The 72,089-nt window shown below is 42.5% G+C and overlaps 1 protein-coding gene and 1 long non-coding RNA gene across 4 annotated transcripts; one reads left to right on the top strand and one right to left on the bottom strand.

Moving 5' to 3' along the window:
- Positions 1 to 13,029: 13,029 nt before the first annotated feature.
- Positions 13,030 to 28,483, bottom strand: LOC135888878 (uncharacterized). Of its 2 annotated transcripts, XR_010561903.1 has the most exons (6): positions 28,387 to 28,483; positions 26,982 to 27,040; positions 21,408 to 21,581; positions 21,032 to 21,168; positions 20,713 to 20,792; positions 13,030 to 13,287 (listed from the first exon to the last, which is right to left on the bottom strand). It is a non-coding gene; the product is annotated as an uncharacterized LOC135888878 (long non-coding RNA). The 2 variants fall into 2 exon arrangements; XR_010561902.1 differs by lacking the exon at positions 21,408 to 21,581.
- Positions 28,484 to 32,310: 3,827 nt separating this feature from the next.
- IRX5 (iroquois homeobox 5) lies at positions 32,311 to 35,552 on the top strand. 2 transcript variants are annotated; one of them, XM_065416733.1, is made up of 3 exons: positions 32,311 to 32,559; positions 33,929 to 34,334; positions 34,762 to 35,552. In XM_065416733.1, the coding sequence occupies exons 1-3, from the start codon at positions 32,311 to 32,313 to the stop codon at positions 35,550 to 35,552; spliced, it is 1,446 nt and encodes a 481-aa protein (XP_065272805.1). The 2 variants fall into 2 exon arrangements, with proteins under 2 accessions (XP_065272805.1, XP_065272806.1); XM_065416734.1 differs by having other exon boundaries at positions 34,765 to 35,552.
- The last annotated feature ends 36,537 nt before the right edge of the window (positions 35,553 to 72,089 follow it).

The raw sequence follows: 72,089 nt of genomic DNA on the forward strand, positions 1-72,089 counted from the left end.
GTTTCCTTATTTGTGAAGGTGTAGTGGTTTCTTGGGGGGGAAAAAAATGTTCTACAACACAAATGTTTATGAGCCCTAATTAGTGAAAGGAGATGCAGAGTCAAATATACTCAAAGCATCTGTCAACTTACAGTAAAACAAAAATAATCCTCACCCATGATCCATAAAACCTACACTGCTAAATTTACCAAACTTGATTTTTCCATCTTTCATAGCTGAAAGTAAACTTACATTATTTCTTTAATTCAGTGACATTTTCTCTGTATGAATTCCTGGGGCTCACCTAATGTCAATTAAATTTAAAAAAACCTCACATAATAAATATTTTATTTAGAACATTCAATGCAACTTGCATGAGATATTTTAACTGTTATTGGAGGGAAAAAAGTAAACTTTCATTACAAATAGGAATCTACTCTGAAGAATATTAAGCAAGTAGTTTGGACCCAAAATTTTTGTTTTCAATTTACAGAACCCTATCAGAACAGCCTGCAAATCAGTTTTCTGGAATGTATTTATGGATGGTTTAAAAAAAAAAAAAATCATTGTGCCTAGCATTCCCACCCAGCTGTCTAGCTATAATGCAGTGACTTACTTCTATTATTGCATACACTTGGCCAAAAAACAAAAAAACAAAAACCCACCCACATTCAAAAAGCAATATTAGAAATCTAAAACAAAGAATAATAGTGGTACAGGTGAGCCGCATCATACGCACATTTAACTTACGTGAATTCAACTATACGCGCTCGGCAAAAAAAAGAAAAACAACAAGATACCTGTAAATAGTGCGGGCAATTCCACCCAATGAACGTATGCCCTGGAGTGAGCGTGAGATGGGAGACGTGAATCTGCTGTTCCCTCAGTTGGTCTCAGTTCCCGTGTGCCTCTCATAGTGTGAGCATCTTGCTGCACAGAGTGTGATTCTAGTGTTTAAAGATACGTATTTTTCGTACAACATGGCCCCTAAATGCAAGCTAACTACTTCATCTGGTGCTCAACCGAAGAAACAGCAATCTGTTCCAACGCTGGAGGATAAACTGGCTGTGTTGGACTTATTGAGAGACGGCATGTCGGTCTCCAATGTGGCGCGTAAATATGGCGCAACGAATCTAGCATCCGTGCCATCAAGATTGGAGAGAGAGAAATTCGTCAAGCCGTGGCATCAAGTGCACCAATAACTGCTAAGGTGATGAGCCAGGTGCGTGATAAGACTTTAGTGAAAACTGAAAAGGCATTAAACTTATGGCTGGAAGACATGAACCGTAAATGTGTGCCTATCAATGGCAACACATTGCGAGAAAAGGCTCTTAGCCTCTACACGCTGTTCAAACCTCCTGCCGAAGAAGGCCAGCCTTCTGATGAGAAGGAATTCAAAGCCAGCCAAGGTTGGCTTAACAGTCTTAGGAACTGCTTCAACCTCAAAAGTGTGCAGACTACTGGTGAAGCTGCATCTGCCAATGAAGACGCAGAAAAAGCCTACCCTGAACAATTAAAGAAAATCATAGAAGAAAAGGGCTATCTTCCGGAACAAGTTTTTAATGCTGACGAGACTGGGCTCGTCTGGAAAAAAACGCCCAACCACACTTACAGTTCGAAATCAGAAAGACAAGCCCCTGGCTTCAAAGCAGCTAAAGACTGTGTGACTGTGTTGTTTTGTGGCAATGCGGCTGGGCATTTAATAAAGCCGGGCTTGCTCTACAGGGCTGCAAATCCCCATGCCCTAAAAGGCAAGAACAAAAATCTCCTGCCTGTGTTCTGGCAATCAAATAAAAAGGCTTGGGTGACGGCAGCATTATTTCTGGATTGGTTCCACAAGTGTTTCATTCCGGAGGTCAAGCGGTACCTCGAAGAGAAAGGATTTGACTTTAAAGTGTTGCTGATCGTAGACAATGCTCCTGGCCACCCTGCGGCACTCTGGTTTGCACATAACAATGTTGAAGTCGTCTTTCTCCCCTCCAATACCACCTCCATCCTCTCGACCAAGGCGTGATTCGCTGTTTCAAGGCCACATACACGAGGCTTACGTTCTCACAGATACGTAGCGCTAAGGATGCTGATCCCAATCTTAATGTGATGGAGTGTTGGAAGTCCTTCAACGTTGGTGATTGCATCACTTATATTAAACAGGCAATGGATGTAATCAAGCCTGAAACAGTCAATGCATGTTGGCAAAACCTATGTAAACAAACAATGTGTGAATGATTTTCCGACAATTGACAAAGAAGTGAAACGCATTATTCAGGTGGCCAGGCAAGTGGGTGGTGATGGCTTCATCGACATCCTTGAGGAAGAAATTGAAGAATTAATTGAGAGCCATAGAGAAACATTGACTAACAAAGAGTTAAAGGAACTGATAAAATCATCTACAGAAGACGAAGATGCTGACAATGAACAGGAAGAGCCAGCAAGTTGGAAACTTCATAAGTTTGCTGAAGTGTTCCAAGCAGAGAAACACTTGAATGATTTAATTTCTGAATACGATCACTCTATGGAACGAAGCCTCAAAAAATCACACGTAGTATTACGGACGATTTGAGACCGTATCAAGAAATGTTTGAGCAGCTCAAGAGACAACAGCGACAGTTGCTGATCACCATGTTTTTCAAGGAAAAACAAACAGCAGCAGATGAGCCTACGCAATCAACTTCTCGAGCTGAACCAGAGTCAACCACTTAATCTACGACTCGCTCTCCATCACCCAAGCTCTCCGTCCCCTGGATCGACATCAAGCCCTGACGACCCCCTGTAATTACCCCCTGTAATTAAAAATACAGTACTGTAAAATTATATTTTGCATATGTACTCTTTATTATATACTGTACATTACTGTATACATTATACATATTACTGTACAGGGTTGTATACACAACCATATACAGTATACTCAAAAAGAACTTGTGGCACCTTAGAGATTAACAAATTTATTAGAGCATAAGCTTTCGTGGGCTACAACCCACTTCTTCGGATACTCTTTTTGCGGATACAGACTAACACGGCTGCTACTCTGATACAGTATACTGTAATTTATTGGCGATTTAAGGGATTTTCAAGGGTAATTTTGACTATACGTGATTTTCGCCTTACGTGCGGACTTTAGAACGTAACCCCAGTGTAAGATACGACTCCACTGTACACACCATGTATCCAGAAAGTGAAACCAAGCCATCCAGTTTCACTATCCAAGCTAAACCAAATGCAAAAAGCATACTACATAAATGGCAAAAAGTTAAAATTTTAAATGTTTTAATCATTTTTGTGATAGATAAATAATTTTCCTTAAACATGATTTTTAATTAGTCTCCTTTATAATAGAAATGATGTGGAACACTACTACAAACACACAGAAAACCAACAGAATACAAAGGGCCAGGTTTCAGTCAAAGAACTCAGGGTTAAGGGTAGCACTCCAATCTCAGACTATACCAAATATCAATGGGATATTGTATAGAGGCGTAAAGTCAGACTAGAATTTGTGCCAAGAATATTTTTCACTATCAGTGTTTCAGAAACGAGGGGGGGGGGGGAAATCTTACTGATGTACACAGACATGATGGGTTTTCCAAGGGAGACAGTTACCCTTACCATAGTTAATGTCATCTCCTTCAAACCCCTCTTCAGAGTCTCCCTTCTTTCAACTACCATTCCAGGCACTCTCCATAGCCCTTCTCAGAACATGGCAACTCAGATAAATAGCAGTAAAAGTAATTATAATTTTTACATTATTAAATAAACCTATTTCTTAAAATGAAGGCCATTATGACAATCTTATTCCTGCCCTTTTCTCTTTCTTATGCACCAACACAAATGAAAACGTTAAAGGTCTGAAAACTTCTGCTTTGACCAAAAATATATATATTCCAGTTCTTCCAGGTAAATGCCTTACATTTCTTAATGTGAACTTTGAACAGCCATTTGTTTGGTGATGGAGGAATCTGCAATGTATTGAATTTTTTAAAACGGAAACACATTGAAGCCCTGCAGTTGCTGAACACTGCTTAACAGTGTAGGGCAACAGTTTAGGATAGCAAGTGAAGAATCTCACCCAATTGAAACTACAGGCTTGTTGTTGTTTCATTATAAGTAATATATGACAAGTACAACTCGCTTTAGCCTGCATATATAATGTACCGTTAGTTGTGCAAAATATGGTAAATTATGGTTGATGTGACACAGATTGGTCAAAGAATTTTATACCCCATTAAGTTGTGCTTATAGTCTAATTGAATAGATATGCTCCTATATGTATTATGGGTTGAACAGTATGATTTTTGTTTAAAAAAAAACCAAAATATATGGGCACAAGTCTATTTGTGTCTGCTCGAGAGAATGTAATGGGTCTAGTCTTGCAGATTAATAATGCATGTCTCATAACTGTCCTAAATATTTCTAATTTAAAATAAAGAAAACCATATTTATGCTGGAACTAACACTCTCTGGAACTATTTTAATTTAATGATTATATATATATATAATATATATATTATATATATATATATATAGGCCTGACTAATCCTGCAAGGTGCTGAGCACTCCTGTGGGGGTGCTGGGCACATTCAGATCCTGCTGTTTTTTTTTTTTTCCCAAAGAAAATGGAGATGATCAGCACGGTGAAGAGTTGAGCATATAATACAGAAGGGGTTCATGTTTCTATACAGCTATAACCTGCTCAAAGGAATTTACATTCTAGAAAGATAACAGTGGGTCAGATTCTGCCACTCTAATTTACATGGAGTAATCTCCTACAGTGCCAATAATTCCAGCAGTGCCAATAATAATGAAATAGGTGGGACTACTTGTAAAGGAAGGTGTTACTAGACATGAGCAAAGGCAACAGAATCTTGGCCCACAGTGAATAAAGATGCCATCAGTGTACATACATAGAGAGAGGATAGAAGTGGGGACTGAGTGGTAACAGGACATGGGGAAAAGAGAAGAAAGTTCTTGGGAGAGCAATATTTCTTAGCCCTGGTCTACACTGCAGTTAGGTTGATGCAAGACAGCTTATGTCGACCTAACTCTGCAAGCGTCTACATGAAATTTTCGCTCCTGCTGACATAACTTGCCCACTACACTAACTTAACTCCTCCTCCACCAGAGGCGTAGAGTCAACACTGATGTAGGTAGGTCAGCACAGTGTCAACGTAGGCACTGAGTTGCTGACTGTTGCTGGCTTTCAGAAGCTGTCCCACAATGCCCCCACCGACAGTTCAATTGGTACAAGTGTTCCTGGTGAGGACGTGTACTGCCAACACAAGGAGCAAAGCGTAGACACGCACAAGCGATGTAATTACTGCAGCAGCTATATGCCTATGTAATTTAGGTCGACATAATTTTATAGTGTAGATATGACCTTATTCTGTGCACGTGGGTTTTGGATTAGATTGCAGCCTCACATTCTGCTCACATACACGGTCTTAAAATGAACATGCACTATGTGTCAACTTCAATCAAAAGTAATACAGTTCTTTAATTACTCCATTCACCTGGAGCATCTTTAACAACGTATTTTTCCTAAAGTGTAAAAATGTAAAATACCAGAAAAACCAGTCATCTATGTGCAATGACTACACAGCATCTAACAATAATGGATATACTGAAGAATAAAAACGTGAACCACTCTGAGCCCATAAATCTCAGTGACTGACTAAAGTCTGCATTAAGCCTTTAAAACTCTAGCCCCAATAAATTGTAAACAAAGAAATAAAGACTCATGCTTATTTTTGAAATATAAAAGGCTAGTGTGCAATTTGAAATCCATTTTCTGCTCTTCCGGATTAAACCACACTTTTCCCAAGTAAGAAATATGCTTCTGCATGAAAGCAAACTAGTACCTACAAGTTTTTATAGGTTAAATTTAAAAAGTCCTACAAAACAAATAAGTTAATTATAGCTGGCATCTCTGATTCACTGATGAAATGTGCATTGCTTACAGCAGAACATACATCTGTCAGCCAAAAAAGAGAGAGCTACAGGATTCAGAAATCTAAACAAACAACAAAAAAATCGCAAACCATTATGCCCCAAAAACTTTTCACACCAGAGGAGCCAACATCAGCTCTCCAGGCTATACAAGAACCTAGAGAGCCAAGTGACTTAAATTTTTTTCATAAGTTTAGTGAAAGAAAGGCCACAAAAAGCCCTTTAAAAAGGGAGGAATAACTGGGTGCTATCACCTGGCCTGATTTTTTTTTTTTTTTAAGGATGCTTTAAGTGAATGGGTACCAGCTAACTAATCTTGGAAGAGAGAGAATCTAATATATGCGTAGCAGGATGGCTGTCCGATTACTTTAAACCAAATAATTATTTCTAGATGAAACCCCACAATATTACACTTTGTAGAAGTAGGCAAAAGATGTTTGCATTAAAATACATTCACAAGTGGCTTGATTACTTTTATGGGGTCAAGTGAGATGCTGTGTCGAGTATTATATATAGAACTCACAATACTCCATTCCCTGGCCAGTACCTCTCCAAAATGCAGACACAGTGCTCAGAAGTCCCTCCATTGGTAGCATGCTGTGCTCTGTGCCAGGGGTTCTCAAACTTTAGCAACCCGAGGACCCCCATTTTGATTTACAATTTTTCACGGACCCCCAAGCCTCCTGCTCACCACCAGGCCCCACCCCCACTCCACCCTTTCCCTTCCCCCAAGGCCCCACTCCACCCCTCCTCTTCCCACCCTCACTCCACCCCTGCCCCTCCTCTTCCCCGCCTCTTTCCACCCCCCCCTCCCGAGACGGCCTGTCCCTGCTCCTCCTCCTCCCTCCCAGCACCTCCTGCACGCCGCTGAACAGCTGTTCCCTTGCACGCAGGAGGCACTGGGAGGGAGGAGGAGTTGATCAGTGGGGCCCACGGACCCCCTGAGGTACCCTCACAGACCCCAGTTTGAGAAACGCTGCTCTATGTCTAAGGTTCATACTCCAGTCCTTGGGCTCCTACTGAAAACTAGTGTTGAGGGGGGCGGCGGTGCCTCTCCTGCTACTCTGCATAAATTAATGTTTTAAAAGCCAAGCAGTGGGGTATTCAGGGTGTTGGGGAGGAAGATGGGCCCTTGAAAGAAAAAGAACCTGCAAAATTAAGAGTTTGGAGAACCTCTAGGGGTTTAGTCTTTAGATGGAAAAACCAAGGACCCTTCTTTTCTCTAGCTCTCCACGGGAAGACAGAAATCCCACACCCATTTTGGATAAGGGTATTTGAAAAGCAGCATATTGGCTCATGCCTTGTCCCCAATGTCAGAAAAGGCTATTTTCATCATCTAGTCTGATCTCCTGCATGACACACACCATAGAATTTCACCCAGAGGTTCCTGAATCTAACCCAATAACCTGAGCTTCTAAGAGAGACACTCTTGTTGAAAAGCATCCAGTCTTGATTTAAAGATTTGATTTAAAGACTTAAGATGATGAAAAATTTACTATATTCCTTGGCAATCAGTTCCAATAGTTCATGACTCTCATTAAAACTTTGCCTCTTATTTTCAGTGGGAACTTTACTCACTTTATCTCTATAGTCCCTACTCTGTCATCAGCTTGGGTGAACGTGATCATGAAATGGTAGAGTTCATGATTCTAAGGAATGGTAGGAGGAAGAACAGCACAATAAAGACAATGGATTTCAAGAAGGCAGACTTTAGCAAACTCAGGGAGCTGGTAGGTAAGATCCCATAGGAAGCAAGTTTAAGGGGAAAAACAATTGAAGATAGTTGGCAATTTGTCAAAGACATTATTAAGGGCACAAAAGTAAACTATCCCACTGCATAGGAAACATAGGAAGTATGGCAAGAGACCACCCTGGTTTAACCAGGAGATCGTCAATGATCTAAAAATCAAAAAAGAGTTCTACAAAAAGTGGAAAGTAGGTCAAATTACAAAGGATGAATATAAACAAATAAAACAAGTATGTAGGGACAAAATTAGAAAGGCCAAGGCACAAAATGAGATCAAACTAGCTAGAGATAAAGAGTAATAAGAAAATATTCTACAAATACACTAGAACAGGGGTCGGCAACCTTTCAGAAGTGGTGTGCCGAGTCTTCATTTATTCACTCTAACTTAAGGTTTCGCGTGCCAGTAATACATTGTAACATTTTTAGAAAGTATCTTTCTATAAGTCTATAATATATAACTAAACTATTGTTGTATGTAAAGTAAATAGGATTTTTAAAATGTTTAAGAAGCTTCATTTAAAATTAAATTAAAATGCAGAGCCCCCCGGACCGGTGGCCAGAACCCGGGCAGTGTGAGTGCCACTGAAAATCAGCTCGCGTGCCGCCTTTGGCACGTGTGCCATAGGTTGCCTACCCCTGCACTAGAAGCAAGAGGAAGACCAAGGACAGGGTAGGCCGTTATTCAATGAGCAGGGGGAAAACAATAACAGAAAATGTGGAAATGGCAGAGGTGCTTAATGACTTGTTTCAGTTTTCAACAAGAAGGCTGGTGGTGATTGGATGTCTAACAGTGAATACCAGTGAAAATGAGGTAGAATAACAGGCTAAAATAGGGAAAGAACAAGTTAAAAATGACTTAGACAAGTTAGATGTATTCAAGTCACCAGAGCCTGATGAAAAGCATCCTAGAATACTCAAGGCGCTGACTGAGGAGATATCTGAGCCATTAGCGATTATCTCTGAAAAGTCATGGAAGACAGGAGAGATTCCAGAAGAATCTGGAAAAGGGCAAATTTAGTGCCAATCTATAAAAAAGGAAATAAGGACAACCCGGGGAATTACAGACCAGTCAGATTAATTTCTGTACCCAGAAAGATAATGGAGCAAATAATTAAGCAATCAATTTGCAAACATCTAAAAAATAATAAGGTGAAAAGTAACAGTCGGCATGGATTTGTCAACAACAAATCTTGTCAAACCAACTTGATTGCTTTCTTTGACAGGGTAACAAGCCTTGTGGATGTGGGGTGGAGAGGGAAGAAGCAGTAGACATGGCTTTTGATACTGTCTCACATGACCTTCTCATAAACAAACTAGGGAAATGCAACCTAGATGAAGCTACTATAAGGTGGGTACATAACTGGTTGGAAAACCATTCCCAGAGAGAAGTTATCCGTTGTTCACAGTCATGCTGGAAGGACGTAACAAGTGGGGTACCGCAGGGCTCAGTTCTGGGTCTGGTTCTGTTCAATATCTTCATCAATGATTTACAAAATGGCATCGAGAGAGTACACTTATAAAGTTTGTGGACAATACCAAGCTGGGAGGGGTTGCAAGTGCTTTGGAGGATAGGATTACAATTCAAAACGATCTGGACAAACTGGAGTAATGAAGTAAATGGGATGAAATTCAATAGGAACAAATGCAAAGTACTTCATTTAGGAAGGAACAATCAGTTGCACACATACAAAATGGGAAATGACTGTCTAGGAAGGAGTACTGCAGAAAGGGATGTGGGGGTCATAGTAGATCACAAGCTAAATATGAGTCAACAGTGTAACACTGTTTCAAAAGAAGCAAACACCATTCTGGGATGTATTAGCAGGAGTACTGTAATTACAAGAAGTAATTCTGTTCTACTCCACGCTGATTAGGCCTCACCTGGAGTATTGTGTCCAGTTCTGGGTGCCACATTTCAGGAAGGATGTGGACAAATTGGTGAGAGTCCAGAGAAGAGCAACAAAAATAATTAAAGGTCTAGAAAATATGACCTATGAAGGAAGATTGAAAAAATTGGGTTTGTTTAGTCTGGAAAAGAGAAGACAGAGGGGACATAACAGCTTTCAAGTACATAAAAGGTTGTTACAAGGAGGAAGGAGAAAAATTGTTCTTCTTAACCTCTGAGGATAGGACAAGAAACAATGGGCTTAAATTGCAGCAAGAGAGATTTAGGTTAGACATTAGGAAAAACTTCCTGTCGGGGTGGTTAAGCAGTGGAATAAATTGCCTAGGGAGGTTGTGGAATCTTCATCATTGGGGATTTTTAAGAGCAGGTTGGACAAACATCTGTCAGGGATGGTCTAGATAATACTTAGTCCTGCCATGAGTGCAGGGGACTGCACTAGATGACCTCTGGAGGTCCCTTCCAATCCTAGGGTTCTATGAACACCTATTGCCTTGGAAATGTTTTGGTACGCCTGGAGTATGAAAACTCCTGACTAAAATCAATTGCTATATTTAGATACATTTTCTTGACTGGACAATAGTTTGTTCTGCTGATTCACTCCAAGTCTGAATTAAAGGAACAAGTTAAAAAATAAATTTACAGTACCAGTTCAGGAGGTAAACCATGTGTTTTGTCAAACATTTTTGTGGAGAAAAAGAAATAGATGTTTAAAATAATGACGCACAAGATTATGAAATGCTTGGGATCTAGAAATATTCATACAGAATACAGCAATCATTGTAGAGCCAGGAAGTCTAGTTGAAACCAACCTATTATTTGGAGTATTTATAAAGAAAAAAATCTGTCTGCTCTGAAACACTTTTTCTTTTTCAGAGCTACATAAACAGTATGACAATCTTAACTAAAATGCAGTCATATGTGCTCAAGTAAGATTTTAAGTCATTGACCTAATGTAGTTCTTACTGTGTTGTATACAAAACATATGTTACTGCACAGTATTGGTTTAATTATGTATAACTACATGGTATTACTACTGTGCAGGCCGACAAAGATTATTAAGAAATCACAAGCATCTCAGTAAGCATTTTAATATTGGTTCTATAATTGCCAAAATTAAGCTACAGTTTACATGAATTAAGGGCTGACTCAGAAGAGCTGAGCATTCCTAACTCTGTTTTAAGTGAATGGCACTTGGAGATGTTCAGTAGTCCTCAGGATAAGGCCCTTCACTGTGCTTGCAGTGTAGCAGTGCCGCTGAGCTGATCAGTAATTCACCCAGGGAGTCCTGCTGCATGTGGCATTTTGCCCAAGCCTAGAACTACGCCCCGTTTCCTTCACAATTGCACCCCAGTTGAAGAAGAGTTGCAGGGAGGATCTTGGAAATTAAGCAGTCAGTATTCTGCCCCCTCACACTCTTCACATTTAAGAAACACACCACACGCATGGACCAACACAAAGCAGCTTTGACTCTAGTGATCAGAATTTTCTCAGCAACACTTACTAGCAAAGATCTGTCAATCCTTCGCCCTAGCATGAAAGTAGTTTTCCACATGGCTGCTCCTGAATACTGTCTTCTGACCCTTCTTTGTTGGTACCCACTGTCTAAGAAATGCTACAGCTGTTGAAAGGACTTGTTAGTTTGCTTATGTCCCCAAATCTCTGACCTGTTGCCCTAAAAATCATCCACCCACCTTATGCCACTATTTTGGAGTTATGTGGCAATTGTGGGGCATTAGTGGGCTCTGCATGAAAAGATACAGGGGAAGGCTGGTATTGCTACTCATGGGAACTATTCTGTTCCTGCAAATTGATACTGTTCCTCCTTCTCCCAAGATCCCTCTCTCCCTTCCCCAACCAAATCTAAGGGTGTGAGGGGCAGACAGTATCACTGTTACATATCTGCATGGTATCCCCTCTTCCTCCCCCATTTAGCTCACTTGTGGAGGGTGCACACTTTCGCCTTTTCTAGCGTGTGGCTGGCAGGAAGAAAGCTGGACTCTTCCCTCTGTCTAACTCCACTGACTAATTGTACTGCTGTCTGTTTCAGCTGCTTCACACTGCACGTCTGCTGAGTCTAGGACTCGTTTCCCATTCTTTCTCTTGTTTTTCCTGCAGCCCCAAGCCAATGATGTTTCCAGTCTGGAGAATGGAAAATCCTATCTTAACATGCAAGTTCAATAACCTGTTTCAGAGGATAGTCTATTTCGGAGGAGCCCCTTCATGACTCATGCTTTTCAGTGTTTATTGCTTTTACCCAATAGTATCTTCATTAGCAGAGAGGAAGAAGATCGTCCTCATCTAGGCATATGAAAATCAAGAACAGTGCCCCTGGTTCTGGTGCCCCAGCCGGCTGCAGGGACATCAGCCATACTGGATACAAATGCAGCAGCATACATGTACGTAGATTTTTGGAACGGTAATGCAGGGCACCACACTGGTGCCATGTGTCCAGGCAGCTCTTATGAATTATGTATCAGTCCAGGCTGCCTCTTACAGACAGAAAAGCATGGAATTGTACTCCGGATATATAAAGATTTGTACCATTCACTGATGCTGACCACCCCCACAAGAAGACACACCATCTGTGTCAGACCCACTTTGGCAAGACCAATGGTCCAGGGACATGTCCAGAGACAAACTGAAATGGGTACAGTTTACACTCCCCTCCAGCCCCCTGAGCATGTAAGCTCTGTCTAACCTAACTTAGGCTCTCACCCACTTCCAGATGTGTATCCCTTTACACATCACCTCTGAATCCAGCCTGAGCCTAAGGAAGACATGTGAAGGGGGTTACGTTATAGCTCACCGAGAGGATGCTAGTCTAATGGAGTCAATGTAAGTTATCACCACCTACCTGTTCACAGGGCTAGAGGAGGGAGCTACAGTCCCTTAGGTTCTATTAGAGTCAATTAGGCCTAGTAAACCCAGGCCTGGAATGGATGGGGTTGGTATGAAGCGAAGATGTGCATAAGTAACAGCTAACACTTGCTCTTAGCCATGGTCACACAGAAACACCTAACAGTTTCTGTTTCTCCTTCAAATATTTGTACCTGGGCAATCTTCATACTAGAAAAACCCAAGAGTCAGTCTCGTTGCTACAGAAAAGTGAAGAACATGTAAGGCACTTTTTCCTTTGTCTCTCTTTCTGGAGATTGAAAGAGCTTTGATCAAAGGAAGAATGTGTCAGTCAAAAGAGGAGGGAGACAAAACCCTATTCACTACATATTTCTATCTGAAATTCCTAAAAGAAAGGTCTGCGATTTATTGTTGCAGGAGGCTGAGGCAACAGTAATTTAGATAATTATGAGTGTCATAAGAGTAAGTATTCTGTTGCATAAGAGGACTCTCGCAAGAAACGCTTCCTCATGTGACATTCACCACCCATTCTAACAAATGAGTAGAGTACACAGTTTAAAATTCCAAAAATAAAAGTTTTAGACAAGTTTATCGTGATGACCATATCATTCATTTTATATACATAAAAAAACCCAGTGACTTCGTTTGCAAAATAGTAAATTTTACAAAAACAGTTTCCAAAAAAGTGTCCTTTTGTACAACAATTGAAGAGTTTTAAGAACGACTGTCATTTGATAAATAGGTGAAATTAACTATCATTAAAACCACTTAAAACTCCTCCTTTCTGTTATCCTTCTCATCTTGGCAGTAACTGATAAGGAAGATTTCAGGGAAGCTCAGTCATTGATGGCAGGATCTAGAAAAGAAACAATTTTACATACAGTTATCATTTCCATCCACCGTTTCTAGCTATTGTATTTCACTAATGGCACCTAATTAGGTTCCTTCTGCTACCAGCATCAACACAATGCACAACCGGCTTCATACAAATCACTGCTCACTGTTATATTACCTCTTATGCCATGAAAATTTTGTAGTGATTGCATCCTATCAGGTTAACAGCTCATATAAAAAGGTAAATTTGACACATTCCTATTAACGACCTACTATAAATTGCTAATACAAATCAGCATATTAGCAGACAGAAATCAGAGATTACATGTTAACATGTAGCATATTACCTACTGCACATACTTGAACACAACACTATTATATTTCTCTTAGAGAAAAATATCCTCCCTTCTCACAAATAGGAGTGCAGATGAGATGGGCTAAAGTTTATCACAGAACGAGAGAGCAGGAGAACTAATGCAGCAAGTCCTCCAAAAAGATCAGCCTACACATCATCATATGTTCAAGCAACATATCTATGAGGAAAGGAGGACAAGGCATGGTCAAAGAAAAGATTTGAACCTTGCATAACTAGGACAACTGTAATGCATCCCTAGAAGATCTGATGCACTACCACCTCACTTTCAAGCACACAAAATGACCAATATAACTATCATATTGCAATTTTCATGGGGCATCACCATCATGGCTGCTATTTTATTTCACTGCTAAGATCCACTTGCATTCTGTTGTAACTGTTGCCATCTTCCGCACTCTGCAGTCTCCTCACATATATTGCAAGTTAATGCCAGTTGAAGTTTGAGGAAGGCATGAGAGACCACTACAAAGCAAGTGGATTTCATCATCATTTCTCCCACCTTTCACTAGACCACGCATCTATTTATTCACTGTGTTGACCCAATGTATAGGGCAGGGGTCGGCAACATTTGGCACACAGCTCGCCAGGGTAAGCACCCTAGTGGGCTGGGCCAGTTTATTTACCTGCTGACGCGGCAGGTTCGGCCGATCGCGGCCCCCACTCGCCGCGGTTCGCCGTCCCGGGCCAATGGGGGCGGCGGGAAGCGGCGCGGGCGAGGGATGTGCTGGCCGCGGCTTCCCGCCGCCCCCATTGGCCCGGGACGGCGAACCGCGGCCAGTGGGGGCCGCGATCGGCCGAACCTGCCGCGTCAGCAGGTAAATAAACTGGCCCGGCCCGCTAGGGTGCTTACCCTGGCGAGCCACGTGCCGAACGCTGCCGACCCGTGGTATAGGGTTTCTGCTGCTGCCTTCCAGCAGCATATCTATTTATGTGAATATAGGGAGAAAGGATCTTCATCCAGGCAGGAAGTTAGTTGCCTTTTTGGGTAGCAATTACATCCTCTTTCCTAGAGAGCAGCTTAACTAAGAGAAGGAGCATATGGTCCTTAAGAGGGACATCAAAATAAATATGACAGGTCAGTGCAATCAACAAATCAAATGAATGAAAAGTTTACCATATCTAAAATTAAATGAGTGCACATAATAAAGATGCAGAAGACCAAAAAAAGCTACCCTTGTTTCTGAATTATTCATGAAGCGTGCAGCTCCAGCTGTTGCCACCAGCCCAAGGACATTTTACTTTGGGAATGAAGCTTTACATAAAAAAGTTAAATTTTCTTTTACAAAAAAGAAAAAAGGAACAACCAGGTGGGTCTTTCAAGAGAAGTGAAGTGCACTCTATCATCTTCTTCCCAAGCATTTAAAAAGGCAAAATACTTACAAATCAATTCAAGCGTAGTTTCTCTGCTTCTCTCCTATAGCTTCCCTATTTCCCTAATCGTAGACATTCACGTAATAAACCTTTCGTGAACTTTTAGCCAGTATGGTCGGGTTGGAATCTTTGAGCCTCATGGACCTTTAGTGTATTCTTTTAAGATCACTTCCCGTGTTTCAGCGTGAAGCAGACATTGACCTTTGTACACTGCCTTACATTTCAGGAAGAGATTTAATCAATGAATTTTTAGATTAATCTGCTATCAACCATTAGCCCTTAATTACCAAATACAATACACAATTTGGTGAAAGGTATATTGCTTACATAGCAAGCATGACCTCTCCTGTCCCATGCACATACGACACCACAAGACAGTAGGAGATGAGATGATGCAAACCCTGGCCCAGGAGCGTACAATGAGTCTGCATAGAATGGTGCTGCTGCATAAACAATGAGCTCTCCATAATGCATCATATTATATGAGAGATCTCCAAACCGCTTCGGGCTGAAGGTCTGATTAGATGAAAGCCACAAGATATCACATCCAGGGTAAAGTTATTTAGAAGTTATACATTTACTTTTGCTTGCTGTGATTTTTTTTTTTTAAACTGTGCTTTCTCCTCCCCCAAAGAAATCACCCTTCCCTCTTCTCCTTACTCCTTCCCCCTTTTCTCCCTCCCCAGCATGCAGGTATTATGAAGGTAGGAACTCACTTGATTTCTATCCTGGGCAAGAAGGTCCTATATGTATATAACTGCTGTACACAGAAGAGAATGTTTCAATGACAGCAGACACTGCATAGATTGGCGGGGGGAGTGGATTTGGGGGCTATGGTTCTTGATGGAAAGCGGATCCATTTTTCACATGTGCTATATCACAGTAGCCCGGAGCCCGTACTTCTAACTAGTTAAATGGAAAAACTTTTACAGCATATCTCACTCTTCTTTGAGCTTACAGACCGAGGAAATACAGCCCACGTGTCTAGTGTGCATTTTTATTAATTGGGGGTATGTCTATACTTCTCCTCTCTCGTATGGGCCCACCATGAGGCAGCTACAGTTTATATTTTTTTACTTTTATTTTCGTAATAAAATTGCTTTTTTCGATTTCTGGGGTCTGTGTTGTTATTGCGGAAGTATAGAATTTTTTTGTGGGGGGATGGCAAGAGACAAATTGGGCAATGAAAGTTGAGCAAGACCATACTCAAAGAAATGTGAGTGGCCATGTTTTCCATTTAGATTTGCAAATATAGATTGTCAAATTTGGATGCAAACATTGGATGAAACCAGCACAGCCTGTGTTTCAACTGGATACACTACCATTCCAAGAACACCTCGAGTTTTATATCCATGTACTCTCAAAAAACAAACACACTCAACTGTGCAGTTTGGTTAAGTAGCTAGCCAAAAGACTTGTGCATGAGTGCCAACTATCTTAGTGTACAGCTTGATTTATGAAGCCCAAAAGTAAGTTGGTTTTGAAGGGCGCCTCTCCTCCTAGATAACTTCAAGTAACTTGAAAAAAGACTGATGAAGAATCTAGAAATTAAGCACGTTTTGGAGGTAGGTAATGTTTCTCTACGGCCTGATACCATGTTCACCACTGTAGTGTGCTTTTCGAACCTTCCAGTTATGAAAAGCACACTAAGGGTCTGAACCAACACCCGCTGAAACAAATAGAATCTTTCCACTGATCAGCCCCTAACTGAACCTCAAGATGAACAACTTAGGTGCTTACATAGAGATCCCCTTGCCTAGTTTCCTTTCTTCTTTGCTACTGACCATTGACAGGCAAAACAAAGAGACACCCCTACACCTCTTTCCACTACTTCTTCTCACCTTTTTTCTTCTTTTCTCAAGGTTTTGTCCCATGTGCACTGCTTTGTTCTTCTACCTTTTCTTAAGTTTAGCTCTCACAAAGCTGAGCTGAAACGTAGGAGTGCAATATAAAATCAATTGCATTTTAGGTCCTAAAATGCTGACAGAGCTCTAATTGATCAGATTAAGAAAAAATATTTCCATCGATCACCTGGAAGTCATGCAAGTATCATGCTGAAAAAGGAGATGTAGATGATGTCCAAGTACTTGATTTACAAGAACCAAAAGTCTCTAGCATAAACACCATGAAGTAGGCAAAGATGCTGGATGGTCTCAAGCCACCTGCTCTCCAGTTACGGTCCCCATGGCAATATGGACCCAGTGTCTTTGGTGGCGAACATCATACGTGGGCCTGGCTTAGAGTTTCAGGTAACCAGGCATTAGCCGAGTGGGTCTATCTTGGGTATAGGCAGCAGGGCCAGAGTTACTGCCTACCTTCAAACAGGCCACACAGACTTTTAGGCAGAGCACACATTTGTTTGTTTCTGAGTAAAGAAACTTCCTCTTTGCCATGCCCCCTCCTGGAGGCAGTGGACAGAACTCATGCAGTGTCACTCAGGAAAGGATGATGTGGCTAAGCAGATCATGGAGAGAATTTGGGACACCATAAAAAACACTCCCAGGGCAATTTGAGGTCAAATTGTCCAGCCATGGTCTCACAGTTCCAGATTCTCTTGACTTTTACGGTCATTCTGCTTCTACAATTGTATTTACCACCTCTCTACTATTTTAACAGAGTCAAGTTTCCAAGCACAAGCTCAGCCCCTAGCAAACTAACAGATGTAACTTGTATCACATCCTGCTTCAATTTGCTGAGTGAAACCAAAAATGGAATGTGCACCTCATTTTCCATGACTGCCATTTAACCCCAAGAGATTATCAAATTGTCTCCTGCAATATTGGAAGAATTTTCTTTCACCTTCATAAAGATAGGAAAACATCTTCCTGCCAAGAGTTTGACACACTAATTGAACTCAACTGCAATCTGCATTTGTTGAGACATTATCTATAAGCCCACAGTTACAGATTCACTAGATGATCCTAAACAAATTATTATTTGTGATTATCCTAATCATGACACACACACACACACACTCTGATACAAGTGAAGCCCTATACACACACACACGAATTACTTGCACGTATATACACCCTGTTACTCACCCTTCCACACACAGTACATATACTCAAATAAAAATTGGATATTTATTAAAAATATCATTCCATCGTAGGTTCAACACAAACTGTAATACAAAAAAATGCACCTAAAGGTCTTTATGGCAGGGATCAAGTCTCACACAACTATAAGATGCTAAGCACACCTATAATATTGCATAAATTACATTAATTTAAAAGAAATATCAATTGAAGATTCTCATTTGGTAAGAGGCATGTAAGGCTACAAGGTACAAAAAAACATTCATCATGGTAACTAAGATTTATGACATTGAACAGAGGCTCATAAAACCATCTTTTTAAGTTGTTAAAGGATTCAACTTACAGAATAAACATCAGTATGTCCAGGGAGATAAGGAAAGATCAAATTAAAATTACAAGTTTATTTTGATGTGTGTCCATGCTTACATTTGTGGAACACATTTAAGAATGCCACTAGGCTAGCTGAATAGTATTTTTGCAAAAGATCTATAGTTTTTCTACCTCTCTCCATAATATGCATTAAAAAACAATTGTCTGATTTGCTGTATTCTTTAAATAGAATAAAAGGAGTTGGTAAAAAGAGTTCCTCAGTTATGTGAGGCTGCATTTTATTACTGTTTAAGAATGAGTTGTTTATAAGACCGTCCATTTTCAACCAGCCAATGTAAAGAACGAAAGCTTCTCGCTACAAGCTAAAAAGAAAGTCTTTACCATGCTCCTTGAAGAGCTCATTTTCACATTACTCAGGCTTCATTATGCTGAATCAATATTCGTTTAGTCACTGGGGTTATTGACATATTTTAAAATAAAAGTATACCCTTCAGCTACTGCACTCATTACAGGTAATTTGTCTTGTCAGGGAGCAGGGAATATTATCCCAGTCTTTCGGGGCTGACAGCCTATGGAAATACCTCCCCATGGTTACAACTGTAAATAATTTTAAGGTAAAATATTGAAAAATCAATGACTGTTTCCTGCAATCTGTCACAAACAAATCAATCATAATCTGCACAGCCAGAGAGTATGATTTGAAGGAGATGAGAGCAGATGTAATTCTTGGCTGGAATCTCTCATTTCAAAATCACTTCACATAATGGTGTCATCATTTAAACACTTAGCAGTCGCTGCAACTGCCACTCAGAACATCCAGTTGGACAAAACCAGAAGGAAGAGGAGGAGAAAATTCCATTGCTTTTATGTAAGCAAACATTTAATTTAAATGGTTGCTGCATTAGTAAATTTCACAGATAGAAGAGCTAGGCTTGTCTCCATACAGAAACTCTGAGCTAATCAATGTTGATCTTCCACATATTCAATATAAATTAGCCTCTGAAGATCAAATGAGTATTAAAAGGAACTGAAGCTGGGTTTTTAACATAAACCAACAAATCAGGTATTAGTATTTAGCCAATAGTATTGCCAAAAATATTTCCCCATCTTCAATTTCACTCTCTCAAGGTGGTTCATTAGAGAATTAGAAAGGAAAATTATCCATAGCACCTGTATTTCTTTATGAACAATAAATTTCAGTATCTATCCACCAGCTAATGAAAATTTAAAGTTGAAATAGAGTAAGTATACAACTCAACTTTAGTGTGGTTAAATCGATATAAAGTAATAACCTGCATAAATTAAATAGAAATATATATTGATATTGCATTCAGAGATTATTATATATGGAATTATATTTGATCAATTTATACATAAGAATTAACTACTATGCAGTCAAAGAGCTATAAACTGATCTTTGTAAGTGTGAATCATTTGTGTAAAAGTTAAACTAAACTAACCTATTTTACAGAGTGATGCTAATATCTGACAGATTATTTGCTCATTCATTCTTCTCTTCTAAAGGCTTCATTTCCTGACATGCTGAAATGTTTGAGACACTTATGTGGACGTTAATGGAGGCATTGGAGATTAGTTGCAGCAAACAGAAACCTTGCCCAGGCAGAATTCCCACTTGCTCAAGGCAAATTTTGCTTTGGAGTCTAAAGATTAAGAAACTAATTCACTAAGGTGGTCAGGAGAATCACCACGTATAGGACTTATTAGCACATAATTCATTTTAACCATGTTAACGTTACCAGATTCTTATTTGTGAGCATTTTTATTGACATTTCTCTCAAACCAAAACCAAAAAGATAGCATTTGGCTAAACAAAAACTAAATACTAATTACTGTCATTATTAGGTATCAGGGGGTAGCCGTGTTATAGTCTGTATCCACAAAAACAACAAGGAGTCCGGTGGCACCTTAAAGACTAACAGTCTTATTTGGTGCCACCGGACTCCTTGTTGTTTTTGTCATTATTAGGTCACCCAGTCGCATCTCTCTGACAATGCAGGATTCTTCCCTAAAATACATTTTACAGTATTTTGCCCTGTACAGATTCCCAGAAGCTACAGTTGGAAAGGTTCAAAGGTTCTATCCTTGGAAAGGGAGAGGTCACAGGAAGTTGCATAATGCTTGGCATTACATAAACCCTCGAGAGAGAGCAGTGTATGGTGCTGCATAGCCTGGGATGTTTATAGGGCTTCCATGGGCCAGCACCCCAGATACTGTTCTCTGCAGGACAAGATCTTAAGATATTACAAAGGCTTGGGATTGCGTGGGGACAGAGAGAGGAAAAAGAAGTCATTTGATAGGGAAGAAGAATTACCTCCATCTTTTGAATTCTGTGATCATTTTCTTCTTCGTATGCCCCCTTGGCACAGGGAGGAAATATCACTGATGGAAGATCTAGAAGAGAAAACAGCAGTTTTATTTATAGATTAATTTTTCCTTCACCACCCAAATTCTTCATCTATTTAGTTTACTTGTAATTCTGATTTCCAGACATCATGGATATTAGTACAAATACACATTTTAAATGCAACCTCAGCTGCTCCGGGAATATTACTGATAGTACACTACTATCACAGTTAAGTAGTAAAAGAGGTCTAAAAAAAATGGTTATGGTCATGTTAGCAGTACCCTACCTACTGAATCTTATGAAATCTCTCAGGTATGGGAGTGAAGAAGAAAACATCTCTGGAACATATATGGCTTAACTAGCTCCCTCCAAAACAGTTTCACCATTCTTCAGTCTTCCTCAGATCAGTCTCACTTTGCTTGTCTGAAAAAGAAAAATGAAGTTGTTAACTTACCAAAAATAAAAGTTACCTCCTCTACACATCACTATTAATGCAAACCCCAATCAACTCAAACTTTCTGCATCAGAAGATATTAATTTACTTAATATTATATGAAAGTGAGAGGTAACCCAGCACCAATAGCAAAAAATAGCTGAAAGTACCAGTGTGATGGACAAATCTTATTTATGTGAATATTATGTGCACAAAACAAAACACTTACCATTATTTTTTAATAAGATTTAATAGGATTAAAGACAGCCACAAGGCAAGCACGCATTCTGGCTTTGTGTGGGGCCTCTTCCTATATTCAGACACCCTTGGTAGGATGGAATGCTGGAGTCAACTTTCTTGTTGGGGATCTTGCTGCTTTTACTCCTGTCTGCCCTCTACCGAGCTGGAGAACAGATTTTTTGGAGGGAGTGGGAGGGGAAAAGGTAATCTTGTTGCCAATTAAAATAATGTTATTTCCCTTGGTAATACAACACATGTATGCAAACAATGCATATTCCAGTCTCTTCACCTATTTTCCATTTATTTGGTTTGCTTTCACATCCAAAGATGCACTGTGTAAGATACCACTACATTTCATTAGTACATATATAGGATTGAGCATCCTCTGTTAAACAGCACAATATACATGTGGTGCATATGGGGGTAGGGGCTAAATCGCATCACCTATTTTGGTGTTAAACTTGTATTCATATACTTTGAGTCTTGGAATTACACCTTGCTTGATTCCTGCATCAGTATTAGCCAAAAATATAGCATTTGCTCAGTAAAAAGAGGTGGTCTAACAAATAATATGCATTTCTATATGGTAGCAACTCGGATTTGAAGATTGTAAAGAACTTCACAACATTCTTTATGGATAAAACTGAGGTAAAGAGATTAAGGGACCAGTTCAAAGTCACATGATGTGTCAATGGCGGAGTCAGAAATAGAATGCACAGTCCCCAGTTAGCTACCCGACAGCCTCTCACAGATGTCTCCCAAAACAGTCAATTCAGAAACTCCTAGATAGTTTTGCAATCCCATATTATTGAATACCTGGTCTACTGGTGGTTAAGGTTTAATGAAAGAGCTAACGGAACAAGCTATACCACAAAGTGTCTGAACTTCTTGCTTTAAATAATTTAAATTGAGCTAGTTGTTGAGCTATCCATTGAAAAGCAGATAAGAAAAACAAAGTAAGTTTCAAAATCTCAAACTGACTGAGCTGTCTCCTTCCAAAGAGACTCACAAGTTATCTAAAGTAAGCAGCATCTCAGAGAGATAAAGAAGGTTCTTCCCTGTAACAAACAGGAAGTTGGCATAAATGAAGTCATTCCTGCACAGTTATTATTATAAAGAAGTGCTAGGCACCTTTTTTTTTTTTTTTAAAGAATGACAGAGTATTCTTAATAAAAACTTCACACAGGTTTTATAGCTGCATATTATCCATTGAAACCAGTCATAAACAGCACTGTAGCATTATTTAGTGCAACTCCAATACGGCAAGAGTCACAACTCATTTTATTTATTGTGCTAGCTAAAATGTTAGTTCTTGGCTTTACAGTAGCTGCCATTTCTGTAGCTGTTATATCCCAGCACACGGCAATCTGGATCTTGCTACTTTGTTATAGGATATGAAAGAAGATCTCGGGAAACTAACACAGTGTAACTGAAAACAGAATACCCAAATACTACACTGCGTTAGTCTATAAAGAATACGTTGTGAAGTACAGAGATGAGTTTTGTAGATGCCAAGAGAGAATACTTCAGAAGTAATCTCAGGATTCACTATCTGTGACAGGAATGCCTAAGAACACTGTAGAAGTTACATGCTTATCAATGGGAGAAGCTGAATATTGCACTTATGAGAAAGAGGAACCCAGGAAGAAAATTAACTGCTGGGGGGGGGGGGGTGGAGGAAGAAGGGCAGAAGAAGTGAGAATCATCAGCTGTAATCTTTTTATGCAGAAAAGAGAAATTCATACCTGGATCTGTTATAGTCAGCTTGATATGACTCACTTAGCTAGCTTTTCTTTGTAAGACAAGTATTATTATAGCAACAAATGAAGATATCAGATGAACACACACATTACAGTTAACGTGCAGGAAACAACTGCAAGAATTGATGACTGTCTATTGGCTATGTTTGCACTAGTCACATTACAGATTATAAACTAGAAATAAGTCAGTGTTAAAAAATAAGGAATTAACAGCTGTTAAAAAGAGTTCTTCGTGTTTGAAACTAATAATGTCTCCCTGAAGTTTCTAGGCAAGAGATATACAGTCGTTGACCTTCCACACAAACAGGTACTCACGATTACATTTCAATAAAATAAGGTAGATAAATTTGAAAGAAAATCACGATGAAAGTAAAATACAACCACTTTTTGAACATTACATTGTTATTAAAATCAAATTCTTTAAATCAGACTATTACGCACACACACACACACACTCAGGACCAGATTCTGCCCTCAATTACACCCATGAACCCTCAGTGAGGCCAGTTGAGCCGTATGGGTATAGTTGCAGAGAAAATGTGGCTCAATCCTGAGAGATACGGAGTACCTGTGACTCCAGCTAGAAGTCGTTAGAGTCAATAGGAGTCATAGGTACTCAGCTGTCCTGTGAATTTTGGTACAAACACTAGCAAACAGCACTGTACATCCTCTTTCAAAACGCGAACTGAACTGAAATTAGATTAGGGGCTCAGTCTAAATGCAGAAACCTATTTACTGAGAAAGGCAAAAACTTTCACTCATGTTTAACCTGACCATTAGGGGAAGTGCTCTCCATACATGCACTGAACTCAGCAGGAGTTAAATGCATATATGGAAAGGAAAATAATCTCTCAAGACATATTAACTTTGTCTAGATCAAGCCAACAAATTTAAGCAGATAATTAACATAAATGGTGCTATGTGAATATACAAGAAAACAAACAAAGTTCCAAGTTCACCCACAATATCAAGATATTTCTAGTTATATAAATGCAATTTTAGCCCCCGAATAAAGAAGAATATGCTCAAAGCATTTAAAGTAAATATATGGTTTTGTCCTGTACACTGTAAAACTAGAGCTTATAGGAGGAGTTAATCAAAGGTTACTAAAATTTATATCACCATATTTTTTTCTGAGACAAAAAGTTGACGTATAAAATATTGCTGATGTGGAAAAAAAAAAAAAATACATTCTGAACTACATAATACCTGAAGGTTAGGCATGAGACAGGCAGAAACTGGTCAGGGCTTCCATTTACGTATCTATGAATTGACTCTTAAATCTCCATGATTATGAGCAACAGAGTGAGTTAACAAGTGTATTTTCAGACCAAGTCAATTCAGGAAGAAGAATATTGAAGGAGTTAGGGGGACATCCTACAGAACCCTTATGTATAACAAACCATTTAGCACAGATAGTTTCAGCCTTAAGTACAGATTCTGCAAGCCTTACTCATGTAAGTTATCCTTTGGAAGTCAAAGAGCTACTCACATGAGGAAAAACTACTTGTGAGTAAGCAGTCTTTACTTTTTCTGCTGCAACTTCTGCCAGTGTTTTTGGTGCATTATTTCGGTTATCGCTCAGCTAATAACATATTGATTTAAAGTAGCAGAACATAATTTCCCACTTTTCTGCACTAATCAATTACATTTCCATGGAATTTTGAAAGTTAGAATGATAGGTTTTTTTCTGACCCTGCCCGCCCCCCCCCCCCCATCATGCCTATTTTTTTAAATAAACATTTTAAAATCACAGCAAACCTACTTTTTTTTTTTTTTTTTTTTTCATTAAAGGGAGGGTTATTATCTGGAAGTCCCAATACTTTTTAAAATATTTTTAAACATGCTAAGCCATTTTTTCCTACCATATCCTCTCTCACCCAGAGAAATAAATTTTCTAGTATTTTCTTGCTTGTTAAATTTTGAAGTTTAGATTCGATAAACAAATATGCTTGTAAAAAAGCCTACTCTCCCTTCGATGTTCTATAGTTATATCCTCCCAGTAGCAATTTGCACATCAAGATTTTATTTTGTAGTTAGTCAATGAACACCTAAAGTCAAATAATCTGGTATAGAAATATCATAAAACATTTTATAAACATTGGAGTTTTCCTCTTCCACCACCCCTGCAAAAAAAAAAAAATCTAAATTATATCTCCTTTCATAATTCATGCCAAAAGATGACATTTTCTCAGGATCTTAATTAAGATAATGATGAACACCTGTGTCGGCATTCTTTGGCAAGACAGCTTTATCAATCATAATCTTTTAAGTACACTCAAAAAAACCAACAAAATCATATGACAGAACCAATCTGTTGCCTTTCCTCGCGCTAGTTTTAGCTCACTCTCTCTTCACACACAAGCACACACTCAAGAATGATTAAATCTTTAAAGACTGTAATAGTGTTGGATTTTAAAGTTCAGACTGAAAGTAACTATTAGAGTAAGTCAGTTAAGACATATCATCCAAGATTCCCACTTTTTACCTTCATATACTAAAAAAAGTCACCGGAGTACATCATTTGTATTTATAAACTATTAGCGCTATGGTTCTGAAGTATGCGGTTTACTGCTCATTTCAAAATGTTTTTCCCCCACTCTAGAAAAACCACAGCAAGTCCTCATTACACATTCATAAACTTTGTTTTATTTACTACTTTATGCAGTGCACCATATGGTTGCACATTTTAAATGAAGTTAGCCAAATGAAACCATGGTATAGAAACTAATATGTAGATTCAACTGTTGCTACATTTGTGTCATAAAATTCTATGCAGTCATTTCAGGTCTGATCTTCCAAACACTCACTCATGCCAATAATCCCATTGGAGTCAAGGGGACTACGAAAGACAGCAAGAATCGTTTATAAAGGTTTGCAGCCTCAGTCCCTCAGACTACATGTCACACACACACACACACACACACACACAAAAACAGTTTTGATTATCTATACAGGTAGTTTTAAATTCTCAATTTAAATAAAATGAAGGGTGCAGACTAAGCCCGTAAATCCTACCCATCATTAACTAAGATTTAAATGCTAATACAACAGAAGGTACTGTTGACAGCCTAGTTTCTCAGAAAGGTATAAGGTACAAGCTACAAGATTTTAAAGAAGTAAAATTGCATTAAAACAGCTTTGCTGACGTAAAATAAAAAGCATCAAGATAACAGACCCATAAATTCAAAAGCTACTAATTACAATAAATGCATAAAGAGGAAGCATATGCACCTTCACGGCTGTTAAGGGAAAAGTTAATCCAATGTTTGTTAATGTAACTGTTAAAGCAACAAGAATAGCCTTAGAATCAACTTCATATTTCCCTTGAATCAAAGAGCTGAACAGTCCTGTAAAGCAGATTAATCTTAGGCTTTCCCATTTGAATATACTTCTATCATAGGAAAGTGACTAGTAATTCAGTAGAGCTATCAATGTGCAAATAAAGCAGAAAATAGAGACATCCTTAAGAAATGAGTCTCAAATTTGACAATAAGTGAAGGTGACAACCACAGCAATAGAACCATAAACTAAATGTTCCAATATCTTGAAGAATTATCTCCAGTTCTTTTAAAACTGCAAGAATATAATAGTGGAATAATGTAGTGAGGATGTCTGTTTGATAGACACGTTCATGATGGCATAAGCCCTCTCTTGCTACATTTCATTAATCAACCCTGGTATTGCAGTACATGAAATTGGGCATAAACTCAGAACAATTTTTTTTTTTGGGGGGGGGGGAAATGTTACTTTAACAAAATGTCAAAAATTAAGAGGATAATTTTACATGACATTAACCTTACCTCCTCCTCAAAAAAGTCAGATACACAGGAAAGAAGGCAGTTAAAACTTCTGCTTCTCTCTACAAATAAATTGGCAAGGAAGAACGGTTACTCATTCTACTGACATATAAACTGATTGTTAAAGATATAAAACTTTACCAGATGATATCTTACTCACTGAACAAGGGGTATTGTCAGAGGATTATGACAGAAGCTCTTTCCAGAGGGGGGGGGGGGGGGAAACAGAGCACTTTAGAGCAATAGCTAAAATTAACCCAGTGACAAATACCAGTGACATTGTGCAGCTGAAAACTGATCAAAGTGCACACCTGTGTGGATTGAGTATGTAAGAATGTGTATGAACCTGGTTTTAACAAACCTTCATGGTTACCACAGGCAAAACCCACATGAATGTTTAAAAAGGAAACCATGCACAGCTCAGCTTAATTAAAAAAAAAAAAAAAAAGGAACAAGACAAAAAAAGAAAAAAAAACCCAAGCTAAAGCCCCATTATATACTAATCATATATATAGAATAGAAGAGATATCAGTCTTCTCAGCATTATGACTGAGAGATTCCAGGAGATGCATTTAATCTAACCACGATTTCAATAAGTCATTTTTTATAATTGCATGAATTATTACAAAAATATAACGCAAATAGGTGCCTCGTTTATTTGCTCCTAAATACTAGAACATTTTGCACAAGCACAAAAAAGGACAACAGATGTGACTTAAATCCTCCAAAACACAGACGTACTTTGATTGTCCGCATAAAAATTTGGAAGCTTTAATAGATGGGGGTTTAAGTTATTAGTTAATAATAAAAAGAACCAAAAGGGGAAACGGGGCTTTTTCCCCCTCTCAGAAGCTATGTTTAGCCCAGGACTGGCTGCCAATCCCAAGGGGATGGTTGCTGATCCCTTTCCTGCCCCAGTACCATTGGAGGTGGGATTTGAAAAACCCACTACATCAGTTCTGCAAAATTCTCGTGCAATTTTACCAGCCTAAGTAGAAGATCCACTTGCCCACCCTTCACCGCGGGGACGGAAAAGAGCCTCCGGAGCCCGGATTAGCTCTAACAATGGCCAGCGCCCCACGGCAAGGCACTGGGGCTGCTGCCCCGAAGGGGCAAAAGGTGTCCAGGCTCCTGGGGCGGTCACATCGGGAGGGCCCCCCCCAGGGAAGCCACAGGCAGCTCCCTCTATTCCCCTGCCGGGGCAACGCCCGCTGCCCGGGGGCGCCCCCAGCCCACGCAGGGGTGACAGCCAAGGGGCCGCTGCCCGCGGGGATGCCCCGGGGCCGGGCCACCGCCCGCCCCGCCCCGCCCCAGCTGGACCCCCACAGCCCGGGAGCCGGCGGGCGCAGCCGAACGAGCCCCGCCCCAGAAGGCGCCCAGCTCCGGGGGAGGAACCCCGGCTCCTCACCTCTCGGCCAGGGTGGCTGGCGGCGCCGACGCCGCGGCCCCGCAGCGGAAACGGGCGGCCGGGCAGGTCCCTATTGGCCCTTAGCGCCTGCATGCCCCCTCCTGCCCGCCCCGCTTCCGGACTCCCCGGCAACCACGCCGCGCTCCGCTTTCTAATCAGAGTGACAGCCTGTCGGACCAATGAGAGGGCGATGGAAAAGAGGAAACCGAAGCCAGTAACCAATCAGCAATTGAGACTGGGGAAGGGCGGGACTTCTAGGAACGGGGGCGCTTGGGAAATGTAGTCCTCCCTCGTGGTGCCGCTGGACCAAGCGCAGGTACAGAGAAGAACCCTGCTTTCTCCTGTCATATTTTCTCCTGTCCTTTTCTCTTCCCCTTTCTACTTTTCCTCTGTCCTCGTTTTTCTCTCTCCTCTTTTTTCTTCTTTATTTTCACGTTCTCTTTTTATGACTTCTTTTTACTCTTTCTTTATCCTCTTTCCTTTCTCTCCCTCTCACTGTCCTTTCATCTATGTTCGTGCCAGCGGCAGTAATTGCTTCCCCAGTCGTTGTTCGTGTAGGACTGTAGGGTGTAAAAAGGGGGTGATTACATTTTCAGCGCTTCTGCAAATCACTTGAAACTTCTGCACGCCAGATCGCGTTTGCAGCCTTTGACCCAGAGCTTTTCAAAGGCATTCATTTAAACAGAAAATATTGCTCTTTACAGAGAGGTATTTAGCTGTAGGAATGCACAGAGCGAGGACGGGAGATGAAACGCAAGCGGAGGGGAATTTCTTTTTCTTGTGGCAATGGTGTGAATTTCTGTATATGTGCCATTGTCACGAGCACACGCACACAAAAGTTGATGGTCCGGTGTTGTTTGAGGGAGGCACGGCGTAGGAGAACTACTAGGATTTTCAGAGCTGCAGTGAAACTATAATGCAACCATAGCAAAAAAATATTTTTAATCTCCTAATAACCTGTTCACGCGGATGTTCCCTGTGCTGAAAGCAAGTCCCTACCCTAAAATGTTGCAGTCACATATGTTCATTTCATTGTTCCCTTCTCTGGAAAATACTCTTGGTTAATCACGTTTTTATTTGAGCAGTTTTCAAAACGCCACACGTGTTAAAGGCCCCTTCTCGGTGAAGAAATCACTTTCTTATAACTCATAACGCGCATTAACAGCAGCAGCGATCAGAGAGAGGTAATCAATGAGAAAAACCCCTGGAGATCTGAATCCTTTGCCAGACTTGCTGGTAGGAAGAGATTGTCAAACCCCCCACCCCGTCTCCCTCTCTTCGGCAGAGAGAGTTAATCACCACAAGAAAACAAACTGGGGGAAAGACATGTTCCCTCCGCGACTTCAGCGGGATCTGCTGGGGCTTGAAACCTTTTGCTGGTGACACATTCTGTCAATCCCATTTAGTTTGAAATGGGGGAGGGAGGCATTGTATGGCAGAGCATGAAGCAATCTGACATCTCTGCTGCTGGAAGAACGGGTGCTTGTTTTGGGGGCGCGCACTATCACTTCTAAACGCGCACCGCATGTAAGCATATCTATGGTCTAAGACATTGACAAGAGGGTTCTCATCGAGAGCTCTAGATAACCTCAACATAGGGGTCGCTACCAGCTCCCCCTATAACACAAGTAGGTACATAGCCAAATGTCCTGCTGTCCCACCCACCCTAAACAGATTTCCAAATAAATAAAGAGGATCCTTCGCTATCTCTTCCCTTAACGCGCACACACACATACACACACAAAAGGAAAGGAAAGAAAACACATTTGGTTGACATATGGGCAAAACCAACACACCCGTCCTTGCTCCTTTTCCCAACCCTAAAGTAGCCAGGGTTTTCGAAGTAAAAATCTGTCGCGTGAACCTCCACTTTCCTTATCCACGACTTCTCTCTGCTCAGCACATGGCGTGAATTAAACTTTACGCGTTTGCTAAACTTCAGCATTTTGTCTGCCGTTTGTTTACTGAGATCTGGCTATTGCTGGCAGCAACTTTTGCTGTTCATCTACTAAATTGAAGGGCAATCGAGATTTCGTACTCCAATCGCAGCCGCTTTGGATCTTCCAGGAGCCGACTAATTTTAAGCAAAAAATTCTCCAGCCGACACCCTCGGAACAGGTCCGAGGGTAATTAGAACACGAGAATGTACCAGTAAATAATTGAAATGCAGCCTATTTTGGAAAGGCACCAGGCGCTTTGAAAGCGATCCAGGTAAGAGCAGCACTTGACATCCGCCCTCCCTCCCCGTACGTGTCTGTGTGTGTATTTAGCTGGAGTTGTTGGGAAGAATGGGTGAAGGGCAGAGCCCACAAACTGCAGGGAAAGCGGCTTGCCTTAGATGGGCGGGGGGGAGGGGGGAAGAGAGAAGAGAATAATTCGGGATATGTTCCTGTTGGGAAATATATCTGGTGGAATCAAAAGAGATTACATCCTCTGATCGGCAGGGATTTCTCCCAGTTCATATGGTTTTAATCTGCTTTCGCTTCTACCCTTTTATGAGTTTCAGAGAGAGAGAGAGAGAGAGAGAGAAAATACCTGGTTTATTTTTCTAGATCCGCTGGTAAACCCTCATTTTGAAGGCTTTCTAGCCACCCCTCTCTCATCCCCCACCCCTCTTACCTCCCCTGTCCTCTTCCCCTCCTCCCGGGACTGGTGCTGAGAAAATAAATGCTTACATTTTCCTACAATGAGAAGTCACAGCTTAATGATTCATCAAAAAACGCCAACCCCCATCCAGAAACATCTTATTTGGAAATATCCCCTGATCCCTTATTATCTATGGAGGGAGGCGAGGGCAACATTTCGGGCTGCAAATCTGGACAGCATTTCACATTTCCCTTAAAATTGCAACAGGTACCTTCTCTGGGGCGCGATCTCTGACAGAGGTGAAATGAGCAAACAGCCTCCTTGTCTGAAAGCGTTTTTAAACTGTGGGGGAAGACAAATATACATCAGATTATATTACATATTGTGTGTCTACACACACACACAAACACCAGCCAGGAGTGGGAGAAACTATAAATAATGTGTTGCCATATATATATATATATCTATATAAAAAATCTCCCATCCTAGCCGCTAAATATAATTTTCCTGTTGAAAAAAGATTTTTCTTTTTTTTTTAATTGAAAGTATATTTCACACCCCCACCTTCCCTCACCCTTTTAAGGGATCGCATCAAATTATATACTGGTCGGGGGGGGGAGGGGAGGGAGGGAGGGAGGAAGGGAATGGGGGCAGAGCGTGGGGGGGGGGGGAAAGAATGGATAATAAATCTTATTAAATATATATTTTTTCATAAACGGATTGGCTTGCATTCTTGTGCAGCCCGGCCATAAATCAAGAGGAAAATGTGATGGCTCCACACAGTATTTAGCAAATGAAGAAAGTTGGAGCTGATCTTAAATGGCTTGGATGTGATTGCCAGCCAGGGGCCGGCGCACTTGAGCCTAAGAGCTGGGGAAGAGCGAGCGAGCGAGCGAGAGAGAGAGGCTCTCCTGCTGGTTGGGTTTGGTTGTGGCAAGCCCCGTAGGATCCTGCCCTTTCTTCCACTGACAACACTCCGGGAAGGAGGAGCTTCCCCCGCGCCGCGTAGAAGGCGTCAGAATCCTCAATTTCCAACTTAGCATCTTGGCAGGACCTTTCGCAAAGCCAAAAGCAGATCTCGAAAAAAGCCTCTCGGTCCAAAGGCAAAAAAAAAAAAAAAAAAAAAAAGGCAGCCCTGCTCGCGAGCGAGCTGAGCGAGCAGCGGCAGCTCAGCTACCGCAGCCGAGACCCAGAAGCAAGGTGCTGGGCTGCTGCTGCTAATCCGCCAGCTGCCCCACCTGGCAAGAGGGCTTGAAATAAAAAAAGTCACCTAGAAAAATCAAAGCGAGCGGCAGCTCCTGGCTATTTTGCTGCCCGGGTATATGTATGTGTTTGGCCATGTCGTATCCTCAGGGTTACTTGTACCAGCCCTCCGCTTCCTTGGCGCTCTACTCGTGCCCGGCGTACAGTACCAGCGTGATTTCGGGACCCAGGACCGATGAACTTGGGCGATCTTCTTCGGGCTCCGCTTTTTCGCCTTATGCCGGATCTACCGCTTTTACTGCCCCTTCTCCCGGTTACAACTCCCATCTCCAGTACGGCACAGACCCGGCAGCGGCCGCCGCCGCCGCCTTCACTTCATACGTGGTAAGAGCAACAATGATCGGCAGACAGCCCGGCTAGCCAGCCCTCGCTCGAGCAGGGGTGGGTTGGGTTCGACTTGGGAGCGCTGCAGAGGCCAGGGGAAATGCAACTTGCAACTTTTTGTTTGTATTTGTATACACTGTTGCTAGATCAAAAGTGTCTCTGTTGAGGGTGGGGTGCCGGGTTCTAGCAAAGAAGTAGTAGAGGAATAATTAATGCAACGATTGTGTTTTCAATTAAGGGCTTTGCAAGGGGAAGCACACACCAAACAGCCAATTCAAAGGAAACCTTTGACTAATGTCTTTTTTTTAAAAAAAAGATCTGTGTGATACCGCTCCTCATTTTTTTTTTAATTGTAAAAAAATTAAATGAATCCAAGAGCCAGCCTCGGAATCAGGCTGATCAACCTATGTAAATTTCTTCTGCACAACCTTCATTAGGCTTCCCAAATACTGCAAAGCCGTAATCCCATCTCTGCAATCCGATTTGGAAGCATTAATAATAACCAAAAAAAAATAAATGGTACAGTGTGGCCATGTGCTCCCCCCCCCGTTTAATATATTTTCAGCGTAGAAGAAATTTTTTGTTTATTTGGGGGCCCATCTGGGGTATTTATTTATTTTTTTTAGAAAAACAAGTTAGTCTGGTTTTGTTTTTTTTTCTTTCTCGCCAAGAACAAGTCTCTGGCTGCAGCGAAAAACCCTGCAGCCCTTTAGAAAAATAACAGTCGCCCATCTCCACTCACCCAGCGTGGGTTTCGGCAGAGTTTAGCAGAGTTTTCCTGCTTTCTCTTTTCAAGCGAGTGCCTCCATGGCGGAAAAAAACCCGTCCTGGTGCGGTGGTTGTGTGAAAGGTTATGTTCAATTAGACAGTGGGAAAAGCAATTGGTTGCTGCTTAGCACAATAATATGTCAGGGCAGAAATGGATTGTCAGGTTAGCGTTTCTTCACAAGTCAGAAACTTGGCTATTTGCTGGGGGGGGGGGGGGGATGAATGAAGAACAGTCTCTTCCCTTCGCAGTTCTGCCCTTTGGGCTAACGTGTACAGATTTGATAGAACAGATGTGCTCCGTAGCCTTTGTGTGTCTGTTGCATACAGACACACATGCACCAAAAAAGTTCTAGGCCATTTTTCCTTTCTGTTTGAAACAGCTCAGTGGGGGAAGCCCAGGCGTGACTGCCTCAATCTAGGAACAGCCTCTGGGATTTTCCTGTTCTCCAAACTTTAATTGGGGGAGCGAGTAATTGTTTGGGCTCTTTCCCCATTTTGTTGCCCTTGTGTCACTGTTGGTTGTGTTGTGACAGTTGCGCTGCTCCCTTACTAGCGATTTCACTGTCTGCTCTTTGCCCACTTTCCCCCACCCCCTCTCCAGGGCTCACCCTACGACCACACACCAGGTATGGCAGGTTCCCTGGGGTACCATCCCTACGCGGCGCCCCTGGGCTCCTACCCCTATGGAGATCCAGCCTACCGAAAAAATGCCACCCGGGATGCCACCGCCACCCTGAAGGCCTGGCTGAACGAGCACCGCAAGAACCCCTACCCCACCAAGGGCGAGAAGATCATGCTGGCCATCATCACCAAAATGACCCTCACCCAGGTCTCCACCTGGTTCGCCAACGCCCGGCGGCGGCTCAAAAAGGAGAATAAAATGACCTGGACCCCCAGGAACCGTAGCGAGGACGAGGAAGAAGAGGAGAATATCGACCTCGAGAAAAACGACGAGGACGAGCCCCAGAAGCTGGAAGAAAAGGGCGACCCGGAGGCTCCCGAGACAGGTAGGGGGGATTGGGGAGAGGGCGAGCACATCCCAGGGCAGGACCCCAGCGGGGCTGGCGCCTGGGGGGGATTGTTCTGGCGTGGCGGTCTCTGCGGCCAGCTGCCTCGATGGAGCGAGGGGAGATTGCTGCGGGGCAGCGGGTGTTTCTGCCGGGCATGGCCTTGTGGCCTCTTCCCCCCGCCAGCCCCACTGAGCCGCAGCTCGGAGGCCAGGGCGGAATGTCACCTGCCAGCTGCGGGGAGTTGTGTGCGCGCAGAGGGACATGGCAGCCCGGGGATGCCCCTTTCACTCCCTCCTTGCGTCCTCTGCTCCGTGTGTGTGTGTGTGTGTGTGTGTGTGTGTGTTTGTGGGGAGAACTTGGGCTCGGGATCAGGAGCCCTCGCAAACTTTCTGTCGCCCTCCTCTTCCCCCTTTGCACACAGGAGGAGGAGAAGAGCAGAAGGCAGCCCCTGGCTGCGAGCGGCTGCAGGAGCCCCACTCCCCGGCGGGCCAGGAGGCCGAGGGCGGCCTGAGTGACTCGGATTGTAAAGAGCCTCCGGAGGAGAGGCTGGAGGGGAGGCCGGGGCCCCCCAAAGCGGCCGGCCCTGCGGCCTTGGTGCAGTGCCCGGCCAGCCGGATCCTGCAGCAGGCGGCGGGCGGCGAGGAGCTCCAGCACCAGCACCAGTACCGCCCCACTTCGGCAGCCGCCGCCGCCCCCCACCCGGGAGACCTGCACCCCATCGCCCCCTCCAGCAACAGCACGTCGGTGATCCACTCGCCGCAGCAGGCTGCCCTCGCCAAACCCAAACTCTGGTCCCTGGCCGAGATCGCCACCTCCGCGGACAAATCGAAAGAGAGCAGCAGCGAGGTGTCTCCGGGAGCGGGGCCGAACCAGGGCCCTCCCTTGGCCGGGAGCAGCACCTCGCATTCCCCGTCGCGGTCCCCCTCCTCCCAGTGCCCTTTTCCTAACAGCGCCGTCCTCTCCCGGCCCCTTTACTACGCGTCTCCGTTTTATCCGGGCTACACGAACTATAGCACCTTTGGGCACCTTCACAGCCACGCTGGCACCAACCCGGCCGCCGGAGCCCCCAGCAGCCATTTCAATGGATTAAACCAGACTATTTTAAACAGAGCAGAAACCTTGGCTAAAGAAACTAAAATGATCAGAAGCCAATCCCAAGTAGATCTTTGCAAAGACTCACCTTACGAACTGAAGAAAGGTATGTCCAACATTTAATATTGGCTTCTTCTCCGATAACTCCCCTTGGGACTTTGGTTTTTTTAATTTATTTAATGCTTTGACAGTTATTTTTCCACTACCAAGAGAAAAACAAAACAAAACAAAACAAACAAACAAATCAAAGACACACTCCTAGTCAAAAGTTTATAGTTCATAGGAAATGGCTGAGTATAAAAGAACTCAGAAATGTCTTAATCAACTGAAAACAAAACAAAAATTACACACAAAAGGAGAAAGATTTGTATTAAATCTTATTCTGTATATTTAATGTAGCTTTTTGTATTTAAATTGATAATACAGTATCTTTGAAGTAACTTATGAAATCAAGACACCTGTACAGGCATTAATGTTGTTTTTTTCGTAATATAAATATATACATTTGTGTCTTTTCCCGAATTGTTTCATAGTTTTAAAATATATATATATATATATATTATATATACACACAAGTTTATTTTAACTTTTTTGCCGCCTATTGATTTTCCCCCCTTGGGTGTGAGCTAAAGTATAATAAATTAATAAAGGAAATAGGTTATACTTACTAGATTAAAAAAAAAACTGCAGTCGCCATTGTTAAATGCAAATATTTTAATTAAAAGAAGATTTTAACCGAATCAAACACACTTGTTTTTGCACCGAGAAAATACATACATAACTGGTGACAAAAATAACTTTTTAAATGCTGGTTTGTTTAAATGTGGGTTTTAATTTAGAACATTAAATACCTGAAACTGATTTTCAAAGTGAGAGATGTCTAAATGTGGGAATCTTTAACAAGAGCGCCTACTTGTTGTGGTAATTTAGGCTAATTTGAGGGGGCAAATAGTCAAAGAATGAAAGGATGATATAGGAGATAAAATGAAGACGAGATGTATTTATGAGTAAGAGATTAAATAAGGATATATATAAAAATACAGAATAGAAACACCAAATCGAAGTACAGTACCAGCTTTTAACCTAATTACTTCCAATCAGTGTCGTGTTTTATGCAAAGTAATCAGCTGGTGAACTTTGCTAATGAGTTCGATTTTATGCCAGATTTAGCCCTTATTACTATTTCAAAGGTGCTGCAGAGTTATTAAGAAGAGAGCCGGGGAATACACATTAAGATATACACTAGGGGAAAGATTCCCCCTCCCTCAATTCATTCCCTCTCCCCCGAATTTTGCATTGATATATTTGGTTAATTTGATTAAATTAGTGCTTCATCGCCGCTGCATATTGCAAGCATTGATAGGATTTGTAAATCTGTCTGTCCAAAGATTACCATATATAAACGGAGGTTGAGGGTCGGATTGGAATGTTTCCCCACATTCACAGGTAGGGGTCACACTTGTCCTGAATTTCAAACCTACCCACTTTGAAACTGGTGCTAAAAAAAAAAAAAAAAAAAAAAAAAAAAAAAAAAAGGTGGGGGGGGGGGAAGAGAGAGAATCAAACCGTAATCAAGGAGCCTTCAAATACACACTTCCACTATACTATACGACTCGAAAACAAAGGAAGATAGATTTCAGCTTTATTAGATACAAATTGGACCAGGAAAGTTTAATGCTCTGTTACCAGTTTAGGAATTTTGTCATCTCTCTTTTGTAAATTTAAAAAAAGAAGCAATTTTAACCATTTTAAAAAATCAGTTTTTCTATCACTTTAAAACCAAAGTAAAAAAAGGATATCTATAGTCAAATTAGATATTCTACATTAATTGAAGCCTGCACTTCAAATTACCTCCCACGGGTATTTCAGGTTCTCAAATCTTGACTTTCCCTGTCTTTGCAATTAACTAAGCAGTGTGTTTTATTCCAGAGCAAATTTTCTAATGTTCAAAAACTGTTACATCACAAAGCTATAGGAACAAATTTGCTCTATTCACATCGGATTTTCTGGGTGTCAGTTGTATTCGAACATATCAGTGACATTAATTTGACTGGGATATATCTGGTACCATTTAAACAGAAGAGTACTGAAACACCCATTTATTTTTTAAATTATTTTTTGTTTTTGTTTTTTACAAGCCAGATAATTATTTTGTAATCGCTTCAACTTTGTCAGAGCTATTTATTAGCTGTAACAGGTTTATTCATGCATATTTACGTTTTACGGGATATTAAATAGTAGTTTGTATATTACGTTTTAAAAATACAGTAAATGTTCACTTGCTATACCATCTTTGTCGATAATCTGGTTTAAAGTCAAAATTGTTTCAAGCTGAAAGTGTACATAATCAAATATTCATGGGATAATAGTATGTTATTTTGTCACTTTATAAATTATAAATGATTTTTTAAAAAAACAATTGAATTCCACAATCGGATCATTTATTTACACTGGGGAAAAATTATACTGAGCTGCTTTTTGGGTGTTGGGGAGGAGATTGAGAATAAATCAAATTATTTAACTCACCTGCCTTGTTTAAATTAGGCGAAAGTTTGGCTAGTTCTGGTAAACGAACTGCAAAACAGTGACATCAGTTCGTGGAATCATATTGCCTTTTTTTTCCCCTTCAAAAAAAATCACTTCGTATTTTATAAAACCTTATCTCTCCGAGCGCTTTTATTAAAGATGGAGATGATATTTTGTTGAACTCTACGTTAAAACGTCCAAAGTTCTCACTGGAATAGGAAAGTTGATAATGCCACACAACGGTGCTTTAGAGACAACAGGTTATACAGTTAAACAAGCATTCCTAAAATTAATCTTTTGTACTTAGTCATTTATTATGGATTTTTTTTAAATTGTCACTATATACACCTTTCTCCCAGATGCTCTTTCTACCTCTGAAAAACTACTTTGGGAATAAGTTTAGGAACCTCGTTTGTTAAAAAAACAAGTTCCTTATAATAAGGCGTATTTTGAATAGGTCTATTAGCAATCTCAATAGGGTTTTCGTTTGATGTATAAATTCCTAAGGGAACTAATCCAATTCCTCTAGGTTGCAGCTATTCAGCTTGTCGCCTATTTTTACCTAGTTAAGTCTTAACTATGATTGTAGATTGTCAATTTAATAAAAACAATTCTGAGCTTCCCTCTTATCCCTCTCCTGTATGAAATCTTAGATGCAATTGTTCTGGTCTTAAAATTTCAGCATAATGTTATTTTTCTAATTAAAGGGCAGTAAAGGAGCATTTTTTCTTTTCTTTTTTTTTTAAAGAAAAGCAGCATTCATATATTTTGACAAGTTGAGATGGCCTCTCAATTTTGCAACTCAGATGTTACTTTTATGTGATCTCTTTAAATTGAAATACCTTATTTAGGGTCAACTTCTTCACAGACTGTTGGCGCAGTGTTCAGTGGTTAATATCTAAAAATCCACCAATGACTTTTGAAATATCTTACGTTATAACGGTGATATTTATAAACAGGGTAACATGATTATTTACATAAGGCTGGTATATACAGCCACATACTTGAATATATATATATATATATATATATATATATATACACATATACACTGTATGCATACGAGTTTGACTGTATTTTTGTTATGATAAACACAAATTAGGTTTAACTATTTGCTGCAGATATTTAAGACGAGGTTTTATTTTTTTGCTGCAGAGTGTTAAGTAAATGGTTTAAACTCAGAGTAGATGAGAAACTAGGAGTGACAAGAAGGGTTCTCTCAAGAGTGGTTTCAGGGTGATTTTAAAAAATACATATGTATGTTTAAATACAGTCAATAGAAGGCAGTTCACTCAATATTTTGAGGGGGTTCCCTGACAGATTTCTCAAACTGGATGATTTCTTTGATAGGAAAGCTTGGCCTTTTCTCCAACCTGCATCTCTCTGATTTTGCTCGGAAATGTCAGCGTTGTCACAGAATCAGTATAATAGAGACACAATAATGCAACTCTTGAGCCTCGCCTGCAAAGTGTGGTGACTGGCCCAATGAAATGGGCATACGATAGATGTTTGGTGGCGACTTGTGTTATTAAAGCAGCCGTTGGCAGAGGGCATTTTCCTCAAAGCTAAATCACATTACGATGCTGTATCATTGTAATCGTTAATTGTGCTACCTTTGTAAGTTCAGGTGAATCTAACACGTGCATGGAGGTCCACCCAAATCCTTCACGTCTCTTTGACAACAAGGATACAAACAAATTTAAAATGCTAATAGGTTTTTAAATAATAATAAAACCTAATACCGATAGCCTGACATTTTACAATTCGAGACCAGTCCACGCATTTTCAGTCGTTCACGCAGTCAGTTCCTAGTGCTGGCATGGTGCAGAAAAAACGATCTCATCATTCCAACCCAACGAAGAGTGCCCAGAAATGTGGCCAGCCGAATGGTCCCTAAGCCAGTTTCTGAGTGGGCGTTGCAGTTTTCAAGAGGACCTTTCCTGGGGCTAGGGTAGGGCTGGAGGAAGGGGCAGTTGTGTCAGAGCTGCTGTTGGTGGCTAGTGTGAGGAAGTCAAGGGGGTTAACGCGTCCCCTAGCCTGCAGAAACAGGGTGTTAACATGGTAATAATCTACCAGGAATCGTGCTCCCAGATGCTTCCCTTTACTGCCTCTGTGCTTGCGCGTTCCCATGTTCTCCCAGGGCCATGGGTCCAGCTAAGGCTAAGGGTGAGGGAAAAGCCGTTTGGCTGGAAGAAGGGATGCGGTTTTATACTCTGCTATAGGACCCAGGCTGATTAGGCGAGTGGATGGTGTATTTTATAGCGCTGTTCCGTGTGAAACACGCCTAGAACACGGAGCACTCTTCAGTAACACGCTGCTGGCCAGGTAAAAGCATGTCAAACAGCAAGTCGGAGATGCTGCCAACTCTCTGGTAAACTTAAAAAGAGTCGCACTTTGGGTTTCAAATTAATTCCCATTAAAACCAGATTTCCCCATCCCCACCCCTCCCGCTCTCAGTGGCGTCGGTTCCTTCCTCTGCGGCGCAACTTTACCGCAAGGCCAGGGGCAAGAAGGTTAAGCTAGGCAAGATCTCCAGCAGGAGCGACTTAAGTTCGCCCAACTTTGCCGGAAGTTGCCCTGGCCCCAAGGAGCGCCCTGCTGGTCCTGCGGGAACTCAGAACCACGCTGGAGCCGAAGGTCGCTGCGGGTGCGCACGTGCGGGGCCTGGAAAGGACGGACTCCGCTGTCCGCGGAAGGAGACAGAGCCGCTCGGAGCCTGATCCTGCTCTCCCCGCGATCCGTGGCAACACTCCCATCAGCTCCAACGGGAGCCGGATCCAGTCCGCTGGCTCGTGCGACTGCCCCATTGTAGGCAGGGGCCCCGCTGCCCCGGGACAGGCACACAGGTCGCGTGTAAGGGCAGGGCACTCGCCCACGGGCAGGCACCCACTCGGGGAGGGAGTGGGTGAAGCCATCCCAGAGACTGGGGTACTACTTGCGCCTCTACGAGTGTACTGACTTCTCCAGTCCTCAGCTGCAGGACGTTAGGAAATGAATTAGCCAAGACCTTAAAGAAAATACAAACGAATGCACTGATGGGCAGGTAAACCCAGGAAGGTTAGAGGTGTTAAAAGCGGTTGGTAAAGTAGCGTCGCTGCGGGTCCTTTTCTGCTTTTGGGAGGGGGGGGGCGCAGGGGGAGAAACTCCCCTAGAAATGCAGCGCGGACCCTAGGACTGCTCCGGATGCTGAGGTGCAGGAGCTGCCTCGTACAAGGTCCGATCCAGGGGGAACAGAAAGTTCGCTTTGATTTTGAAACTCACCTAACGCGTTCCCTTTGTGTGTGTGTGTGTCAGACAGCCCCAGGCTCCAGCGAGGGGGGCTTTCCCATCTGGCAGCTGTCCGCTACAAGGGGGGAGGGGTGTGCCTGCCCCTCATCACCCTAAAGCATATTTGCAAATGAACACAGCGTCCAATGCAGAGGAGCTACTCACCTGCTCGGGCTTGGCGAGCTTCCCCCCACCTGTCGAAAACAATGTCCCTTTTCCTTTTAATGGGCGTACCCCCCTAGCGTGGGATCTCATCCTCCAGAGAACCCTGGAGTTTGCTTTCAGGAAGGGTCTGGGCACGGAGATGTACTTTTGATGAAAGGCCTGGTCAATAACACTAAGCAATAATGGGACCCCAGCCGCCATATTTTTTTCCACAGCAAATACTCACTTGTTAAGTCCATTAGGAAACTTAACAATAACAAAACCCGGGGATGGCGGATGCATCTATTCTTGCTGAGAGGACCTGGCTGGAAAAGATCCAAGGCTACCTCACCCGAGAGTCAGTTGGGATTGAACTGTTCCTTTTCCCTCCCCAAAATAAAGTTCAGCTTTTCAGTGAGAGTCATTGACAGACTCGGATTATCCTGCAGCCTGCTGGTTCCTCCCACGTTTGAAATTAAAAAAAACCCCAAACCTTAATTCTGATCCGCAGCATACTGTACCGTGTTTACATACACCCAACTGCTTTCCCTGGAATGGCTGCTTTTTCAATGGTCTCTATTAACCATCTAGCATGTCCCTGCCATCTAGCATACCAAATACTACTCTGAGAGCGATTACAGTAACAGCATATAGTTTTCTCTGGAAGGCATATTTTGATATAATTGGCTTACAGAGTTTTTTTTTTACCCCCTCTCTTCCTCTAGTAAGATGATCTAAACAGAATATTTTCTAGTCATGCCTAGGAACGACTTCCAAGCTCTTCTAGAGCAAGGAAATGCACTTGGTCAGCAGGTTTAAAAGGCGATTGAAAATAAATTTAGTCTTCATTTCGGAAGCAAAGGAATCATTGTTTAAAACGGATTCCCCGCCTCTCCCCAAATCTGGCCAGTATGAATGTTTTAAAAAAACACAACAACCCACGAACCCCATAAGAATCGGCTTGATAGAAGATAGGCTGCAAAAAAGGAGTTTACAGGGGTCAAAAACGTAGAGTAGCTCAAACGAGATGCGGTAAATGGCAGCCAGACACCCAATCCCACAACTCAATCAGCTGATTGCGGACAGCTTGGCTATTTAATCATACAGCTCGGTTCTGTTGACAAACAGAGCGCTGTGCTGTTAATTATTGTTATTACGCAGATGTAGAAGTCAGGTTTCTTACGTCCGGCTTTGCATTAACAAACCACTAGAGAAACATACTCGAGTCAGCCTAGTCTCTAGCCCGGAATCGAATTCAGCACAGAAAGTGTAAAGAGACCTCCCCCTCCCCTTTCCCCTTTTTATATGACTTGCTTAGATTATTAGTAAGGACATCTGTGGCTGGCAGTGGAACAAGTGTTACCAAAAACAGAACCGGCTGTTTTTCCAAATGAGCAATATGTTAATGCCTCATCCCCCCCTCTGGTTTCTTTAAAACCTGGCACAAATACATCAATAGCGGAGAATAAGGAGCCTTTGCAGAGAACAAGTGGCAGTTTTGAATTTACCTTTTGTGTGTGCCTCAGATGCAATCTTGAGGCATTTTTCGCCCTCTCTCCCACAGAAAAAGAGCGTTAATCTGCCCTATCTTGGGACCCAAAAGAATTGGAGTGGAGTAGATATTCACTGAAATCACATAGGGGAATAAGGGTCTTGCTTTATTGAATCATCAAATCCCAGGAATGAAGCTTTTAATTAATTATGGGTGCTAAAAATTCAGGCCAGCTGTTTCTTTTTACTTGGCTCCGACAAAGACAAAGTCTATGCTGAGATCTTCTAAATCACATTCACTATAAATCATTCTCCCTCAATGATACTTCTAGCCACGAAATGAACCTGTAACTGACAGATGGTTTATTGTCCCCCTGCATTCCTCTACCCTGTACCTAGCCAGGATTTTTAAAAATAATTTGTCCAAGCAAGTTCTTGACTATTAATGATCAGGCACTTAAAACTCCCTCTCCCCCCTCGTTTTTTTGTTTTTTGTTTTTAAACCTGCTTTACAAATATTTATGAATAAATACTTGTCTGGGTGAAGTGAGAGAGGGCAATTACACCGACTGCTACTTTAAATAGATTGTGAGAAAAGCTTGACCATAAAAACAAACATAAGTAACAAAAATAAACACCAGAGCCCCGGGTTTCCCCCGAGTTCTCGTGGGTAAAGGTTGCACATGATTCTTGCAGCTGTTTGAGGGTTCATAAGAAAGCTGCTGCCCAGTAACAAAATCCTTGCATTAAACCAGACAGCTCCTATTAATAAGCGCTGCATTTTACTGTCTAATATACCCTCTGCGCGATGTCTCCTTCCCCTGCTCACTCTTCTGATTTTTAAGAGCGCCAGCAACCCTCTCGTTTAAAGGGATCCGTCCTGCAGACACGTGGAGCCCAATCCTGCAGAGGCTTACCCGGGGGAGGACTGCAGAATCGGCCTCGTGCAATAAATGACAGAGGAAGATTTACCATTGTACAGATTTATTTCAGGTTAGCAGAACAGAACGAAACCCACGCCTAGACATGCACGTTAAACGCGCTGCCAACGATTAATACCCATGCCACTATCACCCAGCAGCAGGATTCGAGAAGAAAAAGTTAGCGCAGTAGCAAACTGTAACCCCATCCCACGCTACCCAACTCATTCTGTTGAATCAGAGATAGAAATTCGATTCAGCTTTATAGACATCATCTATTTGCATCGAGTCATTTAGTACTAACCCACCACTGGGGATTTCCCCCCTCGCTCGAAATGTATTTGGTTTCAATAGTTTGATTACGTTATTCACTACTTTTACCCTATTTACGTTACGTTATTCAATAGTTACTGACGTTATTTCACGGGACACTGCTCTATGCATTCGCTGGCGAAAACAGGCGCAACCTTTCTTTCAAACCTGCTATTGCTCCTCCCTGGGTTATATTGTATAAGGGACCGGGAATAGGCTCTGATCCTTTCGGACCCAGCATTCCCCATGATCGCAGGGACAAGTGTTGAATGCTAAAGGAACGCGGGATCAGGCCCAGTCGACCCAATCCTGAAGTCATGGAAGTCCTTGTCAGCTTCCAGGGGAGCAGGATTGGGACCAGAGTTTCTAAAACCGTGCTCAGTTCGAACCGCTGAGATTCTACCGGGGGGTTCGCAAGGTTCTCAAAACGGGCTAAATCACTAACCAACCTATTGTTTGTTTTAAAGAGGAAACTAGACTCGGGGATTTGGAAAGAGTTTCCAACCCATAACTACCAGCAACCAGCGTTTTGAACTAATTTTTGTAGCGACCCCGATCTATCAGAGGGTTTATCTCATTCTGATTTTATATACAGTGTTTTAAAACATTCTGGAGACAATTAGCTGATTTTTGTAACGTGTATTAGTTTGGCCTACAGGTATATTGCCACCCCCAGAAAATACTCCAGGAAACAGCATCACTTGGCTGTAGATAGTTTCTTTGAGGGTGGTGGATTTGTTTAATTGTCTTAATTGCCTCAGATGAAAGCAATCTATTATTTTTACGGTTAGTTTACAGAAACACGTAAGAGAGGCAGCCAAATGATTATTTAACTGAGTTTTCATTGCTTCCGTTCAAAATGTACAACGTTTCTACAAACAGGCTGAGAATCGAAGGACAAATTCTGCGCCTTTTGGTGGCACTAATTTAAGGACGCTGTTCCTTCTTTTGTTTTCTGTTGGCTAACTCTTCTTCCGTACTCACCCCCCTCCCTTTTTTTTTTTTAAAGAGAGCAGGTTTGGTGTATTTCCAGTGGCAGAACCATGCGAGCAAGACAAGTAAAGATCCAAACTTAATGTTCTGTACGTTGACTCCATCGATTTAAAATAAATAAATGCCTTGTGTTTGGAAAGCCTTCAGTGTTTTTTGACTGACAGTAAACCTCATGCCAAGGAACTCTAGTGGTTTGATAGACTACTTGTAAAAGCTTCAGAAATCAGTTCGTCCCCAAATACCAGAAAATAAATGTCCTCAACACACTGTTACTCATCTGTTATAATTAGAGCATGTTGGAACTTGCAAAGAGTGTTCTGAGAACAGGTCTGCTTGGTTGATGCAGGCTATTGTGGAATAATCATCTCTCTTTTCTTCGTTTGTGTTGGTTTCTGTAGACTTATGAAAAAGGTGTTTTGGTTAACGAGCATCTTTGCAGACACCGTTTGCTGACTTTCACCTGTTCCACGGTATTACTTTCAAATCTCTTTTGCCTCCCACCTTCACTTCAGGGGATTCTAAAGTCACCCTTATTTAACATAAGCTGGTATATTTTGTCCAGAAACCTCTTTCCCAATGAAATTGACTTGTTTGCTTAAAGCAAACCACAGAACTCCCCACACTCATGCTTGATGGATACAACTTTAAATGTGCACTTATTTAATTGGATCAGGTCCCAAGATAAAAGAGATAAACGGGCTCCCAGTTTGCCAAGTTATTTTCAGAGGCATGCAGTGATGTGTGGAAGGAAAGTTAATGAAGAGGAGAAGAGACACACTGTACTTAAAATACTTTGGGTCTAGACTAGTTGAGAGGACGCCTACCCTTTACCACTTTTGAGCAGAGTAATTCTTTGCCGCTTATTAGGACAAGTGGTGTTTGGAGAAGGGGAATCAGCAACAGCCTTTGTTAAACTATTAGAACTTAGCACCTTGCACGTGTGTTCACTCACTTCCCTTCAGCTGTAGCTGAGCGTTCTATTGATACTGAATCACTAAACCCTGCGGTTTTTCTAATAGAGTAATTGCTCCAGGCAATTAGTCTACCTTAGCCTACGTGGGGAAGGGATTTGCTTCAACAGGCAATTAATACCCCCCCCCAAAATTGTTCCCCTTTAATGCTGTCTTTCCTTGTTTCTTCTCCGTGTTCTACATCCTTATGCATGAGACATTAACAGACGGTTATTGATACAAACATAGTTTTGGTTGCTAACGGCCTTCCAAAACAAATTCTCCGGCTGAATGCCAATGTCTGCATGTTGGCTGGTGACAGCTGATTAGTGAAATGATTTACGGCCAAGCTTTTTTTTAAAAAAAATAGGATGATACCGTCAAAGGCAGCAATTTGAAAAGAAGATAAGACTGCACACCCTCCAGGCTTTTCACTGGAAAGCCACCCAACAAATCTAAACCTACACTACAAATACCTGAAACATTCAAGGAATCAATTGGTCGCAGATTAAATACAGTCTCTATTACGACTTTCCCGGGTAATCTGTTACTCCTGACAACAGCAGCCTCTAGATTTATGCAACCACCCCTCACCTGTCCACCTGGCTCACACTGAATATATTTCACAGCGCTCCAGCAGGGATACATTTGTGATATTGCTACCGCTTCCCCAGAACAACGCGATGAGATTGAGCCCTCGCCACGCACAAGGTCATCTGACGTCATTGCAGGGGGAGCCTTAGCCCTCCTTTTTGTTTCAAGACCTTTTTAATGCTCATTAATTGATTAAAAAAGCCCCCTCCCCCCGTTAGCTCTTCTTCATAAAGAAAGCTTTCGCTCTGCAATAAAGTAAGAGACTTTGATCCCAGATCATCCTCTTAGGCCTTTCCAGCTGAAATCAGCGAAGAAACTATGTGGAGTTATTGTTCGCACTTGCTGCACTTCTGATTCAGAAAGGGCTGATTTATTAGCTTGTCAAGGGAAGCATTGTTCAGGAAGGCAATCAAAAAGCACTTACCTAGCTAAACTAAAATTACTGCCTTTTCAGTGGCTAATTTGTATAACTCCCATGGAGGAACTTGGGAAGTGTTTGATGAGGCATAAAATGATGATTAATGAATTTATTGGCCTGCTGCTCATCAAATAGGAGTAGTATATCTTTCCTCTATTGGTCGTGGGGTCTAATGCTACATGTCTGTGTAAAGCAAGTCCAATATGATCTCCTTTTTAGCCCCCTTTTAACCCACATGACCTGAAGAATATCTCCGTGTAACAGAGGCAACATCAGGGGACCGCGCAGACAAAGGGCCTGTTTGATAAAATGGTAAATGAGAAATGTGAGGAAAGTTGCTGGAGGAATGGATCTGCTCAGTTTTCGGCTTTTCAATCACTTTGACTACTGAAGTGGGAAGAATGTAGAAACTAGATAAGGTGTGAGAAGGGGGAGGGGGGCAGACAAACCAGTTTTAACTTTCATAAAGTTGGATCGAGCCAAACAACTTTATTGCTGCTTGAATGAAAGGCATGGAACTGCTAAGCACACGCACCGCCCTTAGCGCAGCGATATGGCCTCTGCAGCAAAACACACCCAGTTTGCATCCACTATTTAACATTAGATTAGTCACCAGTGATTCGATCCCATTGCCTGCGATTCTTTTTCTTACGCTGAAATGGCTTTCCCTGAATGGAGCTAGTGCTTGAATGATTATTTTGGGGCATGTGAGCATGTGCTCCTTCCTAAGAGCTAGGCGGAGATATAAACACATTAAGTACCTATGTAAGTGCAAATCACCCGCGATTCCGTTTTTATAAGTGCCCGTGGATGGATACACAAAGAAGGTTATATGAACAGGATGCCATACTTACTGCTGCGATCACAACATATCAGTTAAAATACCATTCCCCCCAATAGCTCTTAAAGATGAAGCTTTCTTTGCGTGCTGAAGTTCAACATCTTGCCAAGTAGGAGAACCCATGTACACCTTACGTCTGCTGTTCACTATTACTACGGTTCTCAAAAGTAAGATAAAATGGGGGCGTATCTGTTTTGCAGAATGACTGATTATTTTACTAAAATAATGTGGGACAGTTTAGCCTCTGATGAAGTTCAGAGAAATAGGTAACTAGAGTACAAAAGGGCTTGGAGATCACAGCAGCATTTTTTTTGGGGGGGGGGGGGGGGCTTTTAGCCTTTCCTGTACCCCCGCCACGCTCCAGCCCGAGACCATGGACTGTGATGTGATCCTTAGACAGGATTCGGAAAGGAAAGGCCCCTGCCAGATAAGGCAGCGGGGACTGCCCATAAGCTCACCTATGTGTCCTGATGAACTGCCGCCATTCTTCTCCTTGCCGATGAGCACTTGATCATTACCTGTTAGGTTCGCTCCCTTCTGGGGCACCTGGCATTGGTCATTGGCGGTAGACAGGATACTGGGCTGGATGGACTTTTGGTCTGACCCAGTAGGGCTATTCTTATGTTCTGACGTTCACCACTGCCTTGCGCTTGGCATCAGAGGACCCTCTTCTTCTAGTGGTCTCCCCCCGTCAGGATCAATCTAGTGGGAGGGAGCCTGGGGTTAGCCTGCATCTCAGCGTGCTATTTTCTAAAGCCATTGTACCGAATTTGTTGCCTGAACCCGAAGTCAGGGGGAAAAAAACTCCTGTCGATGTCAATGGGCTTTGGGATCAGCCCCCTCCCAGCGAAGGGGATGCGCATTTGGGGGAGATTTGTCTGCGCTTTAACAGCGCTGTAAATTCAACGGCAAATATTTGCAAAACTTTCCGGGCTCGCTATGTGCGTTGGTTTCCACAGAGCTGTTTTGAAATGGTTTCTGTAGCAGTACAGCAAGAAATCCCTGACAACTCTCTCTCTCTCTTCGGGGCAGCGTCTGCGGAAACAGAGCAAAAACGTCTGGAGCCTGCCTGTGATATAACGAACCAAGCACCCACCTGATGTTTAAAAGAGCAGAAAACATTTATTTTAACGCTGGCAAATTGGTGCTTGTCTAGTTGTCTGCGACATTTTTAGCTAAAATGATCCCCTGGGAAATAAATGTTTATAAACACGTTCAAATAACACCCCTGACACAAACCTCCCATCAACATACAGCTCAACAAGTTTTATCTTCAAGTCCTTGACCTGTGACTGCTTTTACAAATGCTCTCTGTTCATTAGCAATTTCAGGGCACGTTCAGTACCGGTGTCACCAGCACATAGTGCAGCTGTAAAATATACATATTGAATACCAGCTGCAATACTCTAGTGGCTTATCCCCCCCCCCCCCCCAAAAGCAACAAGATTTTACACTCTGATGAAAAAAGACGTAGCTATAGCTGCATAATTACGGCAATATTGTAGGTCTTTAGTGCAACAGACCTAAAAGGCTGACTTATATGATTAAATATGTATTGCTAAAAGTTACCAAGCTGCATAGTGTGCATAGCATTAGACAATGACAGTTTTGGGGCGTAATTGCTTTAATGTGGGCAATTAAGACTAAGTGCATGCGATTTTAGTGTCTGCCCTACATTCCTCTGAATGATTACAATGATCAATACACATGATTTGTAAGTCGCTTCCTATTGATCGAATGGTAAAATGTTTGACCTTCCTTTGAGGAAGTAATTTGCTAAATTATGACACCACGTAAAGTCTTTCTTAGTTCAGAGGTGAGGGGTAATGGTGCACAGGGAAAAGGAAAAAAAAAAACTTTTCTTTTGCCTGAAAGTAGGACTAAATAATATTTCTGCCAATCCTCTGACTTCTCCTTTGTAGCAGCGAGCTCATTAATTGTGTCTTTGAAACCAACAGTGGAAAAATTACGTTGAAAACTTTATTTTTCTTTACTTTTGAAAACTTTCTCAAATGAACTACATCCATTTACACGTTCATGCCAAAGCACTGAGGATCCAAGCTTGATAGTTCTTGACCATGTGAAATTTATGCTGTTTGAGTGGTAATGGGATAAAGTGTGCCAAGGCAGAGCTAGGAAAACAGAGCATTTTGCCATTGCTAAGAGCTGTAATTATATATATTTATGTATGAAATATCAGTACATCTCAGGTTCTTCACCACAGCTCTTTTTGATTTGTATCATCAATGAAGGATAGGCTTTAGCAGATCACAATATCATGTAGTAAAAGCTGTTCTTACAGAAAAAATAAGAAAAGTACTATACATAAAGGGTCCATGAAGCTATACCACTGAGTGAATGGTTAAGAGACGAAGGTAGATCAATTTTGATATGAGCTCTGTGTAGACTTTGATTTACAAAGCTGACTTTAGGGAGTGGAGCCGGTGTGTGACCAGAAAGAAGAAACACCCTCCGAGAAGCTATAGTACATTTGCAATGATTTACACCTTCAGAAAAGGGTTTTGGAACAAACTTGCATATTCCTACATGGTGAGATGCAAAGGGAAGATGAGGCATCTCACATCATATAGCTGGGCAGAAATCAAACCATGATAATTCACTATATTTCCAAAACAGAAGTCTTCCTTTAAAAAGTCAAAAACTTAAAATATGAAGTCTGTACTGGGAAAACAAGCCTCTTTTCCCAATTGGGAGACATTCAGAAAGACACTGTGAAAACTCTAACAAAACCCAAACACCTGGGAACCTGTCATTTTCCTTTTGCATGTTTTTTTTTTTAATGCAGGGTGAGACTCCGCCCTTGGATGTAGTTCACTTTCTATCCTAAATGACAGGTCTCCAGTCACATAACAATGTGAAAAACTGATTGACTACGGATAGTTTAGTTGATCTATATGGATTCCATATCTTAGTAATGATGGCATTTATATGCTATCCTACATACAAAGTCATGAAACACACGTGTAACGTACAAATGTGTCTTTCCAAGTTCCCTTGAGTGTGCACATCCTGGGGAATGCAGGACTCCAACAAATTGCCAAACACGTGAGCGATGGTTCAGTAGGACCCATTGTAATCAGCCAAGAGTTCATGAAAGAACTTAAGAATGAAGTAGCTGAGTTGCTTACAAAAATATTCACTCAAAATCTGTCACTAAACTAAAGGATGGGAGGGTAGCAAGCATTGTACCTATTTTACTTACTCTCAGATACACCCCATCCCCCGCATCCTGGGAATAACAGACTAGTGAGCCATACCAGGATCATTCAAAAATAGAACTGTAAACAGTTAAATGAGCATGACATGAAAATAACCAACAAGGGTTCTGTAAAGGAAAATCTTGGCTCTAGGAGCATGTCAATTCAGTAGTGGATAAAGGATAACAGTAAAGTGGTTGACAATTTCAAAATATCTTTCACAAAGCCTCTCAAGAGAGATTATTAAACAAAAAACACTAAGGCCTAGATTCTCAAATGTTTTCTCAGATTCTCTCCACTGCTCTAATTTATGCCATCTGGCTGCAGTCCCCAAAGGACCATAAATTAGGTGGGGAATGCCAGAGTGCACTCTGCTTCAGTCCCAGTATAGGGCCTGGAATGCTCCACTCCTATAGAAATAGTAAACTGCTATCAGGGTAGGCGCAGCCGCTACTTTTAGTAGGGTTTGAAGTCAGCTGGTAGCATAGAATAATGCCAACTACAAAGGCAGACACTGACAACCACTCCACAGCTGAAGCCATCACAGAATTTTAGCCCCTTGCCAGGATATTACAAATTGTGCACAGGGGCGGCAGGTTTGTATAATTCTTGGTGATGCCCAGAATGGGTCCAAGTCCCCACCCCCACCTGCCTAAAACTCTGGGAGGGAGTTTGGGTGCAGGAGGGGTGCGGGCTCTGGACTGGGGCAGGGGGTTGGGTGCAGGAGAGGGTATGGGGGGGCGGGATCTGGGAGGGAGTTTGGGTGTAGGGTGCGGGCTCTGGGCTGGGGCAGGGGGTTGGGGTGAGGGGTGCGGCGCTTACCTCGGGCGGCTCCTGAAAGTGACCCGCACGCCCCTCTGGGAGCGGCTCCTAGGTGGGAAGGCCGGGTGTCTCCGCGTGCTGCTGCCTGCAGGCACTGCCCCCGCAGCTCCCATTGGCCGCAGTTCCAATGGCAGAGTCGGTGCTCGGGGCTGAGGCAGCTCGTGGAGACACCCCCCTCCCAGGGATGTGCTGGCCGCTTCTGGGGGTGGTGCAGAGCGAGGGCAGACAGAAAGCAGCTTTAGCCCCACTGAGCTGCCGGTGGTGGAGGTGGGCGTCCCCGGGTCCTTTTAAATCATGTGGGGGTGGCAGGCAGGGGGGCTGGGAAATGCTCCGAGGGAGGTGTATGGGGGCAGCAGGTGGAGCCAGGGGAGAGACACGGCCCCAAACATTGGAGGAGCTGGGCCCCCGTGCTCTGAATATTCCTGGAGCACGGGCACCCGGGCCCATACAACTCCCTGCCCTGGTTGTGCACATTACAGAAAAGGGAGATAGCGGAAAAATAATTCTAATAGTTACCCATGAGTGCCAAATACTTAATGTTACTCATAGAACTGTTCAAAATTTTTCCACCTGAATGTTTTTCCATCAGAAAATACTATTTTGTTGAAATAAACAATCACAACTTTCTGGGTGAAGGTGTCAATGTCGATGAAATTTAATTTAGAAAAATATTTTTAAAAGATAAGGTTGAAATGTTGTGCCTTTATTTCATTGGAATTAAACATTTGGATTTGAAACAACTTTTCATTTAAAAAATGATTTTACATTCTATTATAATAGATATGGAAAAAGTTGAAATCTGAAAGAAACATTTGATTTTTATCAAAACAGAATGTTTGATTGACTTTTTGGAAACTTAACCTTTTTGGAAAGTTTCATTACACTGGAAATTTTTTGGTATCGTTCTGCTCTGGAATGAAAACAAATGTTGGAATGTCCCACAGAACGCATATTTGAGGTTCTGACCAGCATCTGAAGAGTGGGTTTTTTACCCACGAAAGCTTATGCCCAAATAAATCTGTTAGTCTTTAAGGTGCCACCAGACTCTTCGTTGTTTTTGTGGATACAGACTAATGCAGCTACCCCTCTGATACTTGACCAGCTCTAGTTACTTGGTAAGGAAAAGGGGAAGCCACAGTTAATGCCGACAGCAAATAGCCACCAGTTTACACCTTTGCAACATGTGTACTGATAAATCAGTGTAGTGATGCTGCCTGACAGACCAGAGCTCACCAAAGGAGTGGGTGGAGAAAGAGGAATGGAATGGCCCACTTCTCATGCTGTTCATTTAATGACAGATGCTCCTTTCTTGGCCAGCCAATCAGTGGCAAGGGAGAGACCAATAAAAACAGCACCCCAAAAGACGGCTGACGATGACTAGATGGCAGAATGGGATTCCCTTGTTGCTCTATCTTGATACCCGTGCAATGGATCCCCTGTTATCTACTGTGGAGAAAGATTGGGCTGCAGGTACTGTTCCATTGTTTTTCACCTAAATAAAAGCTAACATGTCTCAAACATGGGTGCCCAAAATTAAGCACCTAAATCCATGGTTAGTCTGGATTATAGATTAGTGCGTTGATTTACAGAGGTGTGGCGCATTCACAAAGCCCATTGAAGTGACTGAGAACCACAAGGGCTCAGAGCTTATGCAGGAAACTGCTGCTGAGTACAACGATGCTGCAGATTTGCAATTTGGAACATAGCTGGATGTAACGGGACTTTGAAAGCCTGCACAATGTACACTAGCCAGAGCTGCCCGGCTGCCACAAGCACATCTTCCATTTGGTGTCTTGGGCTTTTGAATTGTGATCAACTTCCACAATTGGCAGATCTATCAGGGTTTGGTTTCTTTTTGTGCTGCTGGCTACTCAGTGTTATTATGTGTCTCTCCAGGGCTGCTGCTTCTTCACGGTATTTTAAGTATGCACCAGAGATATCTAGGCCTAGATCTTCAAAGGTATTCAGGGCCCAGAGGATGGAGGTATTTAGGTGTCTATCTCCCATTGATTATTTTATAAATCTAAATAAAAAAACTGATATCAGCAGAATCTAGCAAGAAACAAATACAAATATCAAAGGGGTAGCCGTGTTAGTCTGGATCTGTAAAAGCAGCAAAGGGTCCTGTGGCACCTTATAGACTAACAGACATATTGGAGCATGAGCTTTCGTGGGTGAATACCACTTCGTCGGATGCAAAAATATTGAGCTTGAACAGCATTTACTCTGTCTTAACTATTATAAGGATTTTTTAAATAATTACTGGTCAAAACATCTACCCTGTAAGTATTACACCTGTGAATTCAAGTGCTAAATAAATATTGCAATAAAATAAGCTTATTATAAATTCATTACCATGGGCCAGATTTTGATGCCCTTGTTTACACGGAGTACTACTCCAAGAAAGCACTTGATCAGGTGCTTAACTTTGGGCATATACCTATACCCCATTGAAGTCAATGGGACTTAAATGCATACCTCAACTGTTGCCCTGAGTTGGGGTGTTTTCCTGAATTAGGACCAAAACGAATAAGTATATGACAATCTAGTCCATAGCATCATAGATGTGATCATTTATTTAGGGTGGAACTAAGGGCCCTACTTTACCAACACTACTTGGTGAATCAAAGGGCTGCTTATGGTCTACACACTACGGCTGGCACTGGTTGCATGATTGTGTCCCAAGTTAGGATGAGAACAAATGGGAGAAAGTGGCAACATGGGGTTGGGAGAGGTGGAAGGGAGAAAGAGGGAATTCTCGTTTGCAAAAGCAGGAATAAAATAAATAAAAATCAAGCTGTGTGTGTGTGGAAGGTTTTGCAAGTTCAAAACATAATTCCCATATTTCTTTGTTACTATTAATTTTGTTCTGCCAGCTTATTAACTACATCACTTTGATGAGTATTTTAAAAAACATAATGGCTATCACTCAGTTAGACTGCTTTGAAGTGTCTGAAAGTTAAATGACTAGTAGCATTTATTCATTTCATAATATGATGCTAAAAGTTTTGATATGGGATTTAAAAAAAGTAATGATATTTGAAGTTAAAAGAAGACATCTTGATTAAAGCCAGAACAAATTGTTTGGCTGAGAGTCAAACTCTGGTTCACATGCGTTTCCAAGCTTGTAGGCTCACTTGTTTGCTTGCAAAAGCCCATATGCTTTCAATGGATGAGTCAAAATCCATGGCATGGAGCTGCTGACAAAAATGATGAACAGAAAACTGCTTCAAGTCTGGGAACCACTGGAATAGCTCAACTCATAAGGGAGTGATAGAACTTAGACATTAGAAATGGGAGGAAAGGATGATCTTGTGATTAAGGCACCGGACTGGGATTTGAAAGATCTAGGTCAGAGGTGGGCAAACTACGGTGGCCTGCGGGACTGTCCTGCCTGGCCTTTGAGCTCCTGGCTCCTCTCCCACTGACCCCCACGCAGCCACGTCACTGCGCGGGCAGCGCTTTGGGCAGCAGGGTTGCGCGCTCCTGCCGAGCAGCGCGGCAGTGTGTCTGGCTGCGGCTGGGCGGCGCGGCTGCCAGACATGCTGCTCTGAGCAGCATGGTAAGGCGACGGGGGGTTGGATAAGGGGCGGGGGGCCCTGGGGGCAGTCAAGGGACAGAGAGCAGGGGGCGGTTGGATGGGGCAGAGGTTCTGGAGAGCAGTCAGGGGATGGGGAATGTGTGTGGGGGGGGTTGGATAAGCGTGGGAGTCTCAGGAGGCGGAGGTGTGGATAAGGGTCAGGGAAAAGGGGGGGTTGGATAGGCGTGGGGTTCCGGGGGGCCTGTTAGGGGGCGGGGGTGTGGATTGGGGTCAGGGCAGTCAGGGGACTGGAAGCAGGGGGGTAGAATGGGGGTGGGGTCCCCGGGGGAGGTTAGGGGTGGGGGGTCCCGGGAGGGGGGGTTAGGGGACAAGGAGCGAGGGGGGGTGGATGGGTCGGGGGTTCTGAGGGGGGCAGTCAGGGGGTGGGAAGTGCAAGGGGTTGGATAGGGGGCAGGGGCCAGGCTGTTTGGGGAGGCACAGCTTGCACTACCTGGCCCTCCATACAGTTTTGCAACCCCGATGTGGCCCTCGGGCCAAAAAGTTTGCCCACCCTGATCTAGGTTCAGTTTTCAGCTCTGTCACGGACTGTGACACTACTTGAGCAAATGACCACCACTCTATGCATCAGTTCTCCATCTGTAAACAGGGGATCATGCTACTTCCCAATGATTACATACCTAGGGTTGTGATGCTAAATATGAGAGAATGACTGTAATATCCCATAGCTCAGTGGTACGCATACCCTTGGGGGTACTCAGAGGTCTTCCAGGGGGTACATCAACTCAGCTAGATATTTGCCTAGTTTTACAACAGGCTACATAAAAAGCACTAAAGAAGTCAGTGGAAACTAAAATTTCACACAGACAATGACTTGTTTATACTGCTCTATATACTGTACACTGAAATGTAAGTACAGCATTTAAATTCCAATTGATTTATTTTACAATTATATGGTAAAAATGAGAAATAAGCAAATTTTCAGTACTAGTGTGTTGTGACACTTGTATTTTTATATCTGATTTTGTAAGCAAGTCGTTTTTAAGTGAGGTGAAACTTGGGGGTATGCAAGACAAATCAGACTCCTGAAAGGGGTACAGTAGTCTGGAAAGGATGAGAACCACTGGGTTAGAGCAGCCACCTGGAAGCTGAGGACCATGGGTCCAGTCACACGGCTCCAATCATGCTTTCATTATTTATCCACAGTAGAACAGCTTCAACAGGAAAGACAGAGGGAAGCTGACATCAGAATATCCCATAGCTCAGCAGTTACAACACCCTTCCCTGAGAAGGGAGACCCCTGTTCAAATCCTTTCTTCCCCTCTGGAAGAGAGGGAAGAATTGAATCTGGATCACCCACTTCTCATGTGAGTGCTCCAACCACTGGAGTAAAAGTCATAATGTGGGCACCTCCTGCCTCAATTTTGAATGGACCCAAGCTAGTAGGCACAGCTAATGAATTGGGCCCCCACAAGCATCGGCGGCAGATGCATGCTTGTCTTTCCCTGCTTTTTGAATTGCTCTGGGGCTCAGGTGGGAGATAGGAGTTCAGACACCTAGAGGGAGGCAGCAGTGCACATGTCCAGAGGCAGAAACTTAGGCGTCTAGGGAATTTTTACCCTGAAAGTTTAGGTGCAGAGTGAGTTTAGGCGCATACAGGGTTTGGTAGGTGTTTTGTAGATTGCAGGGGAGTTAACACCAGGATTTAGGCCCCTATAACTGAGACTTAGGCACGTAAAGTGGGTCTGGGCCTCTGTGACTACCTGGATAGAAGACCTATTAGGGTACTGCTTCAAATCTGGAACAGGTTGGTAGTGATGGCAAGGAAAGAGGCAGGGCGCGTTTATTTGGTATCAGTAACTTTTAGGCCAATTCTGGTTATGTAGATTCCTGTAAACCACCCCACAATCTAAACTGGCATTCCTTGGTGGCAGCCTCTGCAGGAAGGCTATGGTGTGAATGAGTATAGAGTTCACTATCTTCACATATAGATGGGATCTTCCAGGAGGGTTTTTGTGCAGATCTACAAGGCTAATGTCGGAAGAAAGCATCATACCCATGGATGCAATAAAATCCTACAACTCTTGTCCTCATTCTAATCAAGTAGGTAGTGTCATATGCAGCCTGAGCTACACCTTTTCAAAATGAAGCAATATCATTAAATCTTCACCAGTGATATCATGATTGATCAAGCCATCTTCAGCCAACATTAACCCTTTGAGTCAGTAATCATTCCTTAAGTAACTGAACTAATACACTTACTAATGGATTACTACTTGTACTTAAGGAGAAAGGATATACTTTTGTGAAGTGAGACCTTACAGAATTGTGAGTGTTCATAGGAGCTAAACTGGACTTTGAAGGTACCACATTTTGCCATTTTGGGGGCATGAAGAGAAAATACTGTGCCAGTTTCTACAATGGAAAATATAATAACATACCAGCACTATATTGACTGGGCTGTTAAAGTTGGGGGTGAGGAACAACTGTTGGGTGAGCTGGTTAATATCAAGGGTCACCACTCCCTTCTGCTTATACTGCAGACCATGTCAAAAGCTTTCTAGTAATCAGTACAGCTTAGGAAAAGGCTTTGCTTAACTTTTCTTTCATCTTTCTCTTTTCCATCTGGTGTTAAAGATCAAACCTTCAGTTCCTCTACTCTTTTAAGCCTTGTCTGTTTGACAGCAAACTTCTCATCCATCTTAAATATGGGGCAAGTTAGAGCGTCTTTCAGGAGCAGTTACAGAACAGATTTTTATCAGACACTAACTGTATAACCACCGCTCTCACTTTTGACTTCAGCCCGAATATTGTTGTTATGGGATATTCCCAATCTTTTCTGATTTTCAACATCTGTCTCTCTAATGCACGTGTGGTGTGTTCCTTTAAAATTTTGGAATATACTTCCTGTACTTCAGATAACTTTTTCCAGAAACTTTCCCAGCAATTCATAATGTCTATTTCCTTCAGACTTCAGCACCTGGTCTCTTAGAGGTACTGCAATATAGGAGTGAGTATAGGTTTTGACAGCACAGGTTCTATGTGGCTATAAACTGTACTCTTGTTGGTTAGATTCTGCACAAAGGCTACATCCTGTCCTTTGATAGAATCACAGTAGAACTTGAATAATCAGCTACTCAGTGAAGACTCTAGTCTCCCGTGTAGGATATGAGTAGCTGCAATTGGAGCCAATGGGATTGACTTACATCTTGCAGTTGGAGAATCAGACCCAAGACACTTACTACTATTCCTTAGTAGCAGAGCAAGGAAAGCAGATCTAAATATTTATTACTAGAGTTCACTTATGAAATTCTGCTTTTGTGAAGAAAAAGATTCCATTTAGTACCCACAAATTTAAACTTATGTTTTAAAATGATAGTTGATCATACTAACAATTGTCAGCATAATTATCCTGCGATGCTATTGGCACCATCACAACCACATTACCTTTCAATGTTGAGGCAAGAATTATTATAAGTAATGAGAATGGAGGAAGTGGGGAAACTAATATTAAATGCAAACACTCTGATTAAACAAGGGGAGGCTTGTGACATAAACTAATAAAATTTAGGGAAGGGATATGGAAGAATGAAGTGACTCCTTGAATTGTGAATTTCAAAGCTGTGGTTGTTTTTATCATTAATATGACCTAGGTGTGAAATAATTGTCCTGATTCCACACTGCATTACTCCAGATTTACACCAGTGTAACTTTGATTTTGGTGAGGTTATGCTGATATAAGGCTAGAGAGACAGTGGAGACTCATGTCCACAGGGATTTATTTTTATTTCATTTTATTTTTAAAATAATCAAATATTATCTACCAAAGAACTGAATGGCAGAAATAGTTGGTCTGCTGTGTCAGCTAACCACATGTTTAAGCTCTTTTCCAAAACCCTTGCATTCTACTAACTGTGCAGATAGTATTTGGTATGTGTATCACATATATTTTAAGCTTAGTGTTTTTTATACAGCAGAATGCAATGGCTCTAGATCAGAGGTGGGCAAACTATAGCCCGCGGGCCACATCTGGCCCACGGGACCGTCCTGCCCGGCCCTTGAGCTCCCGGCCCCTCCCCTGCTGTCCCGCCTCCCCCGCAGCCACGCCGCCACGCGGGCAGCGCTCTGGGCGGCGGGGTTATGTGCTCCTGCCGAGCAGCGCAGCAGCGTGTCTGGCTCCGGCCAGGCGGCACGGCTGCCAGACATGCTGCTCTGAACAGCATGGTAAGGGGGCCCGGGCTGGGGGGTTGGATAAGGGGCGGGGGTCCCGGGGGGCAATCAGGGGACAGGGAGCAGGGGGCAGTTGGATGGGGTGGAGGTTCTGGGGGGCGGTCAGGGGACAGGGAACATGGGGGGGTTGGATAAGTGTGGGAGTCTCAGGGGGCGGGGATGGGGAACAGGGGGGGTTGGATAGGCGTGGGGTCCTGGGGGGCCTGTCAGGGGGCAGGGGTGTGGATAGGGGTCAGGGCAGTCAGGGGACTGGGAGCAGGGTGGTTGGATGGGGGTGGGATCCTGGGGGGCAGTTAGGGACGCGGGGGTCCCGGGAGGGGGCGGTTAGGGGACAAGGAGCGACAGGGGTTGGATGGGTCGGGGGTTCTGAGGGGGGCAGTCAGTGGGTGGGAAGTGGGAGGGAGCAGATAGGGGGTGAGGGCCAGGCTGTTTGGGGAGGCACAACCTTCACTACCTGGCCCTCCATACAGTTTTGCAACCTCAATGTGGCCCTCGGGCCAAAAAGTTTGCCCATCCCTGATCTAGATCTTGTGGGGTAAGCATTCTGGTTTGGAGAATGTCTTATATTTACTTAATAGAGAAGACAGTTCAAGTGATGTACTTTTTAACCCTCTGGAGACAGAAGAACCTCCAAGGCATTTATTTGTCAGGCAAACTAGAGGATGCATCTTGCTAAGTGTTAAAACTGGATTTTATTTAATCAAAATGTATCATGTAAATCTTTACTAGTTAATGGATTATTAACTCAACAGCCAGTACCAGAGCCATAATTGCTCTTGCCAGACTGCCTCAGATGCACACTAAGGGGAAAAAATCTTAGCCAGCTACTTGGCTCTGACGCTGGGGCTTAGGATCCCCGTCATCTATTCAGGAGGAATATTTGGAATAGGCCTTCATAGTTGGAGGAGACTTCACAGTGCCTGAACACCTCCATTCTGCAGGGAGCAAGAGTTGGATCCAGGAGGTGGTGAATGCCCTGGCTCTGTTCTCCTACTGCCTTGTCCTCAAATCCCTGCACAGGAAATTGCTGTGGAGCTGGACTTCACACAAAGACAGATTTTATGTGAAAACCCAGTCTTTCCATAAGGGCAGACTTGAAAAATGACATAATTACCAACAGAAATACTATATTAGATTGCTTTTAAAGGTTTTTATTGGCTCCCTCTGTCCCATGCAGTTAGACTCATGATAACTAAGATACCAAGCTTCACAGGTGAAAGGGTAAAATAAATAAATAAATAAATCCTATAATACTTAAAAGTCGAAAACATCCCTAAAATAACTTTGTCATTTGTGAGGAATATAAAAAAAATGCAGGATGTGCATGTATGACAAAGGTTCTATTAATACTCCTTTGGCATCTCTTGAATTCATTTGTGGTTTCTCCACTCACGTGTAACATGGCTTCCACACACAGACTTTGTACCACGTCACACTGTCATGCATTATCTGTCTCTTGTGTCCATGCACAGTGTATATAAAACTCAGATACAATGAGAGGGGGGCTTTGTATACTGGTCTGGCCTTAGGACTGAGGCCAGGTTTGCACTACAAAGTTTTGGCAACATAATTATGTAGGGCAGAGGTGTGAAACAACATCTTCCCAATTGACAACTATTCTGGCAACTATGCCAACACAAGAGGGGTTCTGGCAGCATAGCTAATGTAATTTGGAGATGTGATGTTACTATACCAGCAGAAAAACTCCTTCTGTTGGCATACCCTGTGTCTACAGTAGGTAGCTAATCTTTCAAAGCATTTGTAGTGTAGACAAGGCTGAAGAACCAGAAACTTCTGAGTTCTAATCTTGACTTTGCCATTAACTCACTCTCTGGCTTGGGGGCAAACTTTCTGAGGGCATGTGGCTACATATTGCTGATGCTCAGGGGTACGAGGAGATGTGATTTATGACTAATAGAGCTGTGGCAGCAGAAGCCCTAGTGTAGATGCAGTTAAACTGCCAAAACTGCACTTTTATTGGGATAGCTTGTGTAGTTTGGGGGGGGGGGGTGAAATAAGCGATAGTTATAGAAGCACAACTCTGCCAGTAGCAGCCACACTTTCTTTTATTGGTAGAGTATATTGGTATTTCTATACCAGCCAAGCATTCCTCGTGTACACAAGGTCTTAGCTTCCTGGTACCTCAATTAGCCTGACAAACTTACCTGCCTCAAAGGAGCATTTTGAAGATTACTTTGTTAATGATTGTGTCGTGCTTTGATGTGTACAGTGGTACACATGCTAAATAAGTTTTATTACGCAAATAAGAAACTTTCCCCTCAGTGATGTTAACGAGATTTAAAAAAAAAATTAAGTTCAAGTCTCAGGGCTTGTCTACACTTACAGCGCTGTTGTAACAGCACAACTGCATCAGTGCCGCACTGTCAGTGTAGACTTGTGCCGCTGCAGTGCTAACTTCCTGGTTTCCTCTACAACGTGAAAAGATGACAGACTTTGTAAGAGTGCTGTGGAGGTCAATAAGCGAAAAGAATCTGGGCAGATTCAGCACAAACAAAACATCCCCCAAAGTTATGTTTTGTTCTTGTATTACATACAGTGAAATATGGTATTAAAAACTGGAAAAAACCCTGACTCTCCTGCACATTAGGGTGTAGAATTCAGAGATGCTCCAGGGTAGTTCTAACTTACAGCATTTATTCTTGTACTCTGTTTTTTTTTTAACATTATTGCAAGAACACAGCGCAACATACAGATCAAGAATCATTACTACAGTTTATGTGGTAAGGACATAATGTCGCTGAACTTTTTTTTTCTTTTTCCCCATACGTCATGTTTTCCCCAGTGCTCAAATGGCAGGACAGATGTAATTATATGTTCTAAGTTAATGTATTTCCAGTTGATGGAATGGAGATATGGGAAATTATTAATTATTGATATTGAGGTAGGACCTAGAGGCCCAAACAAGGATCAAGACCCCATTGTGCTAAGCACAACTGTACACACAAGTAGGGAGTCCCTGCCCCCAAAGAACTCATGTAACTGTCTTTCTGGACAGGTAGTCTCCAGGGACTGAACCCAGAACCTCTGGATCTTATAACTGCTTCAGATAACAAACCAGATCTGGTAAAGTGGACTCAGTAGCCAACTCAAACCTCTATGAAGTCGAGCCACTAGATGACAGAGAGCCAGTATAGCATAGGTTACCCACACAACCTAAGTAATGTGGCATATCTAACTGTGCTCCATCCCCAAATTTGAGCACTGCACTTTTCCTTTTCATTCCTGGAGGCTGGTGGTTCTGCTCCAAGTATTCACCATTTCCCCAAGCTTCTCAAAGTCTCGCCATGTTATGGGTGTCATCCTTCAGGACCAAGAACATTGGATGGAAGTCCAATTCAAGCCAGTCAATGGGGCTCCTTAATCTTCTACTTCCAGACCCTGCCAGGTGAGGATTCTTTTCTCTCATTCATGTTTCATTTAAGCTTTTTACTTTCCAGTTTCCATGTTGGTTATTTTCTCATTGAGTGTCTGATGTACTGGCATTAATGCACTTTAAACTCCCTTTACTGGCAGCCACAGGCCAAGTACTGAAGGGCAGAAGCAGCACCAGACTTCCCATACTATCCCACCAAAGATCTCATAACTGATCAGACAAGAGCTTCCCACATGGAATGAGGGATAGTTCTGTTTCCAAGCCAGTTTATTCCTAGACCTTTACAACCAATTGCGCAACTTATACCTACGTAGATGAAGACAGAATATACACATTGTAGTTAATATGTTGGCTTCAACTACAAGTCTGGGAAATAGCTTGAATGTAAGCATTCAAGGTTCTGAAGCCCAGATGTATGAGGCTAGGGACACTTCTTCAGAGGATGTGATTAACTGATTATATCCACCAATATATCCTGGTCTCAGATTAAATCAGTTAGAAAACAAGGCTCAATTTTTATGTTACAAAATTGAATCCAATTTCATATGAAAACGCAATAATGGTATAACACTAAGGTCATTGAGGTACACGCAAAAAAAGGCCAGGAAATACTGAATGAAGATTTCATGTTCAACCTTAACTCTGCCCTGCGAGGTTTATGAATTACAACATGAGGCCAGATCCTCAGATGGTGTAATTTAGTGTAGCTGCCTTGTTTTCGGTGGAGTGATGGTGATCTACACTAGCTCAGAATCTGGCCCATAGTCATTGCACATGATCATGTAATATTCCTCAAATAAAACATTTAATTAATCCATTGCCACTGAACACAAGTTCAGGATGGTCAGTGCTGCATAAGCAGTTCATAGCAATAGCAGGAATAGAACTCAGATCTCCTGCTCTACAAGCACAGACTCCTCTACCACTTGAACTACTTCCTTTAGCAGTAGGAGGCCTATGATACATAGTTGAGTATGTACTCAAACATAGCTGTGATACCGGGCAGTGTTACAGACGTACACCAAGCAGCTCAAAGATAGAAGTGTTTGACTTGTAGTCTGCTTTACATTATGCAAAGAAAGGTGTCACCAGGGGCGGCTCCAGGCACCAGCGCAGCAAGCGCGTGCCTGGGGCGGGAAGCCGCAGGGGGCGGCGTGCCGAGCAGCGTGGGGGCGGCAGCCAGGCAGCCTTTGGCGGCATGCCTGCGGGAGGTCTGCCAGTCCGCGGCTTCGGCAGCAATTCGGCGGCGGGCTCGCCGAAGGTGTGGGACTGGCAGATCACCCGCAGAAACACCGCCGAATCCACGGGACCAGCGGACCGCCCGCAGGCATGCCGCCGAAAGCCACCTGACTGCCATGCTTGGGGTGGCAAAAAACATAGAGCTGCCCCTGGGTGTCACAACAGTCTTCTCTTGAGGACTTTTACAGAAAGTTACAAATAATTAAAAATAGGAACTTATAAGACTGTTTAGGCAATGCCAGCATGCATAAGGTGAATTTCACCCCCCCTGCAGAGAGCCAGCACAAGATGTAGTAGGTCTTAAATGATACATAGGCCTTTGCTAAAAGCCTGATAAATGTCATACTGAGCATGCACTAGTTCTGTAATTCCCACCCCCCAAAATTCACTAAACTGAGGTCTAGCAATGTGCAAGGAGTTATAATGGAACAGTGGAACTTTAATTTGTGAAAAAATAGGTTATTTTCTTCTTACTGCTCTCCTTTAATCTCATCTCATTCTTCTGTTACTTTCTCCTTCAGCCTATGCTCTGGCACTCTTTCTGGCTGCCTGAGGAGTTTCCTGGCATGAGGGGTATCCTTGGGTGGCACAGAGGCTCTGTCTCATCCCCTCATCTCCTCCTTTCACGCCAGTGCATTCCTGGGATAAAGGGGATATGGCCAGGGTGCCTCCGCTCTCCAGCTATCCCCCAGCTGTCGTTGGAGCTGGGGGCATAAGTAAAAGCAGCCTTTGAGGAAGTCCCAAGAAGGCTCCACAATGGTGGCATAAAGCCACCTTTGCCCTCCCCTCTCCAGTGCTGTTCTGAGTATAGTTTAGCCAGACTAGAGAATCTGACCTAATCATTGTAGCAGAAAAATTCTCACTCCAGTCAAGAATGTCTTTAATATGAAAAATTTACCTGTTTTTAAGCAGATCTTTATTAGCGTGAAAGGTTAAAATAGAAGCTGTCACGGAGTCTAGTCTAGGAGACTGATGTACAGAGAAGCATCTATTTATATATTTATATTCAAGCTCCCGTAACAGAGATTGTGTTTGTTGAAGCCACCTCCTTCATGTTCTGTGCCAGCCGATATTTTGAGAACAGGAGCAGAACAGGAATAAGTTGCTTTTAACCAGTGCACATAGGCTTTTAACCCTACTCTATAAATTACATGATGTATTTTTATATGTGCTCTATTTTTCTTTCTGTAATGACAATATAAGCCTCTTTCAAGTAACTGAAATAAGGTCTCATCTCTATACTTAACCTATCAAAATTATACCTGAACTGCATGCCTACAGAAATTTAGGAAAGATACTACTCTATACTAAGATCTGCAGGATATAAATGTCACTAAATACACATTACAGGTTGTTTTATTCTGAATTTCACTACTTCATGGTTGTAACTGCATCTGTAATACAATTGTCAGAAAATGTTTCCTGAGGACAGATTCTAAACTCTGATAAAACACTCCAGCTATGAGGAAGTCAAAAGATCTCACACACTGTGCTATAAAAACCATTTACAATAGGTAAGATTGAGCTGTGATTAATTAATATAAGGCCAGCATTTTACTACACTTGTAAAATAGGGCCTAGATCTTCAGTTGATATAAATTCACATTGCATAGACTTCAATATGCCTATTCACACTAGCTAAGGATCTGGCCCTCATGCTGATTAGCCCTCCTTCCACACTAGCTGAGGATTTACAGTTAGATTCTGCCACACTTGCTCACACTGAGTTGTAACCTCACTCTGCAGATAATCCCTTTTTTACCCCCTACAAAGCTTTTGGCAAAGCAACATGAGAAGGGGTGGCCCGGGCCGAACCTGGTCCCTAGTTGTTGTTATAATATAATGCATTGCCCTTTCATCCATTTTACACAGAATATGGGGGATGGGGAGAGACGGGGGAGGAGATAATCTGCAACTGCTATTCAGTGGGCTGGAGTAATCTGCTAGAGAGGTAGGAGTGGCCATGAATTAAAAAATAATTTGTAATGTGAAAGGATAGGAAAAGAAACCAATGAGATTTTGGGTTGTATTGGCGGAGGAATCATGTCAGGGACCAAGAAGTAAGAGTCCCATTCCCGCTCTCCCCCTGTTTCTCTGACATGACTATATTGTATTCCATCCTGGAAATCTCATTACCAGAGGGATATTTGGGAGAAGCTCAGAGAAGAGTACTGAAAGTGACTGGAATGGATGGATGAGGAGATTTGGAAAGTGTATAGCTATAAACAGACTGTAATAACTACACAAGGTGACTGAAATCAAGGGCCTGATTTTCAAAAATTCAGGCATACAATTGCATGTGAAAGAATTTATGCAACTGAGTGCCTGATTTGTCCACCCACCCCTGGTTACTATGACTGCACATGACTACAGGATATCATTTGCCACACGTGTACCAGATTTCCGCTCACAATAGCATGCACAAGTTAGGTGTGCAACGACTTCTTGAAAAACCAGGCCCATAAGTTAATATTTATGATTTGCTTTGAAAATGTAACAGTCTTGCTTTTCTCCTTTCAAATTAAACAGAGCAGTACCAATGAGAACTGCACACCAACTAAACTGCTATGATCACATATTTGACTATTTTAAGAGCACCGTTTTTTGACACATCCATTCTGTCAATCATATGATGATTTCCTGCCTTCTCCTTTGCATTTCTAATACAGTAGACTTAGAGAGTAGTATTTTGCTAAAGTAGCATTGGGAGTGATGTAGGTAACATGATCACTATTAGCAAAGTAACATTTGTTAGGGAAAGCTCTTTTATAATTTTACTGGGGTGTTTTTCAGGTAATCCAGTATTGAATGGTGAGACACTCAAATCTGCAAAGCTGCTAAAATGTGAACATTTGTTGTTTATTATGAGCAGCAGAGTTCAAATGTAGCTACTCTGAAAACTTCAGATAATAAAAAACGAGACCCTCCTCTGATCTGTTAATTATGTGTCACAAATTATATCTGAAAATCTGCTACCTAGATTATTGTACTCGGTATCCAGAGCATTTGGTGATGAATACACGTCAGACAGACTTGACAGAGGCTTTAAGAAGCAAACAAAATTTTACTTGGAAAACATTAATAACCTTTTTAACACCTGTTGCTTGATCCTAAAATAAACTTTCGACAGCTTCCACCATTGAAGTCTCTGGGTGTTGCCACAGAAGAACAAAAGAGATAAGCAGAGGATCACAGGGTTTCCTCAGCTGGGGATGAGAGGTTGTCATGGCACTGGTCAAGGATGAAGAGGACTGCAGACCAGATCCCCGGGGGCGTCCATTGGCATGGTTCCATTGCACGCCACGTGATAAAGCAATAAGAATTCCATGGAAGCTATGCCTTGCTCCAGAAGAGGATCAGGAGCTATATCCAATTTACACCTGCTGAAGATCTAGCTCTCTGTGCCACTTTCTTTCAATCACTCTGGTGTAGGTTCTTGGGTTTGGTACAACTAACGCTGGAGGGGGTTCCCAGACTGTGTTCCTGCCTAGATCTGCCCCGTTCCTTGGTCAGTTTTGGGGGACTTCTCTTATAGATACTGCCTGAAGGCAGCATTTCATTTCTAAAGCAGAAAGATTAGAAATCACAAGTGATGGTACAAGCAAGCAGAGAACGATGAGTAGAGATCACCTGCTCTGGAGTGGAACTAAGAACGTCCTAGATTTAGAAAAGGGTAACAAGACTGGGGAGAATCCAACAATTCAGATGCAGGACAGTGTTTCTAGAGGGTATTGGGGTGATGTGTCAATAATAAGGGAAAAAAGATTAAACAAGAGTCCTGCTGTTTAAGAATCACAGGCTATATTACAAAGTCTGACTGAGTAATATGCTTCTCTGGGGTAAACAGAATTACATAGCAATAAATACAGGAATCTTACATGGAAAACCCATTGTTTGGATTAGATCTGGGTCTCCAGCCTCCAAGACCAGTGATCTGCTACTAAGCTATGACTGCTCTTCCAGCTGCTCAGCCCAATTATTATTATTAGCTGCAATTCCACACATGGAATATGTTGTTGTTGTTTTATACAAAGAGGGGGAAATGGATGGAAGCCACATGTTAAATTGCTTGTGCAACTCCTGTACTGGGGCTTCAACTCTCACTGCTTGCAGTGATGGAATCTTCTAAATGCAATCAGATGTACCATTCACACTAGATAATTAACTCAACAACTTATTATTCAGAGATCCACATATCATACCACATAACTGAGGCCCTTCTTTTCAGTTCAGGAGCATGACTCTCAGCATGTACAGTTTCACACAGGGTTAGGTCAGCCTTGCTATAGAAGAATATCTTTTAAAGTCAATCTTACTAGAGAAGAATATTCTTTAAAGTAACAGAAGAATCCACCCAAGAAATTTGAGAACCTCATCATACTTGAGAGTGCCGAGACAATCTCATTGTAATGTAGAACCTATTTAAAAACAAACAAAACTGAACCAGTTCTCCCCATAGAACTAACTCACGATTAATATATAAATCCCTTGCCGTTAATACTTGGTCTCCACAAATCGTTTACTCTACTTAGTCTGAATCTAGCTTTTACAACTTAGTTGGTAGTTTTTTAATCTGCAGAGGGTGGACACTAGATGCAGACATCCCAGATATTATAAATATAATTTCATACCCATTTTGTTTTGTTAAAGGACTGTATTAACACAAATTCATCTTCCCAGCAGTCCTGCCAGAGAGGTAAGAATCATTCACCTCACTTTACAGATGGAAGACTCACAATCCCACTTCCTAGATCATCAGCTTGCAGAAGGAGAACACACATTGCCCCGAGTGCATAGATAGCCTGTGTTCCCGCTGCTTCATGGCAAGCTCCATGGGCTAGTGTGGAAAGGACCATAGTCCTCACCTCTGCCAGCTCTCTCTGGGGTGACTTGTGTCTTGGGGAAGGCTAGGAGGGAAGCAGCTCCTAAGCTCTCCATAATGGCAAGAGTGCTATGCCAGAGGCACAAGATGGGAGGGAAGGTTCTTTCAGACCTCCTCTTGTCTTGTACACCCATGTTATGGAGCTAGTGTGAGCAGCACTGATTTTGTCCTCTCTGGTTGGCTTGACAACTGCAGTTCTACTGAGGTGTCCACAGTCCTTAGGTGTCTCGTGTGGCACAAAGCTGTAATGTTTGACAAACACTCAGGATCTGAGTTGGAGACAGAGAAAACACAGCACTAATCTTGATTATATAAGCAGCCAGGTCAGATAGACCACTCCAGCTTCTGGAAACATTTAAATTGCAGCATAGACAGTCGGGTTCCGACTGGAGCCTGAGCTCTGGGAACCTCCCCGCTTCGTTCCAGCCCAAGCCTGAACGTCTAAACAGAAAGTTTAGAGCCCTGCAGCCTGATCCCCCGTGTCAGAGTCAGCTGACACGGGCCAGCCACGAGTGTTTAATTGCAATGTAGACATATTCTTAGGGTGTGATTAGAATCAATGGGAGTTCTTCCATCGACTACAATGGGTTTTGAATGAGATCCTGTTCATGCTCAGAGGCTTAACACAGGTATTAGCACAGTCACTTGCATACTATCATTTCATCATCTCATTAGCATAGTTCTCAATGCTTGTAATGTGGGACCTGTCCCTACAGAGCCCACCAACCAAGTGCCTTGAAGTATCTGAAAAATGTAACTAATTATGCATAACTTATCTTACTGAGTTATTGCTTCAAACACAGGAAATGGAAACTAGGACAACATGGCAAATGAATTCCATGCCAACGCAGGATAATAGAAAGTTAAAAACAAACAAACAAACAAAAAAACCAGTTAGCCGGGCATGTTATTTTGTTAGTCCAATCATTTAAAGGGTTAAACTTAAAAAAAAATTGCACTTTTGTACAATATATTTACCTACATGTGTTACCTTTAACAAAACAATAGATTTAAGACAGGGACATAGGGGAAAATATTTCTTCTTATCTCCTCCCCTATGGGTGTATTTACTTTGTGCATTTCACAGCAGTGTGTGTGTAGACAGTTTCATTGCTGCCCCTGTATATTCAATCTGTTCCCTTTTGGTTTGGGTGGGTCTCCCCTTCATCAAAAGCCACAGAAAAGATTAAAACCTTGTTGTAAAATATTGGCAGGGTACTCAGTGGCTGAAGCAGTACCTAAAACCTACAGGTAACTCTTGAAATCGACTAGATTGCAAGTTGATTGTGTCCCTTTAACATAATAAACTATAAAACACAATAGCATCTGCAGGAAGTCTGCAGATTGCTTTGTATATGTCTATATTAATATTTTATACCACTGTCATCTCTGCCTATTCTTAGCCACCTTGTTATCTTGCACAGTCTGAAAGGAGCAGTTTAGCAATAGGCTACAACATGAGTGTGTGCGAAAATCATGCTGCAGCTAGAAGTGTTGTATCCAGATGCAGAGGAGTCTCTTGACCTTGACCCTCCCTTAAGTGTGCAGTGTCAGTGTGTGGCTTCATTAGAATATGGATCTTTTCCCTGGCTGCAGATAGGAGAGAGAGAACTCGAAAAAGGTAGTGGAACAGGAATAAACCAACCAATATTTTCTCTAGGCAGACATGTCTACCTTGAATATAATGAGTAAGTATGTGGATTTTTTTTTAAAAGGAGCTAATGACTCCAAATATGTTGTTTTGAGATAACACAGTAGGCCTCAGCATGACAGTGTGAGACAGATGACATGAAGAGATGAATTGTCAAAATAACGGAGACATGGAACTGCGTGCTCGGAAACATTCCAGGTATTTGCTTCTTAGTTTCCCCGCCCTGCACGTATCACCCATGCAGTGTTTTAAAAATGTACCTCTAAGTGACTACACATAATTGAATGTGATGAAAGAGAGAGAACAAGAGTGAATTGCAGAGATGTAATAGATAATGTGCTAGGTTATCTGCAGATACCGTACACAGCAAATGGCCCTGCTTGCAGGTAATCTATATTACTTCTGAATAGTTTGGTACAAATCATATGTTTCCTCTTTTTTCTTGCAGCTCCAGTGATGTGAAATGTGGAGTTGTCAGTGATCACGCTGTATGAAATAAACCAATAAAGTTAAAACAATATTTAAGGCTGAGGCACAAACTAGTTGTGCTTGGGTGTTGTAGCACGGTATCCTTCTTCAAAGCCTCTCATAAGAGTGGGCGACATCACATTTAGTACACAGTGCTGTACTTTATAATGCTGTAGGACAGGGGTGGGCAAACTTTTTGGCCCGAGGGCCACACTGGGGTTGCAAAACTGTATGGCGGGCCGGGTAGTGAAGGCTTTGCATCCTGAAACAGCCTGGCCCTTGCCCCCTATCTGACCCCTCCCACTTCCTATCCCCCTGACTGCCCCCCTCAGAACCTCCGACCCATCCAACCCCACCCTGCTCCTTGTCCCCTGACCGCCCCCTCCCGGGACCCCCCACCCCTAACCGCCCCCAGAGACCCCACTCCCATCCAACCCCCCTGCTCCCAGTCCCCTGACTGCCCAGAACCCTATCCACACCCCGGCCCCCTGACAGGTCCACCGGGACCCCACACCTATCCAACCCCCCCCGTTCTCCATCCCCTGACCCCATCCACACCCTCGCACCCTGAGACTCCCACGCTTATCCAACCGTCCCTTCCCCACACATTCCCCGTCCCCTGACCACCCCCCAGAACCTCCACCCCATCCAACCGCCCCCTGCTCGCTGTCCCCTAACTGCCCCCCAGGACCTCCGCCCCTTATTCAACCCCCCAGCCCCCTTACCATGCTGCTCAGAGCAGCATGCCTGGCAGCCGCGCCG

The sequence above is a fragment of the Emys orbicularis genome, chromosome 14 (assembly GCF_028017835.1).
Source record: "Emys orbicularis isolate rEmyOrb1 chromosome 14, rEmyOrb1.hap1, whole genome shotgun sequence".
Taxonomy (NCBI): Eukaryota; Metazoa; Chordata; order Testudines; family Emydidae; genus Emys; species Emys orbicularis.

Coding starts and splice junctions, on each gene's coding strand:
- IRX5 (XM_065416733.1), top strand. CDS start 32,311: ATGTCGTATCCTCAGGGTTACTTGTACCAGCCCTCCGCTTCCTTGGCG. Junction 32,560..33,928: donor CCGCCTTCACTTCATACGTG/GTAAGAGCAACA, acceptor CCCCCTCTCCAG/GGCTCACCCTACGACCACAC. Junction 34,335..34,761: donor CCCGGAGGCTCCCGAGACAG/GTAGGGGGGATT, acceptor TGCACACAGGAG/GAGGAGAAGAGCAGAAGGCA.